Below are 71,645 nucleotides of genomic sequence, written 5' to 3' on the forward strand. Positions count from 1 at the left end.
CAAATTAATATGATGTATACATGTTTCATATCTGCAATGCATGCTTTTACATTTTCTAGGCTAAATGGTTACATATATAAAAGGAAGATGGTAATAAAATCTAAACAAACAGAATTCTATTTTTGTTTTACTTGGTTCATAGCTTTCTTCTGCTTTTTCAACTGTTTCATAAATATATTTTTCCTGACTGGCAAATCACTCAAAAAACCTACTTCACCAAAGCACGTTTCAACCTAACTATAAGACAACATTTGTCATAAAGATGTAGAGTTTTGGCTGGATAGTTAACCCAGATGGACAGACAGCTCACAGCATGAAAGACCAGAAAGACATAGATTAGAATTTTTTGGGGCTTCCTTCAGTACCCAGTTCCTACATCACAATAAATTATAGCTACCTCAGAATGGGCAGTCAGTACACTTAGTATTTTCTCTGGCAGATCAGAGAATTCTATATAAACTACAGGTAATATTTAACCATCCTTTCAGAGGAAAAAAGAGTATTCAGTTGTGTTCTAGCTGCACCTATATACACTGGATGTAGGGTGGTAGACACTTAATCACCAAAAATTGTGAATAGGAAATAATTAAGGAAATTAGAAAAACAGGCAGGAATAGAAACCTACCTACATAAAAATAACTCTCCATTTGGGCCAGACCTATAGTAGGTGGACATTGGCATAAATCCACAGTTCATATTTAATCTCTAGAAGCTCTTAACTTCATCACTCAGTGGCAATGCAGTTAGCACATTTACAAGGAAATAAACTTGGGAAAGCTCATCAACTCCAGAGTCTGCAGAGCAAATAATATCTTTAAACGGCCTTCACAAAATGCAATCCTGTAGCTGTTACAACACACCAACCCTTCAAACTGTGGAAGAGCCACACCCTGCAGCAGTGCCAAAGACAAGCACAAACCTTCCTGTTGCTACTTGTAGAAGAAGCTAATTGCAAAGCACCCTGCAATCCTCACTGTGATGAATTTATTAACTTGAAAGGGCAAAGAAAGACTAACTCCAACAAGGTTTCATACTTATGTTTGGATGGAAGAAGCAGACTGAAGTCTCAAAGGGTGATCCACGACAGTTGGTCATAGGTGAGGAAATATCAGTTACTCAAGGGTTAAGCCTACCAACAAGTTTTAGTGCTGCCATTCTCATTTAAATCCTGCAAAGTTAGCTCATAGCTTAAGAACTGTGGACAGAGACAGCTTCCAGACCTTTGTCTGATGACTTCTGCCTAAAGTAAGCGTACTGAGACCGTGCATGTTTTGGAAGGTGATGCTGTATAGCAGGAAGACCTGACCTCTCCTACCTCTCAAGCCAGGTATACTTTTGAGTATACTTCTGAGGCAGAGGCTGTGGAGTCAGACATGGACAGACATGGGAAGCTCTAGTCCTTGCTTTCCCTTTAACTACAGTAGGCAGGATTTGGTCAATGTTTAGACCCCAGTAAAGAAGTAACATTTTAGTGCATACAAAGTTCTTTCTTAAAACTGTGGTCACTAAAGCCTTTAGCATTATCTGTGCCCATGGACCATGAAGAATGCCCTGGTGACACCAAGCAAGGGTCTTGGAACTGTTGCTATTTAATCCAAAAGTCAGTTTGCACCAGCCTTTTCCAGTTTCTGGCATTCCTACTCATTCAAATATGTTCAAAACCTCACAGCTTTATTAGACTCATTAACATTTTCATAAGGCTCCTGAAAACATCAAATTAATTTGATGTGTTACATTCTATGATCTGTAACATCCTGTAATTTGTATTTGATAACACAAACTCTTTCAATAATTATATGCCTTCAGTTTTGCAGACTTACAAAAACTGTAGATGCAGCATGATATTTTTGAATATCGTGAAGATTTGAATATGCCTGCAGATTTTACAGAATAAAGAAAAGTCAGTTTACAGAAAAAAAATCCCAAATCCAAATAAGAATATTTGCCTGTATGAAACACTCATGGTAGCTGTTCAGAATTTTATTGCCATTTGTTTGAAGTTATTCCTTTATATCAGCTGCCAGCCAGGTAGTGTGAGCCAAGTAAAGAACTGAGTATGGGTTTGGATACCTGTTATTCTGTCAGGGCCTTATGTAGGCCTGGTATAAAATACTAGGCATGGTGCCAGCAGCTCTATAGTAGGTAGCAGGAATTCAAAAAATCACTGATCCAACCCCTGTAAATAATGGGTTTGTTTACAAACTCCATGCCTGACGGCACACTTACTGACTGGGGTCACAAACGTTCTACCTTTGTTTCTGGAATTTTTGCAGCATGTTAGGACCAGCTCTGGTAAGTAAAAAAGCAGTCAGAGCCTTTTCACGGACTTCAGTGGAAATTGGATGAGGCCTGAAGTTTGGCAAACAACTGCCTGCTAGTGAATATGTCCAAAAGCAAAATGAGGAATGGCTCATTCATATTCCCAAGCTCAGAAAAGACACAAGACGGTTTCAGCTGGGAGGATGGGCCTATGTTGAAATCCTGAATTAAAACAGTTTCAGGCAATTTGCTTTTCCTTCTTCTTGCCAAGATGCTACTTGAGTAAAACAGAGGTAAAGATACCAACTCATGTAGGTGCTGTTGGGAGAGATGTTCTTTGTAAAGAGCAGGTTGACAAGAGAAGTTGTGGATGTCCTATTCCTGGAAGTGTTCAAGACTGGGCTAGATGGGGCCCTGAATAGTGGAAGGTGTCCCTGCCCACGGCAGGGGGGTTGGAACTCGATGATTTTTAAGGTCCTTTCCAACCCAAACAATTCTATGATTCTATGATATGCTAAAGAAATACAAGCATCATGTTTCTTGCAATTAAGACACCTCAGAGAGAGCAGATGTGAAATTTAAAAAAAAAATAAATTATTAAACAAAAGTTAAGAATCACAGCAAGAAAAGTAAAGCAATAAATATTACCTGTGCTATACCTCACTAGGCATGCCTGCCATCCCAAGGCCATTTCCATTCTCTGACCATTCATTTTTATTAGTCACCAGACCTCCTTTCTGATTAAACATCACTGTTATGCTGTTGCTGTAAACAGAAATGCGAAACCTGTTTTTCCTGGTGTATCTCAGTAAAGCCTAAGCAATCTGAGAAGCTCTCTTTGATCTATGAGTCCTTAATTAAAGAGCCACTTTGCATATCTGCTCCTTCATCTGACTCTTCTCATGGTACAGGCCTGTGAGGCAGGTATAAATTTTTATCCCTGTGATACAGACTAGAGTTGGGTTAAATTCTTGGTTTGGTAACTCAAATTAAAAAGGAACTGGTGTCAAATGGTGTGATATTAATGACATTTCTGATTACTAGTACATTCCTGGGAATTCTAAAACACTTCAAAATCTATTGTAAAATTTAAAGGAAGAAAAAATAAGGTCAAATGACATGTAGATGTCATTCATGTATGAGCCCTCAGTTGGCAGTTTCGGGAACATTTTTATGTCTCTATATTTAATATTTATTAAGAATAACATGGATGCTGATAACATCCAGAAGAAAAATGCTGCCGTTCAATTTACATGGTCTGGTGTGCCTGAATCTTCAGAGGAAATCACCTGTGTGCTTGCTTTCCCACAAGAAGGGATCTGCTTTTTACAACTGCATTTGAAATTGACACAGAGGATCTAGAAAATATCGGTGTTCATCCTGCAGTTTAACAATAGGCCCCTTTAGATATGAGACCCACCCTCAAAATGAAGAAGGCTGTATAGAAGGGTAAGCATCCAAACAAATCCTTGCAATTGTTTTAACAAGATGGTGTAACACAAACCAGGGAGAATAAATGAAACCCAGTAAAAGAAACAGAACCAAGATGAAAATGTAAAACCATGAGCAACACTTCTTAAATTACTTTTCTTAAAACAGGCATTTACTAAGATCTCAAAAAGAAAATTATAGTCTTAATTTCTATCCTTATTAAAAACAGACTGTAGAAAAAGGAGCTGAAAGAGACTTACAGAAGTCATATGCATTTAATTAGAGGAGCCAAACAACCACAAGTCTTTGGTGGTGGTCAGCCACAAATATCTCAGTTCCTTGTTGTATGTAAACTGTTTTGGGTTAGGTCAGTAGCCCCACTTTCTCCATAAATTTATGCCAATTACTTTTAATATGAAAAATCATAATTATGATTGAACAATACATAGGACAAATGGTATTTCATCAGCTCTTTTTAATGACCTATGTGATGCATTGTGCCTCGCTGCACTGTGAGGCACTAAGTGGCAGGGGTGAAGGAGATAAGAGTGTGCCTGCAATTTGTCTCTGTGAAATATCCATCTGCAGCTCATGCCACGTATTCCAGGCACCCAGAAGGATGGCTCCCAATTGCTTGCTGGTCTCCTTTGTATGTTTAAATTTTCTAGTAAGCCAAAGTGCATCCTGTCCTCACAAAAAATGGGAAGTTCAATTTCCAAAGCAATTTCCATCTAGCTTAGCAATTTAGATAACATAGTGCTTTGGGGCTGCTTGAGAAAATGGTGGCATTTAACTCCTAGAAGGAACTTGTAGAGGGGACAAGTTCCTTCACCTCCATGTTTCTTCACCTCCAGGTGACTTGCACACAAGATAGAAGTGGTGTTTTTCCTCTTTCCAAGTCAATATCCTCCAATGCCAAACTCTCCATGGACTATTCATCTGTCTGAGCAAAATTTTGGCCATCAAAGACTGCCCAGTTTTACATTTTTGAGTGAAGAGAGTAGATGAAAAACAATCAACCAAAGTAAACCCAGGACATTGTTAGATACCCAACTAAGATATGACTCTAGGCTGCAAGAAAAAAAGGTTGCACAACGTATCACCTCGCTCGTGTCCATTATTGTTCACATTGTTCAAGTCCTCGTATAGCTTCATGCTCTCTGCACTAATGTGCAGCATCAAGGAAGTGCTCATAGTGCATCTCCCTGCCGGCTAGGAAGGCAGATGCTGCCATGACCAAAAGGGGTGCAAGTTCCAGATACAGTGTGACCTGGAGAAGGGCTAAATATGTTGGTATAGAAAACCCCCATGGGAGTTGGCAGAGCTTTGGCAAACGGCAAGGTGCTCAGAGGACAGCTAAAATGAGAGTCAAGGAGTTATTACTCTCTAGTTTTATGACTTCTGTTACATGCCTCTGCAGAGAACACAGGGACTAACACTCTCTATCACCTCTGTATCCTGGGTATTGGATCCAGGTGCATATGGATAAGTGAAGCCACTAACCCAGTCATGTCCTTCCTTGAACAAGCAGGTTGGGAGGAATGGAAGATGAGCAGAGCTCTCAGTACAAAATCCACCCACTTAACTAAGCACAACCTGCTGATTTCCCAGTTCAGTATCAGCCATAGCAGCCTTAAGTTGCAGATTTCTGTTTTGTTTCATCAATAGCCTTTCCTTAAGACCTCTCTATGATTTTGCAATCTTTTAAATTGTGTTTCACATGAGAATCCTGAGGAGCTTTGTAAACGCTGATGATAAACACTATTAAACACATAAGTCTCAGACAGGAAGAGGTCTAGTAAGATGTCCAAGATCATGTAAGTTGCCTGTGGTTAAGCTGGCACCAGAAACGACCACACCGACCTTCTACACACGTACAAAGAGATCCTTTGACTGTGAGGAGGAGTCAACTTTGAAAGTCTGTCTGATTTTTTTACTTCACCTTCACATTCTTGTATTCTGTGTACCTGTTGGGCTGCTCTTCATTACTATTGCTTATTTCATCCTTCTGAGAAAGAACAATAATTTAAATGTTTTTAAATTTCTTTATCTAACAGCCAAATTTATATCTATTTCAGTACCATGACTGACCTTGAGAAGGAAGCAGAGGGAGTTTGAGGCTGGCTAAATTAACCCAAACCTAGGAGGCATGTATTTAGTCCTATCTTTGACTGACATCCTTTTCAGTCAGACACTCCATGTGCACTGTTCTACATGTATATGTGAGCACATGCCTCCAGTACTTTTATCTGTTAGTCCTGAAGCAGTTATAAAAATGTGCAGGTCATCACAGTAGTATTAGGGGAAAAAAACCATTAAAGGAAAAAATGAGCACAGAAGCTGGTCAATTTTGAGGTTAGCTAATTAGGTAAAACATCAGCTGATAAAAATCAAAGTGATATTATTTCTTCAAGCCAATCTTTCTTGCTGCTCCAATTTTGCCATAAAATATTGCTCATCATAAACTTTTTGCTGACCAGGCTAAGCATAAATATTTAAGAACACTAAGCCAACTCTCATGGCACTAACACAGGAATCTGGTGACAGCATCAGCATAGAGCAGTATCAGAAGCAGCATTTCACTTCCAACCTGATGGGCCAACAGGGTCTGCAAATCCTTGCAAACATGCTCAGGTCCTATGAAAGGGAACATAGGGAGACCTTATGATCTATTTGTGCCATAAATGTTGTCTTCAACTAGATGATTAAATGAGCTGATTGCAAAGCTTTGAGGAACATGGTAATATGGAAGACCCCACAGCAGTTGCACTACAGACAGTCACAGCTATTCTCAGGGTTTGGGTGAGCTCTGTGCTGTTCTTAACAACTGCAGGCCGGGATCTAGAATCCATGAGAGTAAATGACAGATACATTTCAGAGAGTTCTCTAAAACAGGTAATTCTAAGACATGATATGTCTCATAGGTGGGAAGACAACAGTGCTCATTTAAATAATCAGAAAAGATGCTATTTCCTGTGTAACCCCTAAACAATAAGCTTTTTTGTTGCTCTTCTTTTTCTTGGCTTTGCAAACACATTACATAGCAATTGGAAGGTGACATACAGAGGCTGGCCAAAAAATGCAAATTCCATTTTTTGCTGCAGCATCAATTCTTTTGGACTTTGGGCTACTCAAGTTCCCCAAGGAGTAAAATAGGGGGAAGAACCCATTCCATGAGGAATAACATGCCAGTGTACTACATGATACAATACATTGTAGCATATACACTTCACACACAGAAAACTACTTGATTTTATACAGCCACTTACTACGAAACCTATTATTATGAATGATGACTTTCCACATAAGATACCACTCTGATTTTATTAAATCTGAATATGTTTATAATTTTACCAGTGTACAGGAACTGTCAGTTAAACAGCAAGATATAACACTTGAAATTCAGAAACTGTGCTGCAGATACAAAATTATACAAGTTAACTTTAATAAATTTAAGTAATTGATACTTATACTTACTTATCAGCAAAGATTTTTTTTCATTTAAACTTAGCCTGCATTATAAATTTCAATGTTTCTTCCTTGGAGAATTGATCAGGCAGTGTAAATCTTAACTATCCTGACACCTTCTCCATTCCTTGATACAATTTAAGCACTACAATTGGTAACTAGAGAATAACTGATATATTTGGAAGCTCCCATACATTTTAAACACTTGGCCAGTTCTGTATGGGGACCCTCCACGGTGTTAAGGCTATCTTGTACTATGTAAAAATAGAAGGCTTAACTATAAGCAGCATGAAGAGGTCTAAAGCCTGATTCTGGTCAAAATATCTTATGGCAAACTGCTTTCAGGCCCTGGCAAGGCAGCAGGCAGAAGATCAGAGCAAATTATCAAAATGCAAAATGGTTTTCATGGACCTTGCAAAAGATATTAAACAGTGCAAAAGATATTAAAAAGATATTAAAAAGATATTAAAACAGTGTATAACAACTATTGGAAAGTTTATCTGTAGATTAATCGTAATCAGAAAATAGTGTCACCCCTAACTCCTGGAAATGTCTCTGTTGATACAATTCTTACCTTCTGTTACAGTAGCTAAAATAATAGTTTATATTTCTCTTTCATGAATAGTGAAATGTTAATCAGAACTCTAGGAGTTTTCAAAGCAGTAACATTCTCCAGATTAGTGTATTGGTTTTGTTAAGTGATATCCCAGAATCTGTATTCTGCATCATGAAAACATTGCCCTTTATTCTAATTTTGCTTATGGAAGTAAAAACTTCGCTTGGTTACATTTGGTTTTGAACTTGTTCTAGACCAAAGATAAGGCACCTTCTGGTGAGTATCTTCAGAATTGGAGTCAGAAATTTGGAAAATCCAATCTCAAGAAACAGAATGAAAGATTAGAATTAGATGAATAAGTACAGACTGATGTTAATGTCAATCCTGTTCTACGGCACCTGTCAATAGAAAGTGAAGTTAATTCATATAAATACAAAGTGATAAAGTTCTGAGAATTGCCTTCTTAAACAGATAAAAACAGATTCTTTGCCTTGAAGGATACAACAGGAGGAAGAGGGAAGGTGTTTTGTATCTACCTTCAACTTAAATACAGAAAACTATGTCTAGAGAAAAAAATGGGTGTTCCGAAAAAGAGACTATTCAGATTAATTCCAAATTAGACATTCATATAAATTATCTTAGCTTCCCACATCAGTAACAGTCACTGCTTGATTTGTGTACAGCCCAGGATTGCTGCTGAAAAAGGGTGCAGGTAATGCAGATTCTTTAATTATTCTCAGCAACAATCTGAAGAAGTAGTTTAAAAATTAAGCCATGCATCACTTTGATCAGCAGAGGCCACGAAGTTCTTTCAGCGTGCATTCCTGTAAGACAACTGTGGTTGCAGCTGCACTATGGCAGGTATATTTTACCTAGTAAATTATTCAGAAACAAGAACTTAATGGGTTAGAATTGTAGACACGGAAATCCATGACCTGCTGCTGGGCATTCCCTTTACCAAATTAAGAAAATAAACCTGTGATGACAGACCAAGCAAATAGGAGTTCCCAAGGGATAGGAAAGGGTATGGACAGGTTAGTGGAAGCTGATTGTCTTGACCCTTTATGTGTTCATCTGTGATTAAGAAAACTCCAGCAGCTGCCAGACTATACAGTGCACTGGCAGATGCACTGGCAGAGTGCTGAAAGGAAGTGTGCACAATCTTGAGCTCACTGACACAGAAAAATAAGAGGCTCCCTGTGAGCACAAGAGCTAAAGGTGGAATCAATACTCTTGCAAACTTAATAGCTCAGGGACACCACGAGCATGCAACCCTACAGTAAAGCATTTCAGGAATTACTTGTTACAGCCAGAAGGAAGTGGATGCCACATTTTCAGAAAACAACAGAAGAGATGGTATCATTTCGTTCAGTGCCCATTTATTTGGTTATGGAGCTCTTCCTCCATGCTAGGATGCTGGATGTCTCTGCATCACTTTTAACCTTCACCAGCCAAGGAATTACAGTTCTGCAGCCCCAGTGGCACCTGACCAACTTCATAGCCAGCATTAGGAAGAAAATGAGCAAATGCTTTTTTTTTTAACATGGCAGTGTCCTTAAAGAAATCAAAAGATCAGTGCAGAGTAAGCAGTTCTTCCCTTCAGATGATCAAATCTGTCCATGTTTTAGGCAAAACTGATATAATGCCTTGTGAAGAACTTTTCAGTTAGTGCATTAGTTCTCCCATTCAGAGCAAAAGTGAAATCATGTCAAATGTATGTGATCAGATGGTTTCCAGTAGGAAAAGGCTTAATATAATATCTGAAAGCAGTTAGTCACCCTGTATTGTACTAGCAAAGAGTAGTGGCTCTGCAGTGGCTCTGTAGAAAACCTTGTTGGCAGATGATCAGAGATAATCAGAGAAAGACTGGATATTTAAAAAAAGATTACATCCAAAAACCAAGGAGAGTTATTGTTTGACAATTTCTCCCTTTCGCTAATCCATACTTCAGTTAAATCAGACATTCAGAATAGCTGTTCAGGTATTGCATAATTCTAACCACCTCTGCTAAGAGCCATATAACTCTTTCTTCTTTTTTGACAGATGTTGGATGAGAATGAGAAGCTGATTGTGATGGGTGCCTGACCGGCATAAATTTGCACAGCCGGAGCTAGACAGGAAGAAAGCAGACTGCAGTGCTTAGGATCACACATTGGAGGGTGAGTCTGCTTTCAAAAACATAAACCCAAAGGCTTTTGGTTTTTTGTTTTTTGTTTTGTTTTTTTTTTTTAAAGAGGAAGACTGCAGTAGCACCTAGAGAGCTAGAATGGGCTTGACACCAAGCTGTGGTTCTGCATGGAGGATTACTTACAATTGCTGAATGAAATGCTCTGGATGTAAATATTTTTGCTGGCGCAATATGTTATGACTCTATCACTCACCTTGAAAGAGGAGACTAAAAATGCTTTGATAAATGGTTTGAAACATTGCCCAGTTTCACTGGCTTTGTTCTTCTAAGTGTTTGTACCTCTTGCTTCAGCTGCAAAGTTATTTCATCATGTCCTAAAACACTGCTATGCAGAGAATTGCAGTATAACAAGCTATAAACTGGAGCATGTTGGCCTAATCAGCCAACTGAGAGTGGCAGACTTAACAGAAAGTGCTTTTTACCCTTTTGAGGCCAAATATTACAACACAGCACATTTACACAGCATGACCTTACCTTTACTTCCAAGAGACATGTTTGGTGCTGTCTCAGGTTTTTTTTTTCTTTTGTAGTGCAGGCTGGTAAAGCAAAGCTTTTCTTGAATTGTTCTGTTCTGATGGCAGTGATTTCACACTCAGTACATTTGGGTTCAAGAGCACCACTTTCAACCTCCTCTGAGACTTGGCTTCACCTGGTTCCCACACTTCTGTACACTAGTGACTTCCGGGGCCAATTATGGTAATCAATCCCCTCACTGAGTTCTCTCCAGCTACAGGTTAGCATGTTCACAATTTCCTGAGGGAAACCAATCTCATACCTAGCAAGGAGCTGCAACTTCTCTCCAGGCTCCTGCAATATGTTGGCAGCCAAGGCCTTATTCAGTGGTGAGCTCTCATCTGCCTGTGGCATCAAAGATGTTGGGAAGATCCTTGGGTTTGAGTCCTCCATAGTGGTTTTACACAGGGACACATCATAAAACTGTATATTTTTCTTTTCTTGTTGTATCTTACTATTTAAGAAACCATCTTCATGCCTTTCTGTATGCACTCCTGCCTTCAATTGGGCTAAGGAGAAAAAAAAAAGCTGTATCATTGAGTGAGAGCAGTACCAGTTAAAAACCCCAGAAAACAGACTAGTTATCTTTGCTGCTATAAATGTATGTGAACAGGCAGGCAGCGTGCCCTTACACAGCTGAGACTGAGCCACATTTCCTCCCAAGGAAGACACTCCTAGATCAAGCTCAGAAACACCCATGCAGGGCAGCATGAGGACGTTTGGTGCAGCCAGTGCCAAACCAGGATCCTTGCACTGACAGTGTATGCTGAAGTGCACTACGATGTAATTTAACATGCTTATTGATTTCTTCTCTCCTATGTAAAATTATTTTCTCTCGTGCCAGAGAATGGTAATCAAATAAATCCAAAATTTTCCTTTCTTAGATGTTACATGCCCAGAACTTTTTGATGCAATAAAACTTTGAGTGTCTAAAAAAGTCTTCTCCAGTAGCTAGTGATTCTATCTATCCTATTTTGTGTTGCGCTTTGGTTTTTTTCAGTTTGGAAAATGTGATTTTCCATGGTTTTGAGAGAGCCATCTTTATTACAATTAGAGGCCTGCCAGTGTGGAAAATTTCTTAACAATTTTTTTGTGTTTTAAAATCTAAAATACAAAGAAAGTTACCAAGAAAAGTCTTAGTCTTCAAGCCTCTAAACACAAACAAGCTTATCTGTAACCACATGGTTACCCTTTCCAGTTTCAATGGTAGCTTCTTTCACTCTCTGAATGCACACAAATAAGTTCATAAACTGAAACAATCTGGAGTAAATTTCTGAAATCCCAAAGCAAGTTAGGCAAAACAAGGTTTGTCCTTGGAACAAAAATATCAGTTCAAAGCAAATGTGATGAAATACAAATTTAAAACCCAGTTATCCTGGGGAGTCACACCCTGGAGGAATGCTGTGAATGCTGGCTCCCAGTGCATTAGTCAGCAGACATGAACTTCATGAAATCCACAGAGCTCTGCATCCAGCAATGTGCTGTTGTTCAGTCCAAGCCAAAACAGCAGAACAAGGCTATTATGTGGCATTATATAACTAACTGTTCAAGGTTCTTAAGTTAAATCTATTAAACTCATGAAATGCTGACAGCAGAAATGAACATCAGGTATTCCAGCTCAAGGAGGTAGGGTTAGATAGAGGACACTGTCACCTTCCCACTTTTCTCTCTCTGCTCACACTGCATGGGCAGAGTGCCAGTTCTGGTCCTGTGCTTCCCCCATCTCTCCTGCTCTGTCCTGGCCATGTCTACCTTGGGGATAATTTTTGTGCCTTCCTTGAAAAAGTAGTTGACAGAAACCTCCTTGCTCCTACCACTAATGTTGTCACACCATTACCTGGCAGTAAAGCCAGGGGAAGATCTATAGTGAAATACAAGAGCAGTTCTTCTGGTATCTTCTTGCCTTTCTCTTTCATTCTAGTTTTCATCTACAGCAATATGAATGACTGTTTCCAGTTTAAGACTGGAGGAGGTGTGGAGGTGGAATAGAAGACTATCCTGGATATAAAACACCTGGTGAAAGAAATATACAGCTGCTGCCTCCAGCACTGCAGCTGTAAACATTACTTCCATTACTAACCAGAATGAAGAAAAGGTGGAGCAACCCAGAGGAAAGTAGCTACATCAGCAGGCTGTAAAAAGGAAACTGTTAATGCTTTTTACACTAAGAGTGAAGCTGAGAAATTACTTTCTGTGTGAGGTCTTGAAAATTTTCTTCAGATACGAAAGAACCAGCACTGTGTGAATGCGAATACATTCACACATCAGTGTATTAAATTATGTAAAATTGATTAGACATCTCTAGTTCAAAATACCACTTTTTGATAATTTAGGTTCATACCACTCTAAACTAGGGTTTTCAAGAGATATGACCTACAATTATTTCTGAGGATATACAATGTCTCAGTTTGTTATCTGAAAAAGAAGACTGCTTCCACCTGCAGTTATGGCTCAGTGAGTACATCAAGAAAGATGCTTTTATTAAAAAAAAAAAAAAAAGAGAATGTTTATGACTCTATCATAAATACAAAAAAAAAATTTAAAACAGCAGTCTAGGGACCCTTGGCTCTTAGCCTTTCATCCCTTACCAAGACTATGCACAGGCACAGAGCTGTGCTGTCAGGGAATTGCTCATTGCAGCATGTCCTAATGTATGTTTCTGCATACCTGCCTAATGCAATAGCTCCTTGTCACTGAAATATAAGGAGTCTTCCTGAGGCACTGGCTTGTTTTGTTCATGTGACTCTTGTAGTTTAAAAGCTATTTTAATAGTAAGCTCTAAAGAAGGCCATAAGCTGACTTACTTTTATATTTCACAGCATGCATCTATTGATGCAAACTGAGAAGCATTTGCTTTGTCCCAGTCTGAGTACACACACAGCAGTCTGTGCTTCTCACGGTGACTTTCACCACTCAGAGAGATGAAATTTGCTGCTTTTCAGAAGCACTCATACATCCCTTGAAGCTTGTTCTCCAAGGGACACAGATGTTGGGATGCTAGCTGAGGCAAGGCAGTATGTTTGCATTGCGGCTGACAGGCTGTAATCTAACTGGTGTTTGGCAAAAAGAAAAAAAAAAGCAGTCACTAAGGAAAGTGGAAGTCCACAGTGAACAGAGTTAAATGCAAATTCTTTGTCTGGTTTTGCCACTTCAACCTTGCTACTTCATCTAGGTTATAAGAAAATTTTAGAGATGGCTGAGGAAATACAAAGAGTTCTTTGTCCTCAGCAATGGGTGACAGGGGGTATCCTTCCTTCTAGAGTCCGTAAGACATATTTGCTGTCATGCAGGAAACATTTTCCTTGTCTACTTCCAGCATTTAGGCCTAATATTAAACTTCTAGTCATAAAAATTTTCCCATTGACTTCAGTGAATTTTTAGAGCCGAGTAAGGACTATGAGTTTTGGCCCTAAGCTAGGAAAAAGAGTATTAAAGTGTCATAAACACATAAATAATGGCATCAGTCCCAGAAATACAAACAGAAACAAATGTAACATCCCGCGGTTCAACTCTTCTGGGGGCTGATAGAGGCTGCTTACTCCCTAGTTGTCCTTCCTCACCCTCTTTCCAGGATTAAACCACAGCTGTCAGAGACAGCTCCCCTACTCCATTCCATGCCATTTCTTGACACTCACAATTTGAAAAAAAAGCACGAAAGAAAACACAACATACCCAAAAAAGTCTTTTTCTGAAGATCATAAATTCTTTTGCTAGGAAAATAGTACAATTGGAGCAGTCTCCTTAGAAGAAAAATAAGAGGAGATGACTCTCTGTGTTGTGTTTCAGGAAAGTGTTTCAAATTCTGCTGAATGTTTTGGACTACATTCAGCCCTTCCCTTAATTCCCCAGCCACTGCCTGCCTTTGTCCAGGGGTTGGTTAAGAAAAACAAATACCCACTGTGAGAAAACAAAAAACTCCAGCTATATACTTCCACCTAAAAATGGTATTCACAGGTCTCTCCTGGCCTATGGCCCATCCGATACTTTCACCTCATCATGCTGTCTAGTACAGCATGCAATTGGGAAAAATAGCATCCATTAGTATAATGTGTATTAAATGCTAGGAACAGCTGACTGGCAATAATAGAAGAAGGACAAAAACTCTTAGCTGGTAAGGGCATTCTACAAGATGTCTCTCACTCTCTCTGCATCCACACGCCTGGATCCTCTTAAATGCAGCCAGATGGGGAACGTGGAACCAGTTGCTGGCCTGTTCACATTAATGTTCACTTTGTCAATGCAGTCAGGCCAGCTTCTTACTCACACTTTGCAATTTCTTTTATAGAGCATTCCTATTTTTGCACATTGGTTATCATGCTATTCCCCTCTTAGTCATCCATATTCTCTTATATATGGTGCTGATTCTGGGTCTGGAAGTAGCATAACCTGGAAAATGCTTAACTTTGCTTTGTCCAATGTGCCCTCTTCCCTGTGAGCCTGATGAACACAGCCTGGGTCCAATAACATCATCTCAAACTGCAGAGACACTGTTAAACCTGTCTCTTCTAGCTCACTCAGTTTGCTTTCCCTCTGCTGGGTTTTATTATATTCTATGTTAAGTTAAGCGTGACACCACTCGACAATTTATTTTCAGCTACTCTTTTAAAGAAAGGAGGTTTATGTGAAGGTTCATTTTCAGGCAAAATTGGTGGAATAACACACCCAAACATAATGACACTTGGACACACTTTCTAAAAATCATCAGCTGAGTATACAATAGTGGCTCAAAGAACTGTCCCCACCTAAAAAGAGGCCAAACTGTTGAACCATGTGGCACAAGCCATCTCTCCCTCTCTGTTGGGGTATCACAGTGACTATGAATGGTGCCAGAGTCATTCTGGGAGGAAAGAAACAATGCCCTAAGAAAACTGCCTTTGTTAGGTCAGCTGATCACAGAAACATTTCTTCTGCTTGTAATTTTTTTCCTCTGATGCACTTCCACATCTCATGTTTGCAGCTTCGGCATGAGATATATTCTTATTTTATATATCTCTGGGCAATATTTCTCCTTCTGTCTTCCCTGGGCTTCTTTAGACTTTATGGACTCCTTTATCTGTCACTTTGCTTCTAGAGTCAACAAAATCTCTGGGCTGGCAACCTGTCTGTTTTGGCACACACCAGATGGAATGGAACAGGAGCACAAGCACTCTCTTTTTCAAGCTGTCAAAGGCACTACAGGGGTTAGAGTGAGGGGTAAGGACAGTCTGATGTATGAGAGACTAATGGATTGAAACAAACCACAAAATCACTGACCATTACAGTGCCCAACTACAGTAAACATACAACAGGAAGATGTAAGATGACTCAAAATGGAGAATTCAGGGAATTTGACCATTGATGCTCCCCTTCTCCTGCCACCAACCACAAAAAACCCCAAACCAAACCAGCTCTATAGATTCTGCTTCTACCTAATCAGAAAACTAGAATAGAAAGCAATATATCTAGAGTGCATTAGTGCACATGCTTTTGTGTCATCCATTCTCAGTTTGATAAAGAGGTATTCCTCCATGGCTCTCCTCACCAGCCTCAGACAACCAATTCTGACTGGAGTGGGGGCAGGACTCAGAACAGAACAGCAGGAAAATGGCAGTGAGAGCTAAATGGCACACCTGCTGTATCATGCAAGGTTTATCCTGCTTTAGCCATAGTAATAGGGCTGTCCTGGAGGTGGTCCAGTTGGATTGACAGTAGCATATAATAATTTGATTTTAAGGGGGAGCAAGTGGTAATACAGCAGTTCCTAACTGGTGAGCCATGTCTCACTGCCCAGAACACGCTTTGAGCCTGGGGGAATCAGCATCCCTGCATCCATCCCAGGCCCATGGAAACCTCAGCGGAATGTTTCTATGCTCGAGCCCTCTTACAAGCAAAAGCGGTGGAGAACATGCTGCTGTGACACCTGCCTGGAGCAGGATGGATTTTGTTTGACCAATAGTAGAGCAGTACCTTAGTCCTTCTGAGTCCTGTTCTTGCTGGGAATTGTATCAGGCCAGGAGTGAGGAGATGCCCATGGGTGTGAGCCAGGGAAGGCCTAGATGGAACCAGCCAGCCTCAGTGAGGCCAAGGGGACAGAATTTGTACCTCAGGGACGAAGAAGGCATTACCAGTTTTCCCAAACGAAGACTGGCCTGCAGGAGCGTTTTAAAACATATCTTTGCAATACAAGGCCCGTTTTTAACCTTTATATGTTATAAATTATAATGGCACTATATTGTACAATAAGTGCATGTTCAAGTATACCACGGAGGAAAATTATTTTTCAGCCAGCATGGTTATACTAGTAGAAAACCTGTGAAAGTATAAACTCAGTAAATGAATTTTAAGGACTGGGCTGATTTAATAATCCATTAGTGGATGCTGGTAATATTGGCATTTTGTCTTGGTTTTCTACGTAGTGGTAGAAATGGGACAAGGCAGTGTCTTTTACCACGTATTAGAATCTTCCTTTCTTTGCTCTATGTTACTTGGAACAAGTGATTTTTTCCCCCTTGCATTATTTTCCTTCTGCACGAGTTATCTCTCGTGTGAGTTAAATTTCTTCAGTGCCCTCAAATGGTAAAACCCTAACAATCTTACATGCTATAAAACATTTCATACCAGCTGCTCCTTCTAAGGGAAAGGACTGTTTTTGTAAGATTTCTTTTTTCCATCTTTTATCGCGCCGCGCAGCCGGGAGAGGCCCCGACCCCGCCCCCGCTCCCCCCTCACGGGCCCGCGCGCGCACCGGCCGCGGCGCGCGTGCGCGGCTGACGGGCCGCCCCTCCCGCCCCCCCCCCCCCCCCGGCGGAGTCCTCCGCCGTCCCGGCGTGCCCCGCGCGCACCACGGAGCGTGGCGCCGGCCCCGCCGCTGTCCCTGGCACCTCCGTGCGTGCGAGGCGGCGCGGCCGCGGCGACATGGCGGGCGTGGGGCGGGCGGAGGAGCGGGAGCAGCACCTGAACGGCGAGCTGCCCCCCGAGCCCGAGGACAGGGACGGCGCGGCCGGGCTCGGCGCCGAGGATGGCGCCAAGAAGAAGCGCAAGAAGAAGAAGAAGGGCAGAGCGGGCCCCGCGGGTAGGGGCCGGGCCGCGCCTTGACCCTGCGCTGACGGGCTGGGCGGCGTGAGGGGCCGCGGGCCGGCACACCGGGGAGCGGGCGCGGCGGCGGGCGGGCGTGGGTGGCTCAGGGGTCCCGGCATGCGAGTGCGGGGCGCCGCCGAGGCCGCTGTCCCGGCCCGTGGCAGTGGTGCGGGCTAAGGGGATCCCCGCGGCTCGGAGGGGGCTGGCGGTGCCCGGAGGATGCTGCTGCTGTTCGGTGGGTGCTGGAGATGTCGTCCCCGCTCTGGTACGCGCAAGAGAAGCCACCGCTTCCTTCACCCTCTCCTATGCCCTGAGGGGAGAAGGGTGTAAGACTGCTGCTGTAAAAGTCATGGCGCGTGGTGGAGGCTCTGCACCCCTCCCAAGTTCTCGGAGAGAGCTGGAGCAAGTCTGGGCAAATAGCGTAAAGGCGCGATGGTTTGGGTTTGTTTTAGCAGGCCGTCAGGTAGCGATGATCGTGCTGTGCGTTTATAATTATCTACTTCACGCCCATATTATCTCACAAGAGCAGGCTGCTGCTATGGCAAGAAGAATTAGTTACCCTGGCAGAAAAAAGTAATCAGAAGTGTCAGGGTAATCTACCTTTACATTTAGGTTTCAGTGACAGCACCTGTCACCGTAAGTGTTCTACCACCTTACACGTTGGGGCTGCTTTAAGACAGAAAAAACCATTAGGTGCTCAGGTGTCTGTAGGATGAATACAACACAATGTTTCTATAAATTTTTAGAGGCTGTTCGTTACTAATGTGGAGCTACTGTTTTACTGTAAGTCGTACTTTAACTTTACAAACAGGACAAGAAACTGATAAAGAAATGGAAGGTGCTCTTGATGATGTAGCAAAACAATTGGACAAGCAAGCACTAGAGGAGAAGGAAAAAGATGATGATGATGAAGGCAAGTATAACTTATGTTCTCTCTTAACATTTACAGTATCAACTTCTTCCAAGCCTCTGTTTTAACAGACTTTTTACAGGTGTCTTTCTTGGTTTGGTTTTCGTTGGGTTTCTTTTTGGAGAGGTGAGATGCAATTATGTATACTTTCTACTTTTCGTCAACAATTTTGCTGTCACACAGGCATAAATATAAAAAATAACAGGAATACAAGCTTTGTTAAAGGTTTGTGTTTTCAAGGATCTAGCTACTGGAGGGGAATGTTTAGTTTGAGATAAGGTAAGTTGTAAATCATTCTCACTTGCATTACTGTGGTTAGCAGACATTTGTGTTCTGAATTGTGTCTTATTCTTGGCTTAAAACAAAACTGAGGAGATTTTAAGGGTGCATTTTAATTAATAGGTTTTAGAGTAACTTGAAACCTGCTCAGCTGGAATTATAATTTTTCATTAAAATTGAGTTGGGGGGAGATAAATACATAAGCAAGACACACACTTTGTGTGTTGCTTGTGCTATGCAGCTGATTTTTAAGCAAGAACTTTGAAAGTGTCTGTATTGAAATCCAGACTGGGTCCATCTTTTCTGTAGGAATATCTGATAAAGGTGCTGTGGTTTGATGAATGGATCTCAACAGAAATGGATGTTTAAGAAAGCACATTACTTAAATTAGTAATTTAGTTTCCTTTTTCTGAGTTAGCATATAAAGTTGGCAGCACTTTGAGCAGTCTGCCTAGAAATCTTCTTAGTTCACTCGCTGGAATTTGTCCTTCTGGAATTTAATTTTAATGAATTGGGTATGGAAGTTTTAAAAAATTAAATCAGTGTGCTGAGGCATATTAAATAACAAATTTATCTTTGACCATTATCAATCTGCAGCATTGAGATTAATGCAGGTACTTTCCATAGAAATGTATTCTGATGGTTTGTTTTGTGGTATCTTTAAGGTTATGGAGTTGGAATTGATGCAGTATGTGCTTTGCCATCATTGCAACTTGAGGAAGAACTATTGAGGAGGATAGTGAAAACTGTATACAATGAAATCTTTGAAATCATTAGAATAGTTATAGTTCTGTCTCAGGAGAAGTAACGTTTATATTGCAGATCAAATGCTGTGCTCTCCTAACCTTTTTTGCAGTATTAGCAATTAGTATTACAGTATTAGAAAGCATAATGAAGTGATGCTATGACTGAATTAATAATCTTTTTTTTCCACATATTAAACTTGGATGTGTTTTTAGTAAAACTTATACTTTTGCAGAAAAATTAAAACTAATTTAAGTTTTTTGAAGACAGCTGTTTTCTTGCCTGTACTGGTTCTCACTATTTGCCATCTTAATTGTGTAGTTTCAGAATTGTTTCTTTAAGGTGTGCTGCATTAGATTAAAATCAGTAAAATACCTACTCCCTTTTTTATTTTTTTTATTTCCCTTGGTAAGCCCGTAACTGAGTGGCCTCAAAAAGGAGATTCTATAACTTTTGAACTCTAGGGAGAGATTAGGAAGTGTTCTTTGGATTTCCCTTGCCACGTTAAAATATGCTGATATGTAACATTTCTGCATGATACTTAGCATTTTTGCATGCTAAGTTATTACATGGCTATACCAAAATGATAAAAGGTTGGACTCCTGTTTTGTGAAGATCTGAAATTGCTTTTTTGGTGACAGTTTTTTTCATTAGCAGCTAAATAACCTGAAGACAAGCAGGGTATTGGTCAGATGCAGTAGTTATGTTCCTGGCAGCACAGTTAGTCTGCAGCAGTCTTCAAGGACATGAAAGCCTAGACAGGGTTAGTTTGGCTCGCAGTTGGCAGTTTCACGTGCAGTGATGTATGAAAAAGCCACAATATGCAGATAGCAACAACACCAGTATTTAAGAAATGCTGGGCTTTTTTCCCTTCAGTTTAGGCCTAGCCTTTAAAAAAAAAAAAATCCAAAAATCACTTTGGTGAATGAACTGGAGTATATCTAAGTAATTTCATTATGAATGGTTTGAGCACTGCTCAAGGTCAAGAGAAATGTGATGAAGTTATCACATTTTAAAGAAACTTACATGCACTGCTAAGGATTTTTGGTTGCCTGTGAAATATAGATTGATGAAGAATCTGCTAGGTGGAGACTATGTTACAGATACAAAGTATTTATATTTGCAGTTTTTTACAGAAACTTAAATTAAGATGCTTAATGCCAAAATGAGCTGGGGAGAGGCAGGAGTGATATTTCTGAAATTTGCCCCAGCTGCAGGATTACAGCGCTCATCATGGCATAAAAACGCAGATGCTAGTCACCATCATGGGAGGCTTGAAATCTACTGACTGGAACAGCTCATCAGTGTTGTACTTTGTTTCTAAATACAAGCCTCTGTATAAATATACTCAAGTTGGAATCTTTGACTTGATTCTAGAAGTTCTTTCAATTTTACTTTTTGCTGTAGTTGAAAATGTTCTAAATGTAGATGACTAGTACTTGTCAACTTCGAAAAGTTTGTGTTTAGGATCAGAAGGTTTAGGTAGCTGACTGCACCTGAGATACTGAGTATGAAGTAAGTAGGCATTAGATGTAGCCAAATGCAAAGTCTGCAGGGTTATTGTTACCTCCGAAATGTGACTGTAAATGGTGTGGCTGATTCTTGGTGCTTACATGTTGTGCTCCCTAGAAACCTCCTACTGGTACATATTCGTAGAATGTTTTGGGTTGAAGGGACCTTTAAAGGTCATCTGGTCCAAGCCCCTGCAGTGAGCTGGGACATCTCCGTCTAGATCAGGTTGCTCAAAGCCCTATTCAGCCTGAGCCTGACTATTCCTAGGGATGGGGCATCTTCCACCTCTCTGGGAAACCTGTTCCAGTGTTTGACCACCTTTGTATCTCCCATGTGCAGTGGTTTTGCTGAGTGTTGTTTGTGACCTTCCCTGTTATCTCAAGATTAAACTTATCCTGGCCTAGAGTGCTGTCACCTTTACTTCTTTGGGGTCTTTATCTTTTCAGATGCAGTAAGTTCTTTTAGCTGAAGCATCAGAAGATGGATTGAAAGCAGTAGTGTCTAGCTTTTTGTTAGCTGTTGTGTCTAATACTGTTCTCTCTTGTGTCCTTCAACAATTCCAGGCATCTATTTGCTTGCATTGAAAACAGAGGAATATGTAGGACTTCCTGAAAACTGAAGCTTTACCTGAGCTCTGTTTTTTCCTCTGTTCAGTGATACGTTTGTTGTCAACTTAAAAAACTATTTTCTGATGTTTGTGTTTGGTGTAGGGACTGGAAATGCTGATGGTTTGGTGGCAGCTTCTGGATGTTGTCTTTTAATCCATTAAATTATGCTGTGAGAGAAGTGTTTCCAGATAATCCAGATGTTTTTGTGTTTTGTTCAAACTTCTTTGGTTCTTTAAGATTATTTTATGTTCACCTAAGCACTTTCTTTCCTATAGATGGAGAGGGTGAAGGAGATGGAGCTACTGGGAAAAAGAAAAAGAAGAAGAAAAAGAAGAAAGGACGTAGGTATCAAGCATAAAAATACAGACTATGTGAATATTTGGTATTAAGTGTGTACAAGTGCTCTTCTTGGCAGCGGAAACAAATGTTGGGCTGCAGTTTCTGTTGGTAGGCTAAGTCTGGCCAAGTTGTCTTCTTTCTGGTATCCCTGAATGCCGTTGAGGGCATGCATTGGCCTTGAGCATTGGCCAGATAAAGTCATATGAGGGCACTGTGATAGGATGTTGTCTTGGTAGAAACCCAGATTCTAGTTAAGGGGATCTTAAATAACTTTTGCTGTTCAACTTTTATGGTTGAAATAAGATGGTTAGTATTTCCAGAGTCCCATTTGTAACACTTTCTTAAATTATACTCAACAGCTAAGGTCCAGACAGATCCACCTTCTATTCCAATATGTGATCTATTTCCCAGCAATGTATTCCCGAAGGGAGAAGAATGTGAATATCCACCAACACAAGATGGGTGAGTGTTTTAAGCTTAAGAAATAAATGCGTTCATTTTGATGTGCTGAAAAAAATGTTAATGTACAAGTAAATGGACAAAATGAGTGATGTACTTTGAATTTTGCCTTTTTTTTTTTCTTCAACTGGATTATCCAGGAACTCAATGAATACAAGTCTTCAGGCCAGAAGTGTTTGTCCTTCCCTACCCTTTTAATTGAGGTGTAGCCAGTATGAGCAGAATTGCCATGAGGCAGGGGGCCCTTGAGACCCTGGGTACCCACAGGCTGTCAGTAGGCAGCTTGTGAGAAAAATGTTGTTTGAATTAGAAGTGAGTGAAGGTTTAAAATTCCGGGAGATGAGACGCCATTATGCAGCAGTTTTGTGACCATTGAGATGCCAAGTTTTTGTTACTTATTTTTTGGTAGGGACATGTCAATCTCTCCATTGAATTTAAAAGCCTACGTGGTATACTCTACTTTGCTTCTCTCTCTTGGAATGAATAGATATTGTAACCTCACCTGTATTTTGTAATTCATAGTGATGTGAGAATAATGTGCAGCTGCACTAAACAAGCTACAGCTTCTGGTGATTCACTAGAACAGAAATCTGCATCCTTATGTTTTTAGAGGAGACAGCTATTTCTTTATGCTTTGTTAGGAACTAGGGCATACCAACTTGAATGAGATTTCCTAGTTGTTTTTTTTTTTCCTATGTGAAGTGTTGTGGAAGGTCATATTTTACCTGGGAGAGACAGGGGATGCGTGGCATAGAATTAGTTTGAATTGCATGAAAACCTGAATGAAAAGACCAAGTATTACTGAAAACTTTGAAACTTCCCAGGAAATACTAAATCAAAGGTCTGAAAAAGTAGTTTAAACCAAAGGGAAGAGAGTAGGGTAAGTATTTATGTGTCTGAAAGCATTGTCTAGTTTTCAATGACTTCTTCTTCAGAATGAAATTACTATGAAATGGGTTTTTTATTGGTTATTTAAAGTCAATACCTGTTTCTCATAGAGTAATAGTAAGTACTAGTTACGTAAGTAACGTGTCTAGTACACCCTATAAATTGTGCTCAGATAATATGGTTTCATTTTTATGAGATGAAAATTTGCTTTTGAGGAAGCTTTTTCTTCTTTTTATGGCTTCAGTTTGAACACACGGTGTTTATTTATAAATGATTGCTTTGTTTGCATGCCCAAGATTAGCATGCTAATGAAGAGCTTTCACAGGATAGTTCTGACAGGCTGATCCAGGAGTGATTCTTTAATGTTCAAGAGTTAAGTATTTTTCTGTATTTGCGTATGTGCTACTTTCATAAGAATATGATTTAAGTAAACCAGACAATTAGATTATAAACATCTTAAGCATGTACATTGTTTATTAACAAATAACACACTGTTTTTACACCTCTGATGCATATATAGCTATTGAAGATTAAATTACTTGCTCAGGTTTAAATATTATTTATTGGAAAGAAAAAGGATAAAAGCAATAAAAACAAACCTGCTTTCATAACAGGATTTAAGCAGGGTGTCTTTTCTGTACCATGAGTATTCTGCTATGGAGGAAGAATATACGCTTCTAAGGAACCCGAAATAGTTTCCTCATATAACGTGCTTAAGCAAATATGTGCTTAGTTTTGTTCCTAATTTAAATATTTAAATCTTACGATACTTTAGTATTTCCTAATATAAGCAGCTACTTAATTAGTAGCTGTCGTTAATGCCAGGATATTTCATATTCTGAGTAATAGTTTCATTTTATATATCGGTGGGGCATTTTTGTACCACGACTCTTATTCATGCTGAGGTCAGTAGGGTTTTTGTCTTTGATTTTTTTTTTAAGAGTTGCACTTCTATTCTTAACTCTTGATGTCATGTGCTTTCTAAAGTTACCTCTCATCAACCTACAATTGTGTATTTTGTGTGAGAAGTTCAACTAGAAGTGGTTGTCATTCAAATTTCAACAAAAAACCCAGCAGATAATTAAGACTTACATAGACAACAAGACTAACAGGTTTAACATTTTTATATCTCCAGTTTTTGGGGTTTTTTTAAGCTTGTGTTTTTTCTTGAAGACACCTGAATTTGAAATGATGCAACCAGGAGGGCAGAAAATAAATAAGTAATATTTTATGATACACCAATTTCGTTAAAGTAGAATTACGGAATTCTTGACCCTGCCTACTTGTTTTTGCCTCTGTGCTGTTACAGAGTCCAGGTTTGCTCTAGAAGGTACCTTGAAGATCATCTAGTTCCAGCCCACCTGCTATGGATCGAGGCACCTTCCATAACTTCTCCAGACAACCTGTTCCAATGCCTCAACACCCTCACAGTAAAGGATTTCTCCTAGTTTCCAATCTAAATCTACCATAATTACCATAATGGTAATAGCTATTACCCCTCGTCCTGTCACTGCATGACCTTGGAAATAAGTCCCTGTCCAGCTCTGCCTTTCAAGTTCTGGAAGGTGCTATAAGGGTTCTCTTCTCCAGGCTGAGCAGCTCCAGCTCTCCTCAGCCTGTGTTCATAGGAGTGATGTTACAGCTGCGATCATCTTCGTGGCCCTCCTCTGGACTCACTTCAACAGGTCCACATCTTTCTTACGCTGGGGGCCCCAGAGCTGAATGTAGTACTTCAGGTGGAGTCTCACAGGAATGGAGTAGAGGGGCAGAATCACCTTCCTTGACCTGCTGACCTCACTGCTTTTGATACAGCCTAGTGTATGATTTGGCTTTCTGGGTTGTGAATGCACATTGCTAGGTCCTGTGGAGCTTCTTGTCCACTAACACACCCAAATCCTTCTCCTCAGAGCTGCTCTCAATCCATTCTTCACCCAGCCCTTTTTTGTGATGGGGTTGTCCTGACCCAGGGTGCAGAACCTTGCACTTGGCCTTGTTGAACTTCATGAGGTTCACAAGCCTGTAGTGGTCCCTCTGGGTGGCATCCCTTCCCTCCAGCATGTCTGGATTATCTGGGTGAAGATAATCTGGGGGAGTTATCTTCTGGAATTCTTTGATCATTAAAATCTAGTTTACAGTGTGATCCTGTAAAGATCTGGGCTAGTGAAAACTGTGGGTTGTGAACTGGAGTGAAAAGCTGGACCAAATAGCTTGGAGCAAGATTTGAACATCTTCATCTGACATGTGGCGGGCAGCACATTAAGAAGCTGTCAAAAGCTTGTTAGCTCATGTACCTCTTGGAGGACTTGATGTTTGGTGTGAGGCCCTCATATGATCAATTGATGGCCTGATGTGCTTAAGCTCAAGCATAAATTCTTGTTGCCTCCCTTCCTGAGCTCCCCGGTGGCAGTAGCACAGCTTGGTCAATAAAATGCTTTGGGTCTGATACAGTGTTTTTACATGCAGAGGCTATTCTGTCCCCTGTCACTTGAATGAAGTGACTATCTGCTGAAATAACAGTAAGACAGAGTGAGGATGGCTTCCTGCCAGTTTGCTGGAGTTTGCACTCAGGTCTGTGACAGGTGGCAGAGCAGCTGCCCAGACTCTGTCAGCAGTTCTTGCTACCAAGGGTTGTTCACTGCTGGAATCCAGAACAGTCTGAAAGGATCCTTGAGTCTCTGTCCCCAGTGTTTTTCTGCAGTGCACCTTTTCCATCTTCAATGACTACTGTGCTGGCGGAAGTCCAGTTTTCTAGTGGTAATGCAGGGGCCCAGGTGTTGCAGCCCATTGCTTCCTTTTTTTGGTAGAATTTGCCAGATTTAGCCAAATTGTAAGAGAAATATGTGTGGTGCTTGCTATTGGAACAAGAAAACTGCTCAGAAAGGTAAATATGGGATTTCTCCTTTGCACTGTTGTTACTTTTATCTGAAAAGGAGCAGAAAGGTTAATGGAAACAAGCACAGGGGTCTCAAGATATTTTGGATCCTCACATCATCCTGAGAAAGATTTATGGACTAGCCTGTTATCGTCCTTTACCTTTTCAACTCTTCTTAAATTCTTAGTATATATATATATACTTACAATTTAGATATAAGTATATATTCTTAGTTCACAATGCAGCAAAATTGCAGGGCATACTCTCTTGATTCACTTGTACCTATTTTTTGGCTGGAAAGAAGACTGTCAAAATGGAGCTAAGTTACATGTCTATGAAACGGGTAAAAAGCTACACCTTTGGATTTCAAAAACTAATCCTTTACACTCTGTGTACTCAGTTGTTTGCTTAGAATCAACTCATTTACATTAATTTCTAAATTTGAAAACTTCGGTATATTTCAGCATCTTTGGTCCATCTTGTCCACCACTCATTTTCTTTTTAAGACCCACCTGCCAACACGTGTAGCTGTGTATTGTTCTTAATAGTTTTTGTCTTGCATAGCGTGTATGGAGTTCTTTGAGTCATCACTGGGGTTTTTTGCAGTGTTACATGGCTGCAGCTTCACCATTTGAAGGGTTATTTCTACTTTGTAGTCAGAGTAGTCTTCTAGTTAAGTTCTGACAGTTGATGGAGTACTTTAATTATGTTTGTTTGTTTGCTTTCATGGAACCTTAGTTGCATTGGATTTTTTCATAATGCAAAATATATTCAAAGCTAATCTTATACTTAGTTCTGTATTAAAAAATATTAGTGTATTTGTTCTGTTAATGTACCAAAGAGCCAGAATGAGTGGTGCTCTCCTGTAACAAATGTTAATTCACCATCCAGCCCATTTAGAAAGTAACATTCTGGCATGTGTCATAGTTACCATGCACTGTGTTGGGTGTTATTACCTAAATGTTCTGAGTGTGAATGAAAATAATACTGGAACTGCAAGCTCTTAAATTTTGAAGATGCTTATTGTCTGTGTCAGCAACAGTTTCTGGGCCAAGCAGCCACATTACAGTGCTGAGGTTCATCTCTACATAGGAACAACACTGTCTGAATGAGTGTAAGATTGTGAAAAAAACAAAACCTTTTGCATGAGTAGAGCCTGTTGCAGTTTTTTTTCCCTGCTGAATTTAAGGTGGAATTGCAGGCATTAATAGGAATTTTATATGCCTGTTCTGTCTCTGAAAACTTAGGCAGCCTTGAAGCACCTTGCTTATCTGGGCCTTTGGTAGGATATTACTGCCTTTCAAAGCTGTTAGTCTGTGGTGCTGATAGATTTTTTTTTTTTAACAGGCTTCCTTTTTTCTGAAAATTGTCAAGATCTTTTCTGTTACACACAGGGGAGTCTATGCCTGACTGGTTAATAAACACTTTGCAGGCTTTAGACAGAAGTTGTAATGACTGCTGTGGTTATAGTAACTTGCTTGAAACATTTCCTTTATTTTCAAGGCGAACTGCTGCTTGGAGAATAACTAGTGAAGAAAAGAAAGCACTAGACCAAGCCAGCGAGGAAATCTGGAATGATTTTCGGGAGGCTGCAGAGGCACACAGACAAGTGAGGAAATACGTTATGAGCTGGATAAAACCTGGAATGACAATGATAGAAATCTGGTGAGGACACACATCTTCTGGAAAACCTCTGCCGCAGATTTTTCTCCATTTTCCAGAGTGGGAGAGATTTAGTCTCAGTTTCGTGTGCTTAATTCACCGTGTCATGAGTGTTGGGGAGATTTGTGTTTGAAGTACACAACCAGTGTTGCCAATTATTTCCTTTAAGTTTTGTCTTGTATTTTTAGCTTATGCAGCTTTACAGGGCTTGGGATTATACTGAATTTTAAACTAAGCATTCCATTATGTTCACCTACTTTGATTATATGCTTCATTTAGATTTCAGTGCCTTTGCTGCTCTGCAGTGGGAGAAGCAGCAATAGCAGTAGCACTGCTGCCGCTTGCCAGAATTGTCATGAAATGCCATGTGGACAGTGCAGGTGCAGTCTGTGGCTGGGACTGGGCAAAGAGGCATAAAAGCAGCATGGCTGTGTATTCAGTCCAGGGCAGGAAGGTTTGGACTATGTTAAGTCTTCATGGACTGGCTGATGTTTCTGGTGGAAACACAGTGGGGTTTTTATTATTCTCAGCTAGTAAGAAATAACTGAGCAAATGGATTAAGATGAACGTGAATTTGATTAAGTTTAAAGAAATAATTAGCCTGGACTGATGTTTGTGACTCTTCCAACTATTACTTTTTCTGTCCTTCAGTTTATCTAGAGTGAATGTCTACTGTCCAAGTACTGCACTGATCCAGAACAGTTTAGCTTCCAAAATCAGGTGCTTTCAGCCTGGTGTGACTGAGGACTGTGCTGACAAGAGTAGGATAGTAAGAAAGCTAATGAGAACTGATCCCCAAGGTAACTGTGCAAGGATAACAGACATAATATACCGTGAGGGAAAGTAAAAGAAAGGCAGCTCACTAGTCTGGGTGAAACAAATCTGTCATAGCAAATTATGCAGTTTGACTGTTCTAAGCAGTCATTTTCTCTAAACATGACTATTTTTTTAAAGTACCTCAGGCTATGGGGTCTTGCTGATTAAAATACGCTCTCTTTTTTCATGTTTCTCTGGCTTTCTTAAAATCACAGTATGGTGCACTGCAGAGAGCTGCAGTTTACTTCATTCACTGACGCTAAAGGAGAATGCACTGGTGGACACGTCTATTTGTGGATTTGCAGTAGCTAGCATCTTGAGATTAGACAAAACCCCAAAACAAATGCTAGTCTCACAAGGTTTTACTTTATCATAGTTATCACTCAAAGTTTTTAAGAAAGGTCCTTTTATAATCAAACTTTTTTTAATAAATAAGAGGCTTTATCTCCTTTTTCTCACCTCCTTTTAAATCACAGTTATTGTAAAGAATGCATTTAATTTGCCTAAACTTTGGTTGTATAACCTATGCTGCTCAGGAAGAATGGGTTAAATGTAGCTTGTAAAGGATAAATATTTTAAACTTAGATTAAAAACACTAGAGAAATACTCATTTTTGCCCAAGAAAGGATAGAGGAAACAACACAAAGAACTGAAGGTTGTGTTGTGCTTTTGTTTTTCAGCCTAGGATTGTCTGTCTACTTAGCATACAAATAGTTTGATTTGCCATGAAAACATTTGCTTTTAATATTTTTCTGAGTTTTTGTTCTTGCATTGCTTTATTTGAAGTCATCATAAGAAATACTAATGACAACTGTTCTATTCTTTTTTTTTGTTTTCTTCTCCCTCCCCTCTGCCTTTAGTGAAAAACTAGAAGACTGCTCACGTAAGCTGATAAAGGAAAATGGTTTAAATGCAGGTCTTGCATTTCCTACGGGGTGTTCTCTGAATAATTGTGCTGCCCACTACACTCCCAATGCTGGAGATCCAACAGTCCTGCAATACAATGATATTTGCAAAATAGATTTTGGAACACATATTAGTGGTGAGTTTTCATTTATTAATTAAAACGTTGAGAACATTCTTCAGTGCAAAGACTGTGAAGCTAACTAACTTCTGCTGATTCCAGGTCGTATTATTGACTGTGCTTTTACAGTCACATTCAATCCAAAATATGACAGATTATTACAAGCTGTAAAGGATGCCACAAATACTGGAATAAAGGTATGATCATTATGTAAGTAATTTACAAAGTCTTTTTTAGTAAGTGTTGTGATTATTTTCCATTTATATTTGCATTTTATTTTCAGTGTGCTGGGATAGATGTTCGTCTCTGTGATGTGGGAGAGGCCATACAGGAAGTTATGGAGTCTTATGAAGTTGAAATTGATGGCAAAACATACCAAGGCAAGTTATTTTCTTTATATATGGGTAGTTGTTTTAGAAGTGTATAGATGTATATAGATTTGTTCAAATATTGATTTTGACATATGATGTTGAAAAGACTTTTCTGCTAGAAGTATGGTATGAGTCTTGCATAAATGCATGCTTATGGCTGGCTTGCCTTTCCTCTGGAGAAATGTTCTTGGTTTATCCTTCCAAGTATTGTATGTTTAACAGATAAGATGAATGCTAAACAGCAGTTTTGAACTGTACAGATAATTTTATACTTGCTGTTGGCTTTATTACTAAGTTTTTGTTACTGTTGGAGTTGCTGCTCTTTAATTATGAAGCTTTGCTAAAGCATACAAAACTGACTTGTGTCTTGGCTGGTGTTTGTACAAGATGCGTGGATAGTTCTGTGTTTAGTTCCTCTGCAATATGATGAGTCTCTACTGTACTTTTAATGTGGCCTAACAAACCAAATTGCCTTAAAGGATTTACCATTTGTTAGGAAACTGCCTGTAATATGAATGTTTTCTTCCAAAGTGAAGCCAATTCGCAATTTGAATGGACACTCCATTGGGCCGTATAGGATACATGCTGGAAAGACAGTACCCATTGTGAAAGGAGGAGAAGCCACAAGAATGGAGGTAAGTTGAGTTCCTTAATCTTTCTCTTGAATTTCCCCAGGGTGACTGCAAGAATAGTATTTCCTGTGCACTTTCAATTTGTAGTTTTTGTGATCCTGGTGAATAATTGCAGCGGAATAACTGCTGTACTGTGTAGTGCTCCTGTAAAGGAGTAGTGTTATCTCAGTGGCTTCTTCATTTTACACCTGGAGTGTTCAGGTATCTAACACTTTCTGAAATTGAAGCCTTGGAACCCTGCTATTAAAAGAATAAATGACCAAACAAAAATCCCAAAAGAAACCCACAACTGTTGAAATCTGAATGGCCATAATGATGCGTACTGAAACTCTTGCTTAATTATTTCTCAGTGTGTATACATTATTTAAATGGAGTGTTGGAATGTTGTATTTAGGAGCATGGAAAAGGACAGAAATTCTTACTTAGGGGTGAAGTGGAATTCAGGAAATCAGTTTTTGTGAAAGGTGTTTGGACTTGCAGGTCATTCAGACTCCTTGTTTGTTTATTCTGTAATGAAATCTTCTCTTGCTCAGGTAATTCTTGATAGATGTATCTGTAGTGTAGTTTTGGCTAACTTTTTGTGAGTACTGTTATAGTATCTTGAAAAGCTTCCAGTGCAGTTTTTCTCTGCAGATACAAAATAATTAAATGTATTTAGAGTTAATATGAGAGGCCGGTTGAAAGATGTTTGGATAGCGTTCTGAAGCAGGGGAAGGGCAATGGCTGTACAATGATGTGACAAACTACCAACTGGGGAGGCAGTATTCAAACATGGAACCTGAGATTTAGTCACCAATTTCACAGAAGCTTGTGTTCTAATGAGATAAGAAGGCTTATCTAAAAGATGGGTGATGGGATAAGATGCTTTTAATTTCATTCTAAGCCTCATCATTAATGATCCACCAGTTAAGTCTGACAGGGTAAATAAGACTTGTAAGAGCTGAATAGGCACAGGTGTGGTTGGGACAGGATGGTTTTCTGAGGTAGGCCCACTCTCATCACCCAAAACTTGTATCATAGTTGTTGACCTATGATGCACACAAAAAGACAAAAGTTTTAACTATCATCTTACCTATAGGACTGTGCAAAGGGATTAAGAGTATTGGAAAAGGAAGATAGAAAACTTGGCTGCTTCTTAGTTTGACTTAGTTAATGGTTTGGTTTTGGGGAGAAGACATTTTTTAATTTCTTCAGTTTCTATAGGTTACTTAGGACACAATCCTACATCATTAAACACAGTGAGTTTTGCCAGTGAAGAATGTGAAGCACGGCCAAGGTCTTACTGTACTGCGCTAATTATAGTATCAAACTGCAATCTAGTGAGTTTTTTGTGACTAATACAGCCTCTGATGATCCTTATTCAGAAAAAGTGTGTGTTAAGTGAATCTTGTGGCAGCATTGTGTGGGGGTTTTTGAGGGTTTGTGGGTTTTTTAATGAGTCAGTTGAATATTCAGGGATATCTTCCAAGAGTTTATCTTGGATATGAAGCCTGTGTTACTGCTTTTCATATGGCTTCTTATTTTGGGCTTGTGACTTTTAAAGTAGCCTAATAAAATGAACAGTGCAACTCATGGTGTCCATCAGCATTTGATGCCCTGGCTTAAGTCCCTGTCACAGTCCTGCTGTTAAGGATATGTGAATGCACTCAGCAGAAATGAGTTTGTATAATGGCATTTCAGTATGTTCTTGGCTAGAATTTTGATAATGCCCTTGCAGATATGTATCACCTTCATTTCTTGAAGAAATTCATCTTGTGGAATGGAAATGAGCAGGTTAAGGGTATATACTAACACCTGTTGCCAGAAAATTCTTGCAGAAATTGGGCAGAAAGTTCATCAGTGCAGTAAGTGTCTGTAATCAACATCTATTTGCTGTGTCTAAACTATGCATTTCCTAGGACTTTTGTCTGAATAGCACAGGAGAAGCACTTCCAGTTAGCAAATGTAGTTTCTTAGCTGTGTTAGATGTATGCCTTGACAATGTTTTAACAGCAACGACTTTGAGAAATTGTGACTACAAACACGCTGATACTTCTGGCTTGAAATAAAATGGTAGTAATGTAAATAGTTGATGATTTGGAGATATCTGTAACATGTGAAATCTCCATGCTGAATTTTTTCTACATTGATTTGGCAATTGAATCTTAATTACTTGTATTCAGAAGTTATTCAGTACTGGGATGTTGTATCACAATGACACAATGTCACACTTTCATATTGCAACATGTTCCTTTTTTCTCTCCTTAGGAAGGTGAAGTGTATGCTATCGAAACCTTTGGTAGCACAGGAAAAGGCGTTGTTCATGATGATATGGAGTGTTCTCATTATATGAAGAACTTTGATGTCGGGCATGTGCCAATAAGGTTGGATTTTGTTGGTGTATTTTGTAGAGCTACCACCCCCTTAGATTTGCTACAGTGTATGTTCTGCACTAATTAAAAAGCCTGTCAGGATTCAAAGGGCAGGACTAGCAATATTCTTGTTAAAAAATACACTCTGATTGTAAATCTGTAACAAAACAGAATTATTTCAAAGAAACTGAAAATGGAGAAAAGATGTTTTCAGAATTTTATATTGGTTTTTTAATAATCTCCCTACCATTTTTTTTTATGATTAGTAATATACAGATTATACTTGTGTCTTCATCTGTATACTAAGTGTATAGTGGGTTTTTTGACTCAATGTCTGTAGTGTGGTTGTGTGCCACAATCTTAGTCTTAACTGCTGTTCCCAGAATGCATTCAAGGTATTTGTGCCATCTGTTTTATTTTATGGATATTTTGAGAGTTTTGAGTCTTTGTTTTAGTGCATTGCTCTAAAATGAAGAAATCACTCTTTTGTAGTTTCACTGGGTTTGCATTTTGGCATTTCTAGGAGTGCAGCATATTTTCTGAAGCAAAGGCTACTCTGGTTGAAACAGAGCAGGCAGACATGCTTTTCCGTAGCACATACTAGGAATGTGAGATAGGCTAATTCTTCCCATCCTAAGGATCGCAAAGGAACTTCTTGACTGCAAATAAGCTTAGTTCTTAGTAGATCTATGAATATGTATTTTTTATGCCTATATATTGTAAGATGCATGTATAAAAAGCTTACCGAGTATTTGACTTCAGAAGTGAAAACTCAGCATTTTAAACCACCAAGCTTCTGCCAAAATTAGTTCAATTACTGACCACTCTGGAGCAGGAAGAATTCTGTTTTTCTTTATAAAATGAAGTGTCCTTTTATTTTTTAAGAGAACGATTCCTGTTCCTATGTTTAGTTTAGCTTGCAGATAGGTTCACAGTCTGTTTCGAAGGCTATCTGTTTGCAGGAGGAGAATGCACTTTATTTTCTGAAGAGAGATCTGATTGATATAGAAAGACATCCCAAGCCTAGGCAGTCTGAAAAGACCTTGCAATCTAACCTTACTCTTAACCGGTGTGTTTTATTTCTGTAGTGAATGCTTGCTGATGATACCTCTTTCTTCTCAAACACGTTCTTGTTTGGTTTTTTTCTTCAAGGCTTCCAAGAGCGAAACACTTACTAAATGTTATCAATGAAAACTTTGGTACTCTTGCCTTCTGCCGCCGGTGGCTGGATCGCCTGGGGGAGAGCAAATACCTGATGGCGCTGAAGAACCTGTGCGACCTGGGCATCGTGGATCCGTACCCGCCCCTGTGCGACATCAAGGGCTCGTACACGGCGCAGTTCGAGCACACCATCCTGCTGCGCCCCACCTGCAAGGAGGTCGTCAGCAGGGGAGACGACTACTAACTCAGAGCCACCTCAGCACCTTTATACTCTAGGCTTTCTTGGAACATACTATACCAGAATTAATTTGCAACACATTGTCTGTTTTAACAGTGGACTGATGTTAATACTTTCCATATTTGGAAAGGAAGGAATTTAATCTAAGGCAAGTCTTCTAATTGTAACTAACCATGGAAAAAGCTTTCAGGCCTTTAGAAATATTTCGAAAGTTACTTATTTTTTCTGTTCAGGGAAATACGTGCTATAAAGCTCAATTTTTAGTTTGGAATGAGTTATACATTTTGTTCTGAACATTTATGATAAAAGATGCTTTTCAAATATTTATATGACCATATTCCTACTTGAATGCTTTGAATGACTACACCTGATTTCTGCGCCCCAGTCCTCTATGATATTGCCTTTTAAACTTCCTGGAATCCATTTTGTAAAAAATAAAGACAAATTTTCAAATCTGAAAATATATATACTTTTTAGAAGTCTGGTTATGATTCTGGTCAGGAGTCCACTGGGAAACTGCTCTATTAAATATTTTACAAACTTGATTTGCCATTTCTTGTCTTGAAACTGGACCTTGTCTTACCCTTCATGTGAAACTTGGCCTTTCATGCTTGTTTAAGTAGTCTTGTCAGTGCTGGGATACAGGGCAAGAAGTCATCAACACTTTACAGGACAAAATGTGACAAGTACAGTCAAGGTGTGTGGTAAAGGTTTTGAGTGTGCCAGTCTTCAGTTTAGACTTCAGCTGTATTAGAACATGTCATATGAAGTTGGTGGTCTCTGCTGCTGGTGGCAGCAATGTGCAGCTTTGGGCTGAAGTCAGCTCAATTTTAGCATATGTCCGTACATAATCTTTACCATTGGCATGACCTCTTCGGCACAGTCAAATTTCATGTGATTTCCTGTCTCTAAAGTTCACATTTGATTGCACAAGATGTGGGGCAAGGAAAACAATTTATTTTAGGGTGTTAAAAGTTACTTAGTGCAGGCACAATACTCGAGTATTTGATGTTTTCTTGACATAAAAAGTCATTATTTGTCTCCCTGCTGCAGTGAAATCTGACTGTTCAATCTCATTTGTACAGGTAAACTAAATCACATGGCTCTTCAGGCCTATATGCAATGTCTTCCAGTGCTGTACCTTTACCTTATTACTTGCATATTAAAATTTTCAGTAGTTACTGGTGATAAAAGTGACATCTCTGTTAATAGGTTGATAACAGTGCCTTAAACATAAGTGCTTAGGAAACAGAGACACTTCACCTTCTCCTTTATAGTCACAGCCTGTCTTTCTATGGAATTCTTATTAAAAGTATCAGTTCCTTTCTCCTCTGTCTTTGGGTAAAAGCTGTATTTTTGTCCTTTAAAACCTGAGCATGTGAGCTGCAATTTAGAGGGGAGCAGTGTCATGTACTGCCTGCAGTTTAAAAATAATAGGCAGGGGTGGGTTTTTTTCCTCAATTACAAGTATTGTTTAAACTCAGTGCTGTTTAAACTTGCAGAAATGGATGGAATGGGATACTGAAATGTGTATTTCTGCTGTTGCTGTTTGGGAATTTTGGCATCCCAGCAATGAATTTTAATTTATGCAGCTGTTATGTGTGGTTATGTGTGTCTCAGCTTCCCAAGAAACAGTAGCTAGTGTAGGTGCTTGTGCATTGCAAAGTAAAAGCTGGCACTTGAAAGAATCTCTGGTGAGTGGGGTTGCTGGGTACATTGCTGCAGCTATTTTTATTTATGCTAACAAGACCATACTCTTCTGCATTTCTTGACGTGATACGAGCAGGTTCCTGTAGCCTGGCTGGCTTCCAGCTCACCTATTTTTGTACAAAGTCTGCTAGAAACAAGACAAATGTGTTTCAGTTCTTTCCTGCTTTATCTGAAATTTCCAGACTTTTCTCTCTAGAAAATGCCTTTTTAGTAGTAGCTCAGTAGGACTTGGGATTGTTTCTATAGCTTAAGGCTTTCTTAACTTCATTGATGGTTACTTTAAAAACATTTGGTTTTACAGATGAATTCTGTGTTTTCTTCCCTGTGTCTTTTTTTCTTTACTGGAATATAACAGACCCAGACTATCACAGCTAGTTTGAACTATGGCCTCTTAGCTTTTTAACTTGCTGCCTGTTTGTTAGTTCACATATGGAGGCTGATAATCATGCGTAACAAATTGTAGTGGAAATGACTCAGAAAAACACTTGCAGAGTGTGATGATTATTGCCTATAAATTTAACTGAGTGTATCTGGATACAAAGGTCCTGTGCTGCTGGCCCTCCTGCAGCCTCCTCAGCCTCCTACCCTGCAATATAAAATGCAAGCCCTATTTCTATCTCCTTAAAATAAATTAATTGCCTACTGCTTTCATGCTCTTCAGGCTGCCTGTTCCTGTTGTGTTAAAAGTCCTGGCCGTGCTGTCTGGTAAGTGAACCATGCTCTCTTGTCACTTGACAAAATTAAAAGTTTACCAAAGACTTTTGAGCCAGATGTTGAAGTCTGTTTTCAAATACCCAGAAGATGGGGTCATCTTGTTTCTTGTACGTGCACCAGCATGGTGATAATTTTTGTGGAGATTATTAGGTACCAGAGTTCAGAAGCTACTTGGCAGGGTTTTTCTTTCACACAGACCTTGTGAGACACATCATTAGAGCGCGTACAGCTTGATGTTGAGTGACGTGTCCTTTTGATGAAGGTATGGACTAAGATTTTCCTAATTTTAGACTCAACTAACATGCTTCTCCTCTTAGATGTGGCTAAGACGGGGCTGGCGGGTGCAACAAACATGGCCAGCCAAGAAGTACAAGTTTTGCATGGAGGGATGGGTTTGGTCATCTATGTTTCTGAAAGCTGCTGTAGCTTGGGTACTTTCTGGAAAATAAAAACTTAAAATACAGGGGCTTTTCACCTAAAAACCAGATTCTGCTGCTTTTACTGAAGAGGCAGTAGTGTTCAGAGTCACAGGTTTCCTTTTTAAACTCTTTTCTGCTTTTGCATTGATGGTAGATTGTCTTGGAGTTTATAGCACTTCACATTTTGGCTAAGACTTGCCACCGTACAAGAGAGACCAGGGTTTTCCTTTTTAGTGGCAGATTTCATTAAAAAATGGAAATAAACTTGGTACTAAGTAGTGTTTCTAAGGACTATCCCCATGAATGTACTCTCCTACTCCAGACTCTAGCTTGTGAAATAACAAACCAGTTCTAGCACTAGCTTTGTGGAATCCAGCTGCTGTGTAGCCACCTGGCTTGCAAGGGAGATGGTATTTTAAGGGTGAGTGTAACCATAACATTTCAGAGAGGAGGCTGAAATATGGCATGTGGGGAGGCAAGTGAAGTTCCTGTTCTAGCAAGAAAACAACTGCTGTGTTTTTCGATGTGATTGCATCGTTCACTTCAGTGTATCAAAATACTACTTGTATTTCAGACCAGTACAAAACCATAGTAGGATGGTATGGAATCTTAATGATAGCATGTGTAAACATAACTGGAATTGGTTAATTTGCTTTTTACAGCTGGTGTTTGTAGAGATGGAGGAATTTTACCAAATCCTACCTTCTTCAAAAAAAAAAAAAAAAAAAAGAAGAGAGTAAGTCTTTTCACTGCTATTAATTTTCCAGGATTATGCACTGTTCGTACTCGGCCTTCTGTGGAACATCAGTCAACTGTCCAGAATGGGAGGTGGGCAGTATATTTTCCCCAGTCATTGACAGAATAATGCTTTTGCCAAACACTTTCACAAAGGTGTGTTTAGAGATAAAGACCATGTAACTTGAGAAAAGCATGGCATGCTTTGAAGCAGGTTATCATTCTTTAAGACATATACATAGTAATTTTTTTTTACCAGGATTCAAGAGACTTTTCTGTTTTTATAGGTTTGAACATTTCAGTATTTTTAAAGTAAAAGAAAAAACAAACAGCTCTGCTGTGACTCTTTTATCGTCTTTGATTTGTGTTTTTGCCATGACAGGTGCTCAACTCTTTTAATTCAAAGTCATACTCATTTTAGCTTTGCTTTGCATTTCTACTGCTACTTACACCTCCCTTCTTTAGGAAGGGGTTTAGGAAAAAACCCAAAAGCTGTGTAGGCTAGTCAGCAGTTCAGATGAACAGTAAATTTTTTGCCTAGCTGTTTTTGAAGTGTCTGTGTCCCCAGTTTTTGAAACTACAATTTTTTTTTCTTTCAGCAAGGCTAAATCTCTGAATCTCTTAAATGGCAGAGGGCTCTACGGAAGCCTTTATTACTACTAGAGAAAAGTGAAGGCATGGGGTCTCAGGATGCATAAATCAATTACCATCTGGGACTGGAAACAGTTACGATTTTTCAGTTTAAGGTGATGCTAATTTAGCCTGTATGCTGCATCCCTGTGATCTCTAAGCAAGTTTGCAGATGACACAAAGCAGGAGGAGTGGCTGGTAGGCCAGCTGGGGGCACTGCCACACAAGGGGAGCAGGACAGGCCCAGGAAATGAGACAAGAGGAACCTCATGCAGCTCTGCAAAGGGAATCACCACTCCTGCTCCTGGGCAGGAATCACCCCAGGCACCAGTACAGGCTGGGTGGGAAGCAGCTGCCCGGAGAAGGACCTGAGGGACAAGCTGTCCATGAGCCAGTAATGTGCCCTTATGGCAAAGGAGGCCAACAGCCTTATGCCTTAATCTGGTTAAAGGGTGCAGAGCTACTACATGAACTAGTTAAGTATTAAGAACTGAAGCAGAAGCTGTGGAGAAGAGCACCTGAATTAGCTCATCTGCGTGGTGGACTGCACTAATCATCTCTACCCTCCCCCCTCCCTCGATTAGGAGGACTAGAACTCTCTCTTTGTCCTTCCCTTCTCTTGTTCTACCCAAGAGCAGCAATGGGAAGAAAACTGGATTTGCTTTTGCTGAGATAACAATGTCTTTCAGAGAAAGTCTTGAGACTCAGCAATCTTTGCTGCAATGCAGGGGAATAGCTGTAAGTACAGCCTAGGCAACCTTCTAGTAAACATGGCCGGGTAAGATTCCTTCTAAGGGACTTGAGTATGTGCTTAATAGCAGTGATTGAGACTAATGAACTCTTACACCCAAGTTGTTCTCTACACATCCAAAGACAGACCCTTCGTTAATGCTTGAGTCTCTGAAGACCCCTATGGATCTCCTAAGAGATGTGCTTGGAAGAAAAAAAAATAGTATCGGAAGCCTGAAAGGCAAATTTTCTGAGCTATCTGTAAGCAGAAAAAAGGGTTTAAATTACATTCATTTCCTCACCAGCAAGAACAGCAGAGGAAAGTATTTGAAAGACTCAATAGCCATAACAAGTACATTTGTCAGATCACTCACTTGAGCACGTGGCTTTTGGCAAAAAAAAAAAAACCAAACAAACCCACAAACACAAAAAAACCAAGCAACCAAAAAAAAATCCCCAAACCAACACCTGAACTGTTTTGCATACTTAATTAGGATGAGCACAAGACCAAGAAGTTTGAGATCTGAGGCTGCTATGTGCTTGCTATATGCAAGCTATGTGCTATATGCTATATGGCATCTTTCAGAAACAGAAATGATAACAAAAGTCACTTATAAAACCAGCTGTTAAATCACTGACAGATGGCCAAAGCAGCTGTATAGTTAATGTTAGAAAAAATCTAAAAATTATTTTTAAAAATGTAATGATAATGTAGGAATTAATTCCAGTCCACACATACTCTTCTGTCCACATCAAGGCATTTTATTGAGGTAAAACTTTGCAGAAGATGAGGTAACAATTTGCATAGGACTTACGCAAAATAACTTCACAATTAAAATTTAATTGGCATTAACTACTGTATGTGGAGGATTGATGATTCCAGCTTGTTAAATTCTCCTCACTGCACAGTTCTGTTAATGCTAGTGGTAGGACCATGGAGTACAAGGTACAGCAGTTGCGGGTGATGAAACCAGACTGAGAATGCTTTGATGCAAACATTGCAGCTGCTTTTCATCAGCTGTTTGTTAACGGATGACTGAGACAGACAATGCTTGCCACAGCTTAAAGTAAGCTGGTCCAATTCAAGAGAAGGGATGCTAATGTTCTTGTAGCAATGATAGTGGGAGGAGTGAGTGTGGTTTTGTTGTTGGGGTGTTACTGAGTTTTTGCTTGTTTAAGAAAGCTTTTAAATTTTTGGAATAAAAAAGCCCCTGGTTGTTAAATTACTTTGAATTTGGCACTTGAGTTTTAAGTTGTCAGGTTTGTTAAGGCTAAAACATGCAAGTCTTGGTAAAGATACATTCTTGTGTTATTAAACACTCCCCTTACCATACTTACATGAAAATAACTTCATGCTCTATTTCCTCAAGTCCAGATTTTAAGAAATTCTATCCATGTATCTTTAGTATAGCCATTCAAGCTTGCAAAATAATTTCACAGAAAGTTGCCTTGGAAAAATTCATTTTCTATCTGACATGTTTTAACATTCCTTGCTGGTGAATGTCAATATTCTAAGACCTAGTAGCAATTCCTGCAAGACAGTAAGAATCACGGTATCATTAGAACTATACTATAAAATGTACACAAGCATATACAGAAAATTAACCAGAAAAATATCAGTTGCCCTTTGAAGTAAGTTTTCTAGACCGATTCAAAAATATTATCAAAATACAAAACCAGCTTAAAAAAATAGCCTGAGGTAAAAGTTAAATGCACATAGCAATCTCTTCCTTAAAAAAATAGCTGTATTGAAATTCTAGGTACTTAGTTACTTACTGTCAATAAAAACTCTTACTAACCATTGTAAAGAGTACTTCAACTAATACAAAACTATATAAACATTGAAAAAGTACAATACTGTACTTCCTTTTAAAAATACATAGTTATGACAATTTAAATCTTTACCATACACACAGTTAACTGGCTTTGGATTAGCTGCTACTGTTGTCCATGGAACAGCCAGCTAATTCTGTATGCTGCTGACTTTCAGCTGTGCTGGGACAGGGGACTCTACCATGTCCATTTGCCTGAGTAAGTCGTTGGCTGTAAAACAAAATGTAGGCTTGAGCCTTGCATACTTCTTCCATAGTGCACATGTTGAGTTTCGAATCATTGCAGTGTACCCAAAATCCTACAAAAGGGAAATATACCAGAAAAGAAAGTCATCAGGACACTGATTTTAAGTAACTGCATCATATTTAATAATTAATTAGTGTTTGGTCCCATTTAATGAGTTGTGTACAAATAGTAAACTGTTCCAGTTGGGCTGGTTTATTTGCTTCAATGTTTTAAAAGCCCAGCTTAGCTTCCTCAGATTTACAAGAGAGTTTATAGCTTGAACACATTTAACAAGGCAATACAAAAACTGAGCTATTGGTCTACAACTGAACTATTGGTCTACTATTGGCCTTCTCATTCCAGGCAGTTCAGCTACAAGTGATTCCCTTTTGCTTTTGAGAAAAGACAGTCATTGTATGAGTTTAGAATTACAACGCCCCCCCTTTCTCCCTCACTGCTCATTTCCCAGCAGGTTCCTACCTCCTTCGGAATTGTAGCAGTAGGCAGTGTAGTGCCCTGAGCCAAATCCTTTCCCATGATGCATTACCACAGCAGATAGGTCGTAGATGAAGCAGTCAGGAAGGAGAGACTTGAGGGATTCCCTGCAGCAATAAGGCTCCATGTTTAGCATTTGATCAAAACTAACATGTACACCAATCTTCTCACGGTGATTACGTCCTGACCACCTGGAAAGGTAAATCAAATGAAAACTTAAGGTTTTTTTTAAAGAAAGAGCACAGCATTCTGAATTATGTTTTAACACAACATAATATTTTCACTATTATCCTGTGCACAAAATAAATGCTAGGCATTTTTTTCTAGGCTTCCTCTTTCACTTCTTTGTTTCAAGGCCTTTTAAATGTGTCTATGGTACCTACTGTTTTCATCTTCTGAAACATCCATCTTAGGATCTCTGCAATGGTGAGTGGGAAGTATTTCCCACCTATTTGGTACCTCTTTGGTATTTCTCATTTATTCTATCTCATTTTCAGTTTCCTTTGTACAAGGGACAGACAGTACTGATAGGCGGGCTAAGAGTTCACAGAGATGCCATGTCCATTTCTGAGGCTAAATGCATTTATGTATTTGGAAGGTTATCTGAGACTTCCACCAAATACAGTCCAGGTTTGTGTATTAGTGATTATGAGCATCCTACTCTACCTCAAGATATCCCAAGATTAATTTTTATCAATAAAGTTCAGAGCAAGGTTAGTAAGTTTTGACCGAAAACAAGAATGAAGTAATTTTGGTACTAAAGTATCAAGTATCTGAAATCCAAAAAGTTAATTCCCTACTTACAACATATCTTACTGATGTTTCAATTGAACAAGAAAAATAAGTTTCCAGTAACTATTTCTCACCACACCAGTAAAGGGAAATGAAACTGATGCTGAAAAACATTGATCCTAAGCAGTGGTAGAGCAAGACTGAATCTGTCTGATTGCAACACTTTTTTTTGTGGTACTACTTACCTAAACCGTTTAAGGTGTAATCTGAGAACCTGAGGTAGTCGACACACCATAAGCTGCTTCTGAGCTTCTGTGAGTATAACTGGTTTAGAAGAAAACTTCCTTCGTTTTGCTGAGGTCAAACACACAGTTACACAATACAAATCTTGGTAACAGCCTTGTATTTCAGTCTAAGATTTATCCACAGAATTTGTGTGGACCTAAATATCTATGGTATGTGCCTCCTTAAAAAGGATACACTCTGAGAGCCATTTTGCAAGGATTATTCTATGATGCAAGTAAAAAATACTTGTGGTCACTTACGTTAGTCACCTTAATTTAAAAAGGTGATGGCTTCTTCAGCTGGGAGTATTAGAAACCCCATTAGTGTGTCATGAGGCTGTATCTAAAAGAAGCACCACACTTCAAAACATCTTTTGAACAATTTAATCTTCTAGGGGGCAAGTAACAGCCGTCAAGTGACCACACCAGGACATAACAAGAAGGTCTTTGTTTGCAACACACTTTTAAGACTTCTATTCTTGTACTGTCAGTTTATATTTTACACAGAGAACGTATGCATGAGTACATACTGCCTTTACTCACTGTTGCACTGATCACACGCATATATCTTTCCTTCCAAAGCTTCAGTTTCTGTAAACTTGGCCAGCATTTCTGTCAGCAGACATGGATACTGAGACGACATCTCCTTGCCATTGCAGTGATACCTCTCGGGAAACTCCAGGGACAGGTCCCAGAAAGGTTCTATGGTATTTGATTTATTGTCACAGGTAAGACATGTAACCTGTAAAAAAGATATTTAACCGGCTTCTTACACTCAAAAATTTACTTTGCTAAAAGTGTACCATAACATAGCTCTACAAAAAGATTCTTTTTCCTCGAGATAACCAAGGGTAACCAAAGACAAGACAAAGTCATTTAACAACAGAAATGATACACCTAATTTCTTTTCTCTGAAGCAGCATGTCCAAAACTGTTATCACAAACAAGTAAGTGCTCTTATGTTTTACTGAGAAACAAAAACAGTGTCAAAATGTTCTGTCTGGGACTGTCCAAAAGAAAGCAGCTGGTGAAGTCTCAGGAGTCTTTTCTCCAAAAGGAAAATTTGCATGAGAAATTATAATATAGGGTAATTTAAAAATAAATACAAATAAATCAAAAACACATACACACAAAAAAGAAAAACGAAAATTAAAAAAAAAAAAGGAACAGCTGGGGATTTTAAAGTCATATCCTTCTTACTTTGTAAGTCTTCCAGGGAAGCCTGGATTAGGAAGCACACTTCTTCAAAGAAAAATTAACAGGTAAAAATAATTTATTTCTTCTTTCAGTAAGTGGATCCATCGTCACACTAGGGAAAGGACAAGCAGTAAGACAACATAAATAAAATGTAAAGAAGTGAAGTGAGTCAACCTGGAAAATGCAGATACTACAGCAGAGGACAATTAATTTATTATAACATTCAATACTTAGGAAAATAAGTTAAAAGCAGTAGCTCTTCTAAGCTGGAAAGACAACACATTAGGTGTTGCATGCTTCCTATTTAGGAAAACAGCACAAGCTGTTTGGAACAACTAACACAAAGACACAGCAATAAAGGAATGAAAATTCATGTGACATCCAAAGATTGTTATTTCCTTTATGCTGCTGCTGTTCTACATAAATTCAGTGTAGTTCCCTTCAATTTGGTTAGTAAGCCTACACAAGTGTGAAAATACACTCAGTTTTGTCCAGAAGCTCCTTTGTTTTCCTCTGAGGGTTTGCTGTTAGGTCATTATTCAGCCTGATTTGGTATTTCATGATCATTTATATAAGGACCAATCCATCACCTCATGGTATCTTCCTCCTAGGTGTTCTTGTAAGTGCACTCATTAGCTGCAACAACTTGTACTCGACCTCTGCATCAGCCACCTAGGGCAGATGTGGATTTGTGTCCCAGCACAAACTTTTAGCAGTGCAGTTAGAAAGCTGTTAACTGCTTTAAGTTCTAAGATGAAAATGCCACTGCCTCGTTCTTAGAAAACAAAACTTCAAACTTACATGGCAGAGAAGAGGAGATTCTTCTGTTTTAATTTACCCTGTCAGGAGTGTCTTTTGTAAGTGCTAACATCTGGCAATGTTTCTAAGCCACAAATTATTAGTAATTCAGAGCAGAAATCTAGACATGGAAGACAAAAAGGTATGTTTGGCCACAGTTCAACCACACTCTAGCTTAAACCCAGAATGACTAATGAATTTCTGCTGTACAAACGGGTAGTTTTGTTGGGCCAAAAGTTTATTTAATTGATGAGTTACTTAAGAATTTGTTGCACAGGAATGCACACTTAAGATTAAGGAGCTCAGAATGAAGAACACACATGACCTCAACACAGATAATTTTAACATGTTCTGAAGTTTTAGTGTATTATATTAATAATCTAGGTTAAGATCTTCTTTTCCAACTAGCTAATAACTACTATCCCAGAGAAAAAGAAACTAATAGACCCAGCTTCCAATTTTTGTCAGTCAAAAAACTGAAGAAGATAAGCAGATGCAAAAATCTGCTTCGCATCTCATCATGCAACTGGGAGTAAAGCCGATTTGTGGGGACAAAACCCTGTACTGATATACAGCTGCACTTATTTTCTCAAATCCAAGCCAGTCCTCACTGCAGCAGAGTTAAACTCTGGGATTTATGTAGTTGCCCACAGCCCAGTAACCCGATACACCCGGGCAAGTGTGGCCAACCCCATCAGCCCCTGTGCGCTCACTGCTCCTGGACACGGAGGGAAAGGACAGCCAAGCACGGCTGCAACAAGGGTAGAAGTGCTTTTCTCAGCCAGGCCTGCGCTTACCAACTGAATTACCCAAAAAGCAGGAGGATTCCTAGCCTTCTGTGCAGTCCATCTGCACTGCCCTGTCCATTGCCACTGGCTTCACAACATTGCCATCACTCTTCCTCCTGTCCTAAATGGGACTCCTTTATCTCACACTCCATTATCATTCACACAGCACAACGCAGATTTTCTTTTTTCTTGAGAGGGACAGAAATTGTACAAACTGTTCAAAGTTGGTTGAATGAGATGAGATTTTATAAAACACAAAACAAAAAGAACCCCAAACGTGAACTCAAAGGGCAAAAACTTTATGCACTTGTCCAGTGTAACTTTGTATAGTATAAGTATGCACCACAGTAACAGGGAATTGAGTCTACTCTAGCAATCTGGTTAGTGATGTCTATCTTTATGACTAAACTTCACAAACTCAGGGTTTGATTCCACCTCCCCATTATAATTCAGAATTGCTACTATAGGAAACTTTAGTGCTGTCATTTATGACAAAGCAAATGAGAAGTTTACATTAGAGCAAAGTAAATTACAGATTTTAGCTAGTCTGAACTCTCTACCTTATGTTCTGCCCTGATCACCCTCTCATGCCTTGAAACACGGGTACTAAATACAATTGTTTGGTTAAAGCTTAGTATTCAATCATGGGCCAAAGGCCAGACTGAAAAGAGCTGGATCAAATTGCTTGATTCAAGCTAAGCACGGAGACTACTCAGACAAGCATCATTGTGGCCACAATAACTTGATGGACAGCCACTGCCCTGGATGGCATTCAGTGTAAATGCAGCCAAAGAAAATAGTTAACATATTGCTGCAGAAAAAGCCAACTTCATCATCAACTGTTTTGCCTATGTTCCCTGCACTTGCATGGAAGAAAGAAAACTCTTAACCACCTCTGCCCCCAACGTTTTCTTTGTTGGTCTTAAGAAGAGTAAAGCAGCCAGTCCCATTTTTGTGCTTTCACTAGATGAGACATATATATAATGACTAGTAACTCAATTTTGGCACAGGAAAGTAACTGAATTTGAAGGGGTTCTCTGGAACCCTAAGCAGAATTCATATGACAATCAGCATAAAAAAAACCCAACTGAACTTGCAGTGATAAGCATACAGCATCATCAAAATGATCTTTATCTATTTAGCAGAATAACATAAAGCATAACCATAGCTAACTGTGGTCTGTGATTCAATGGCCTCTTATAGATTAATTTGTTACTTTCACCTATTTGGAAAACAACTTGACAATCATTTTGTGGTTCAGGCTAAACATAAAAGCACAAAGACTAACACCAAAATATAGAAATCGGTATACATGATATCAACTGGTTTAAGTGCAAATCCTCACATTACCTACCTGAAGTTTTCATCTTTTTAACAGTCTATTCAATGGCAGACTTAATACCCAGGACTACATGGATCACCCTCAGCATTCTCGCCCAAAGTCTAACCCACAGAATACTACCCAAAACTGAAGGCTTTCAAACAACTCAAAAATTGCACACTTCCCCTTTTCTCAGACAATCTGTCCTGAAATACACTTCAAGAATAGTTTAAGAATAGTTTACATACTACACTGGTTAGAACCTACTTCACTCTGGGATTTGGCATAGTCATTTCTCTGACCAGTGCATGCTGTTATTCTGCCATGCTGAGCAGGAGCAGGGCAGATGCTCAGATTCCACCTTCAAAATGATCAGGAAGTAATCAAACTGCTTAGGATGTTTTAAGCATGCCTAGAGTATTAAAAGCTAGTTCTTACTAGGTACTGCTGTAAAAAAATATTGGAGCCAATTTTTCTGAACTCTGAGAAGCTTGCAGATGACACAAAGCAGGAGGAGTGGCTGGTAGGCCGGCTGGGGGCACTGCCACCCAGGGGGAGTGGGACAGGGCCGGGAAATGGGACAACAGGAACCTCATGAAGCTCTACAAAAGGAAACATCACTCTGCTCCTGGGCAGGAATCACCCAGGCACCAGTACAGGCTGGGTGGGAAGAGAATGACGGGGGGACAAGCTGGCCATGAGCCAGTAACATGCCCTTATGGCAAAAAAGGCCAAGAGCCTCTGCAGCTGGAGTTGGCAGAACATCACCAGCAGGTCCAGGCAGGTGATCCCTCCCCTCTCCTCAGCCCCCACACAGCTGAAGTGCTGGGCCCAGTGCTCAGAAAAAAGGGAGACGTGGATATGCTGGCCTGAGTCCACCAAAGGGCCAGGAACATGATGAAAGGCCTTGGACATACCTGACCTATGAGGAAAGGCTGAGAGAGCTGGGACTGTGCAGCCTGGAGAAGGGAGCTCAAGATGGATTTCACCCTTGTACAAGAATTTCTGCTCGCATGATTTCTGCGTGCATGTGGCACACAATAACATCTGCTATTTCAATTTCTGGATTTTTAGAAATACACCTGTCCCCTTCCTTGCTTAATATAGACAGAGATTGAAATAAACATACTTTAAAAACTGGTATGTACTGTGCTATTTAGTTGGTACCATTTAAAAAAACACAAGCCAAAAAACTCTTGAGAGAGACAACAGCTAACATACTTGAGCTCTTGAAGTGTACTTTAAAGATCTGGGAGCCAGTGTCGGTCAGTTTACCGCTGCCACATGAGTTCATAGCACAGTAGTTTCTCCTTTCCCATTGAAGAACTGAGGACAGGAGAGAGTAAGGACCTCCCACAAGAGTACAAGCACTGAGGGATTGAGAACAACTAGTATTTTAATAGACATATTGGCATCTGCTCAGAGTCCCAATGGGTTTGAGCGCTATGAGCCACTCTCTCCAGACAATGGCTGCAGGACGACTAGCATCTGAGAAGACAACAGAGGGGAAGGGTTTTGCAACTATAATGCAGATCTTTACTTCTCTTAGATGTACCAGGTATTGAAGTTTCACAGTCAGTACTGCAAAGTAAAAAGCTGAAATCCTAAAAGAGGTATTAGAATAAACATAAAATAAAAACCAGAGGCCATTTGCTCATGCTGTTTATGGAGTTACCCACTACCTGGTCTAGTACTCCATAAAATAGTAAAATATTTCAAGCAGTAGATGAAGAAAACTTACTTTAAATTAGCTGAGAACATAGCAAAACAAAAACAACTACCTCATACATAACGTGCAATTGTTTTGATATCACCCAAAACTTTTTCTAGTTATAAAAAACTAGCCTGCATAAGATTCTCAAACACTCAATTCTCTGCTTTCTTTATTTTATATCCTAAATTCAGTTAGTGCTGAAGCAGGCAGCACTTCAATAGCAACAGACTGATGGCAAACTCAGGATTATTACTTCCCTTCAAGTTAAATTAGAACTAGAAGGGGGAAAATGTTTAGCTGCACATGTGAAAGTAATGTGATACCTAAGTAAACACACAGCTTATCAGAACTGTAAGGGATCCTCTGCATACTTTATCAAGAGTAGTTCATAGTACTCCTGAAGTTTGAAGGTCAGGAAGACTGACTTCATGGCACGTGAGTATCTCACAGAATCACGTAACTTGAATTTATATTTTGTATACAAAAGGCCAGTAAACATAGCAACATTTTAGGGGTTCTAAAATGGAAGGCAACTGCACACAGAAACACACTTCTCAATTCTCCTTCTTCAATGAAGTAGGATGTAAAAGTGCAGCTGGGAACGGCTCCAACTATCTTCTAGAGAGAAATTGTAATACTGTCACAGTACTACATATTACTTTATTTTTATTACTATATTTATCACAGTATTACTTTATCTTATAGGTAGATAAAGTTAAGCCTAGAAGGACTAAACATACACTCCTTGCTTTTAAGAGCCAACACTGTCAAAGATGTGATGACACAGCAAGAAGTTTGGGGTTTTTTTCCGCCCTGAATGGGTGTTCTCTTGCTTTTTTTGTTAATTTCATTAAAGCAGTTCTGACAAATGCCTAGTGAAATCATGACGCAGGAATCTTACTGAGGAAAGGAAAATAATTGCCTAACAGAGTTTTTAAAGCTCATGTTTCCATATGCAAACACCGGGGACTAAATCATTAAGATGACCTGAATATATTTTACAAGGAAGAAATGTAAATCTTCAGGGCTTACTTTTTCCTTATTTATTATGTTCAAAACCACAAGTGAAGACTAAACTAAAACAAAGGAGTGGCAGAAGACAAAGGGAACACTGGGAGTGTAAAGTGTTGGACAGTCTATGGAAACTGCCTAATGAGCCGGGGAGAAATTACTACAGATAACAGCCTCAATACTCTTTTACTTGTTCCTCTCACTTCAGGCATTCTTGAGATCATCAAGGCTGTATTTTGCACATAGACATTGAGAAGCTGCAGTTAGAGCTGTGTAGCCACAGAAGTCACAGGATACCTCAAAACTGTTTAATTCCCTTTCCGTTTTACTCAATAGTGTGGAAGTGAGGGGTGTTTGTTTTGTCTTGTATTGCTTTGGGGTTTGTTTGTTTAGTTTACTCAATAGTGAATTCTCACTACTCCCCTCCTGGTCTCAGGAAGGTGGGAGGGTTTCTAGTCACAAACCTCTTCACGGAAAGCTAAAAATATGTGAAAGAAGTAGTTATTACTGAAATGATGCTGTATCTTTAGAGCCTTGAAAATCCTTACCAAAGCAATGAATCCTGTAAGGAGGTTTGGAACGCAAGCAAATCTTGTCAGTATTCCTAAAAAATTACCTTATTTGCTAACAAAATTGTTATTTTGGAGAGGAATGGGATTTTCAAACAAAAAAGCTCTTTAATGACATAAAATACTAAACACTTCCAGTTGTGCAACACTGATACACAATATGTACTACCCAAAGAAAGGAAGCATGCCAACAGAAGTGCTTGTACACTGGGCCAGATGGAAGGTAGCTGGTGATCCGGTTTTATTGATAGATCTAACAGTTTCCAGTAGTTTCACAAAACCTAGGATGACTGAAGGCAGACATATGCTGCAAATAACCCTGTGACCTTACTATGAAGTTTACAGGTATTGTAGCAGTAAACAATCCTTAGTCAAAAACCACTTGGATTTCTAGCTTTACATATTAAAACATTAAACCATCAATCAGTCAGAACAGACATTTTTGTGTTAAATCTTTTCTTTACACACAGTATTCATCAAATGCTTCTGCACTCCCTCAGTAACATATTCATGTATACTACAGATCCATTCCAGGAACCAGGAATTTCCCAACTTCTGTTCCTCCTGCAATGTGGTTAGTTTTTAGATTAATTCAACAGAAACAAGCATTTGTTTGTTCAGTCACTACTCAGACATTTGTACACACACACTGTTGGGATATGCATAACAGTAAGTGAACACACCGAAATACTTAATGGGGAGCTGAGAAGTAGAAAATAAAAAAAAGAGAGTAGTCATGCAGAAAGAAGGAAAACCACCATTGCCTCCCCTCACAAATTTGGTTCCTGTGTTGACAGAGCCTTCTGTATCTTTGTGTTGTAACAGAAAAGAAGTATTAGTATTTCTGTACATAGCATCATGACATGCAATTACTCACTGGTAATCAATCTCAAATTCAAGCTATTTAGTGAAATAATATCCTGTTTGACATCCATTACCTAATCAGTTTCCACTTACACGAGATTAACACATTCCTTAACACCTCTTGTCTAGTATCACTATAGTGATAAGACACATACTTAAAATTGTAAATTCTTTATTCCTCCAAATGAGTTGGTGCTTAACAGCAAACACAAATATTTCTCAGTAGGTGGAAAGGTGCATTTTAAAATGACAAATTTAAGACTTTTATGATTACCAGGTGTATTGGGTTTGCACGGCCTGTTTTTTCATAGCGGTGGGGGCTACAGGGTGGCTTCTATTGAAAATGTGCAATATTTCTTCTGAAACTGTGTAATATATCCTCACCATCCCCCCTCAATAGTTATAAATGTACAAACCTTTGAAGTATGTCCATCCCTGACTGACTAGTGTAAATCCAGAACTACAAATCATTAAACACCTTTTAAAAAGTAATCATAAAACATACCTGACTTAATAGCTGTCCATGAAAAATGTTGTTAACCACATTCAAAACCTGCTTTATAAGTTTTCTCTGAGAAGCAGGGATGAGAGCTGGGTATCTGGTCCCTGTAGTCTCCAGTTCCTGCTGTACTTTATCCAAAAGTTCACAGAGAAATTCCTGAGCATCTTGTTGGGCATACCCTCTGAAGGCTGGAATTAGTCTCCACACAGAATGAAGCATGGCAAAAGGAGACACCAGTGCCCATTTGCCAGACCACATAACCTGGAATAGAGTATGCAACTCATGACAGAGAGAAATATGCTTTGAACTGGGCTCCCTGGGCTGAATGAGTTCCATACTTTTTGATGCTCCTCCACTTAATCCAGAGGATAAACTAGGCCTCCTCACAGCATAAGATCCCTTTACTTTCTCTTGGGTCTCATTCACGTGTAATGTTGAGGCAGCTATTGACAGGTGTTTGGACGAAGATCTTGTTTTACCATTGGTTGCTGTTGCCAGCAGTTCCTGAGTTTGGTTGAGATCAAGCTTTAAAAAGCATTCTCGAAAAATAAGTAAGTGACTTAATACCTGCAGGACAGAATTCATATAGCATGTGTTTCCCAGGTTTCTCAGTCCTGTTACTCCAGGAGTCACTGTGGGCCTTCGTTTAATTGGAGAGTCACTTATTTTTCTCAATCTCAGTTCATCTGAGGTATATGTTTCTTTCAACTCTGCCACAGATTCCATGTTCTGTGGTGTTTTCTGAGGGCAAAGTTCTGTTTTTAAGGACATTCTAATCTGATTTTGTAAACGACTGCTCTTTCTTGGAGGCATCTTTTCCATCTCTGCTTTCAACTCACGTTTTCGTTCTTGTCTTCTCTTCCTGGCTTTGTCCTTTTTCAGCTCTGCTTCTTCTTGATGTCTTTCTTCTTCCAAAATCCTTTTTCCAGTAGGTGTCAACTCAAGCCACGATCTGAATACTTTGCCAAGGACTGCACGCCGTCGGTGCCAGAGAGCTGTGAACATTCGATCTTCATTCCGAAGCATGGCTTGGGCACCACCATGTGAAAGGTAGGAATCATCACTTGTACCCATAGAACGCAAAGTCCTCCCACTTCGAGTAGTGCACTCATAGTTCTGACTCTTGATTGCACTTAATGTACTCCGCAAGAGTTTTAGATCACCGGTTGCGTTATCATTGAGAACGTAATCGTCGCAGAGATAACAGAAAACATACAGCTCATTTACTTCCAATGCCACTGGGTGGCTGCTCTCCTGAAAGTGCTTTAGTGCATGTTCCTCGATGTATCTTCCACATGCCACATGCGAGCAGCTGAGGCACGCCCACACAGATTCTGTAGTATTGCAGTCCATGCAATGCCATTTCTGAGGATTGAGAATGGAGTGATCTTGGGCCAGTCGCAGACGTCCTACGTGCTTACACTTATCCATTATCCAGTTAGAACTGAAATTGCAGAGATATGCTGGCAAAACACATCATCCAAACTATTTTCTGTCCATGATATTTCAATCTGCAACTAAAGAAAAGAAAGTTATAGTTCATAAATACCCAACTGTATCTCTTTTACAGGAGTCAGTGTACCAAATTCATGTTGAGGTTAAGATCACAATCATCATCCAACTGAGTCCCACCAAACACATGAAAGCAATCAGTCATGTGGAGCCACACTCACACACTCAACACCTTCAACAGCAGTACAACATTCACACTAAATTGCCTTCATACCACTGTTTATATTCCCAGCGCTTTGTGGCTCAGGACTGAAGCATACTAAACGCTACACTTTAGACCCAGTTTGTTCTTTTTTATTAAGCGGCACTGATTTTGTTAAAAGATACTGTTACAGAGTTCAGACACAGACACAACTTCAAGTGAGAAAGGTTGCTCAGAGCAGCTGAGGAAGCCTCCAAGCCTAGAAGTGTTCAGGGCCAGGTGGGATTGGTCTTTAAGCAACTCAGTCTAATTGGAGGTGTCCCTGTGCACAGCAGGGGATTGGGGGACAGGATCCTTATGGTCCCTTCCAACTCAAACTATTCTGTGAGGCCAAAATTCTCCTATTAATTCTATCCCTAAGCATACAGGTGCAGAAGTGCAAAGTTCACTTAAATTTATTATGTTTACACAGTGCCAACAGTTCAGACAAACGAGGCTTTATACAACTCAAGCCCTTAATTAACCCATACCTTTAATTAACTCAGTGCCCCTCTGTGCCCAGTCAACCTCATTATACTATTTCTACAATAATGTATCTTAAATATCTACATTTTAACACATCATCCTAACACCTCTGAAAGAGTAACTTGGCAAAGCAGAACTTGATTTCTAGAGACAGAAACACCAGGAGGTGTCTACATCAGTTACCACAAACTTTATTAAAACTTTCTAATCCAGGTCTTCAGAAGATCATTTAAAAATCTGGCTGGCACTGGCTCATATCCTTTATTAAGTTTGTATGGTTGCATTTATTTATTCAAAGCTGCTGTTTTTGCTTCCTCCTATAAGGTGCATTTACCCAGAGAGTGTCTGATTTGCAAAAAATTAAAGAGACAGTGTTTTTCTCTTTCTTGTTTTAACCATTTTCTTTCACTATCTCGTTTAGCTATAACATCTAGAGAAAAATGATAATGGTGCTATGATGCATCAGGAAGTGATTACATTTGATCTGGGGCATTTGTGCCTACCACATCACTGATCAGAAGGGCCAAAGAGCACACAGCACCAGTACCATTATGCGCAGTGCTTGCCAGATTAAACAATTAATTCACCTGAGGAGTTCAAGGCTTTGTCAAATATTCAGCCTATGCCAAGTGAGATGAGTTTGCCATTACAAATGCATGCTCTGGACCTGGCCTAGGCTGTCCAATAGCAAGGTCCTGGACTCTACGCTTTACAGGTAAATAGACCATACTACAAAAGTACTGAGTGCTTTACACAACTCTGGACAGAGCCCAGAAAACTATATTCCAGCTATTAGCCTTAAATATGCTAATATTTATCAATTTCTACAGTCCTGAAACACACACGAATATGTTACTCAATATAGAGCAGAGGTTTAGTGTAAGCTAAGCTTTAGATAGAGGGAATCCTAACGTACAATGACATGACACTGCTAAGGAAGGGAAACAGGTTGGTTCTAGCCAGCTAGAAGAGAAACTCTAATCTTCATCTGGTACTTTGATAAAAGTTGTCCTTAAAAGATTCAACAAAAAATGGCTTTGTTTGGTTAACTGGCCCATGGCTAGTGCCTTTTAAAATGTTACAATACAGATATCAACATAAGAGCTGTATTAAGTCTCTAAGCACATAATCCGCATCCAGCATTGCATGTGTTGTATAGAATTTATTCTGTAATGAAGAAAAGCTTGAACCAGTTGTAGAGAAACTAAAGAAGTGTACACAGTTTTACATGCCCATATTAATCTCTCATTCATTCTGGCTAAGAGTTGTCTCCAGTCCATACCCACTGCACTGAAGAATTTCAGGCAGCATGACCTCTGGGGAGCCATTCAGCAACTCCCAGATCAAGTACCAGCCACAGTGTATTAGGGGAGGTTGAGATCCCTTGTGTGCTGTGGTCACAAAAGTAATGGCTTGCTTAACTTCTTCATCTTGCTTGCACTCATAATGCTCATTCCTTCTAAAAGGCAATCCATCTGTAGGCTGCCAATTAGATTCTTTTACAAATTGTTGTGCAGAGTAAGTTTGCTTTTTATATTGTCTTCATAAATAAGACCATCAGCATTATCTCGTGTCTTCTAGTCTGATAACCTCTTTTCCCCAACAAAGTGGAACTTTTATAACACTGATAAAATTCAGGATAGTAGTATGTATGTAAAGTGTGCTGCAATAATTCAATATGGTATTTTAAGAGAATTTTAAGTGTCAAGACTGATCTTTGTGGTTTTGGGCTAACATAAATAGATTCTACTGCATAGCATATTAGTAACGGTCCTTTCCAGCAGACCAGAAAAGAACACTAAACCCTGCCTTCCCACAGGGCTGTCACACACAGCAATGCTGTCAGTCAGAGGAATCCGACAGGTCAACTCTGTCTGGATTTGTTAAAGTCACCATGTAAAACCTGTGGCTTATTTTTCCTTCCTTTTAATATTATATGGTCAGATTATTTTTTTCGCACTTTTAAAAACATTCTCAAGACTAAAACTGCTTACATGCCTCAGTGTGAGCAGATACTGGACTGAGAACAAAAGTAATCCACTGATCTCAGGACGACCACTGTGTAAATCAGGACTGCACATTCAAGCTCTTCATGCAAAAGCAGCACAATTCTACGAAAGCACAAGATCAGCACCTTGAAGGGAAAAGCCTAAAGCCCCAGCTCCCCCACCAGCAACCAAGCCAGCATGACATTTTCCCACCTACGTCGATGTGTGCAGAAAAGAGACAGGGTGGAAGGGGGAGGGGGAGGAAACATCTTAGCACGGGAGAAAGAAGTCTTTCTTTGACAAAAAACGTGAAGAAATCAAAATGCAGTTTGGTCAAAAAGACAGAAATATCTGAAAAGACTGCAAAAAAGCTTAAGAGTACAAAACTGAAACCTAGAAAACTTCAGATGAATGTCAAGCAGCACACTGACATCATGAATGTAAGTACTGAGACTGCATCAACTCACATTTAAAAACTGTACCTTAGAACCAAAACTTGGCAAAAAATCTCAGGGTGAAAACAAGAGTGAAGTGACAGATAATGGTGGAAGAAACAGGAAAAATACTGCATACTCATTCCCACACTTACTAGAACACTGCAGCTAGAATAAAATAGTACAAGCTAATGCTCCAATGTTAGAATTCCCTAAAGGAAGTTATTCAGCACTAGTTTCTGCATTCTTCTCTCCTGAGGTTCAGTTCTGTGCACACACACAAAGAAACTTTGAATTAGTTGACCAGCACTTCAGAGATCAAGCCCCCCTGCCCCCCCCCCCCGTGTTCTTACCACAGACCTGAGCTGAAGTACTAAGCAAAATAACAACTACTAGCATATAGAATAGTACTGTTGAAAGCATTAAGTTGTCTGGAAACAGACAGATACACAGAAATTTTGCACCAAAGTTTCACAAGCTAAAAACAAAGATATATAGAAAAGGATTTTTTTGTTGTACTAGATCTCAGCCTTACTGACATGCTCATTCCTTTTGTTCCACTCAAGAATGGCTGGCAAAATGTACATTTTTGGGTAATTCATGAGCTGAAAAAGTAGTTGATGCCAAAATCAACTTAGAAGTCACTAAAATTGATTATTTTCTTCCATTTCTGTTCCATGCAAACAAGAATTCAAGATTTCAAGGATTTAAGGTTCATTTTCACAGCTGATTAATTGATAAAATGTAACTATAAATATAAACAAAAGGATGTATTTTTCCCTTAGTCACTACCTGTGTAATTAATTGCCTGGCACATAAATGAGAAGTCTCAAGCATTAGACTAGAAATGCAGTACATAGTTTTACAATTAGATATACACGGGTGTATGCTCTTGTGCCCCATTTATATTCTGGCTTTTAAATCAGATGACCGTTTACCAACTGATTTTCATCAGGTTCAGAGTACCTGTTGAATATCTGAAAACACAGGAATTATGGGTACTTAAACAACTCAAAGTTTTAGATAACAAGTACACTAACTAGAAGGCAGTACTACAAAGTACTGCTTTAATGCTTTTTCAAACGAGTTTTCTTTAACAAAACAACTCAGCGAAACACTGATGTGCGTAACTTCCAGCTGCAGTACAGTCCTGCAGGAGTAACAGTTCAGACTTGAAATCAAAGCAGCACTTCAAAAAGAAATTTTGTGAATTATTTCCGATTTCTAACAGAAGAGCCTTTAACAAGAAATCCCCCAGTCTCCTTCCCTTGGAGCCGTGCGGATCGCCATTTAACTTTTTTTCTCTATTTTTTTTTTTTTACCAGCTAAAGAATGTATATCCAGTGTGCTGCCTAGAAGTGGTCGTTTACCCCAGGACACCACAGACAGCGGTACAGCTTTACATTCGATGTCTACTACTGCAAAGAACCGCGCGTTTCCTGCAGTGGAGACTTCACGATAAACAAACAATACAGACCGAAGCACTTTCACATAAGCACGGAAAACACAGCATTTCTTACTGGTCTGAAGTTACACTTGACAGTTCTCTCCGTTTAGAAAAACGAGCACCTCTGACTACCCTGACAGCTCCTGTTCTGACAGCCCCTGCAAGTAGACACCCGGCTACGCTGGCCCGGGGCTCGGTGCCGTGCTGCCTTTCCCGCAGAAGGTCCGGCGCTTCCCGGCGCACCGCGACATGGCGCGACTTCGCCTCTGGCCACCACAGCCAGGAGCCGAGAGCGGCGGGCCCTGCTCACCGCCACCCTCCACTCCTCCCCAAGCGCTCCCTCACCTCGACGTCCTCCCGGCCCCTCAGGGACGTGGAAGGGAGCGGGCCCCACGCAGGGGTTGCCCGCCACACACCGAGCGCGGGAGGAAGGCGGCAGAACCCCTGCCGGTCCCAGGGTCTCGCTCCCCCGAACCCATGCCTTGCCCAGCTCGCCCCTGCGACAACGAGCGCCTCCTCCTCAGGTGCCCCTCCGCAGGCACCGCGCCGCCCCTACCGTCCTTCCCCGGGGAAAAGGCGCCGCTGTCTCCCGCCCCGCGCTCCCCTCCGCAGGGCACCTGCTCCCCGCAGGCCGGCCCCGGGCGGGCTGGCAGCGCCGCCGCGCCACTGCCGCTCCCGCCCCCGCCCGCCGGTCCCGCACGCACCCTTCACCCGCCGCCATCTTGGGCGCCCCGAGCCGCCGCCGCCTCGGAGCGGCCCCTCCACGACGTCAGTGCCGCGCGGGGCCGCCCCCACCCGCCCCACACCCCCGCCCGGGCGGGGAGGGCAGCGGGCAGCGGGCGGCGGGGAGGGCCGCGGGGAAACGCGCGGCGGGGGAGCGCCGCGAACATCCCCGCACTCGCCCACCACCCGCACCCCCGCGGCCGCTCCGGGCCCTGCCGCCGCCCCGCGCCCACCTGCCCATCGCCATGTGCCGGCGGCGGCTCTGTCACCAGATTTGTAGTGGCAACCGAAGTCCTTCCCACGTCTCCTCCCACCTCCCCCGGCCTCCCCCGCCCGCCGGGCCGAGCGGGTCGGTCCCGCGGGGCCGGACGCGGAAAGCCTGGCGGGGAGCGGCGGGCGGGTGTCGGGAGCCGGTTCCTGAGGAGCTGAGGAGCTGCCGCTGCCCCGGCCCGTGCCCGCGGGGCACCTGCTTGCCCTGGGGTGGGTCTGTACCCAGCCGGGAAGAAGCGAGGTCTCGGACCCCCCAGGAGTGGGTGTCCAGATTTCCTTCCTACATTTTCACCCGTGATTTGTCATCGGTGGCGTCGTCCTCATCCCAGCACAGCGGGAGCTCTGTGGGCGGTGTGAGCTGAGCGCTGCCCTGCGAGACCCGCCCGGTGGCTCCCCCGGCTCGCCGGTGCCGCCAGGAGCCATCTCTGGCCTGGCCGCTGCCCGGATGTGACAGTCACACACCGTACCGGCGATCTCAGCCCATGAAACTCCTTCATATCATATCTCCGTGCATGTTGTTTGTGGAAACTTCTGCAAGGCAGCTCACGTGATAAAAAACCCCAATCTCTTATCAGGTCCCTGTTACCCATCTATTGAGTACTTTTTCACTCTCAGGTTTCATTACAGAAACTTAAATAGGCAAAAGACTTGTAAACTAACATCCTGTAGATGTCCTGTTTGGTAAATTTGATGCATCTTTACACTGATACTTTTAGAACTAAAGTTTCTGAAGTGCAGCCAGCTGTTTCTAGCTGCTTTCCAGTTCTGCAAGCACTGAATTAATTTACACTTGTGCGTGGCTTCTGCTCTGCCCTGTGTAGGGCAGGCTGTGTTTGGGACAAGAAGAATCTTGTGAAAACTCCCTCCTGACTGGGCAGCATCACTTTTTGCTAGAGAAGGTTGGCTTGTGGTTTATGTGAACCTGCTCATAAAGTCAGTGTGAGGTGCTGCTGGCCATTGCAGAATGTGGTTGTGATGTGTGTGATGCTGCTTAGCCACCATAAACAAGTAGTGGTTTGATGCAGTGTGAGCATTTCAGATCCCCCGCTCTTGTTTTGGATCCATTATGCCTTAGGATATTTTCACGACAGCATCAAAATTTCTCACATCTGTTTCTGTGTTTCTAGTTGTGTCATCATAGAAAATGTGTTTCAGTTTAAAAGTTGAAATCTATAGGCCCTGGTTGCCTCAATTCTGCTCCAGTAGTGCATTCCCATTCTTTCTGTTTCTAATGAGACTGCTGAGACGGTGTTAGCAAGATGTGGCCAAGAGGCACAATTCCATTTGTCTGCAGGGTCGCTTTATCACGGTGCTTTCAGAAGGTCATAAAAAATGTATACAGATGAAGTCACAAGGCTTCAAATGTATTTAAAATTTCTAACTTTAAAGTGAAATACTGTTGCCTAATCAAAATATTTATGGCAATTGTTCATGCTTAGTGATTCCACGTTTGCATTTCCCCATTAGATGTTTTAAAACAACTTTGACAATTTTCACATAACTATTTTGTCAAGTTCCTATCTCCATCTTTAACAGTAGCAGTTTCTTCTTGATTCATAGTTGGCAAACTAATCCTTCCGTGCTTTTTCTTGCTGGAATCCTATTACACTATTCTCACACTCATGATCTCAATCCAGTTCTGTGTCCGTGTCTGTGCGTTGGCTAAGTGGATGTTGGATCTGCTCTCAAGACCAGACTGACTCACCATCCCTTCTGAGACCTCTTCACCTGCCTTTGCAGGCTGCTCTCACCAGGGCTCCGCAGCCCCGGGAGCCTCTAGAGGGGGAGTCCAAGCTCCGGATGCCTCCGCACACATTGGAGGTCTTGTCCACGTTGTCTGGGTGAATGAAGTACAGGTGAGACTCATGCTATTACCATCCAGGGCACTGAGAAATAATCCCAAACCCTGTTTTTCCTAAGCATCCGGAGGAGACTTTGATCCTGGGCTGCTCACAGGAAGGCTAAGGCCAGCAATGCAAATGGGAAATGGTGGCTCTCAGCCATGCACATACTTAACTCTAGTCGAAGCTGTTGGCTCACTCAGACACAGCCTGAGGCCTTGTCACCAGCTCCCTTTATATCCTAAATGGCCACTTTAATTAGCTATTCACAAAGTGATTGTGATCCTGAAAAATTCGTTTTTATTTATGCCAATTTTAAATGTTGGTAGTCTATCATCTCTCTAACACCCCTCTCTCTCTCATCAAATAGCACCTATATTTTGAAACCCCGTTCAAGTGATAAGAGAGATTTGCCATGTCTCTGCTATCTCTGCAGTATCTGATTTAACGCAGAATAAAGTTAGTATTTTTTTATTTTCTTGTTTGTGTGTGATTTCCCTGTGTTAATGGACAACATTTCAGCTGATACTGACTAAGCACATTTCATACCCTTATTGGGTTAAGGCAGACTTCAATCTCTATTCCTGCCACATTGGGTAATCCATTGCAAAATATTGATTTGGAGCTGGGATTTGGCTTCAGCATAACAAGTAAGTCACTGAATTGCTGTGCGCTGCTCTTACCATATGCACCCTGCTTCATGTGTGCCTTTAGTGACAGCCTGCTTAAAATTTTTCACCTTCCTTTAACCTTTCTCTGAGTCATGTATTTATTCTTCTAAATAGCATCCACCTTAAAAACATTCAAGGCTGATAAGAGAATTCCTGAGCCTTAGGGGACACATAATGAGACCAAACTCCTTTCCACCATCCAGACATTATAGCTAGAATGTTGTGATTTATTGAGACAGACAGAAATTGATTTCCCAAATGTAGTTTAATTCAAAATTCATTCAGCATTTATGAAAATGGATGACAGATACAGAATATATTGTCAAGAAGCAAGCAAATGTAATAAATCCCTATAAGCAATGTAACCTCCTATTATGTGTGAAAACATTCTCTGGAGGGGAAAACCACCTCTAACTGAAACACCACCTCTGACTTAATGTTAAAGTGTTCCAATATGGCAAATAGTTTTGATGTATTTTTAAATGGTTGCCAGAATTATATACAACTACTGCATTCATACAACTGAAAAAAATTATTTAGTGCATTTGGCAGAAGGAAACATCATAAGCTATTATTCCAAGTGAGGCATCTAAACTTTTGCAAATGTACGAAATTTCAAATTTCTGTCAAATATAAACATAATTATAAAATAGTAATAGTTTTTGATATTCCAGAACAACAAAGTGGTAGGCTAACCAAGCCTTCTGAGTCTATCTGAAAACAGAGTTGATGTGATACCAGGTGTCTTTGTCTCCACGAGGTTTGGGTCTGGTATTATGGTTTGAGTGCTCAAAACTGGTGAAAAGGGAAAGAGAGAAAGTCTTTCATAAGATAAAGAAAGGAAAGCAAGCTTTAAACAAACGTGGAGTCATCTTTTGCTCTTGCTGATGTGAACACTTTTACTTGTTTGCAGCTCCCCAGTTAGGAGTGGTGCTCCTGTGTGTCCCTGGTGCTTGCAGGGTATGATGTCATCCTGGCAGCCGCACTGCTCCCATGTGAGGTCCCTGCTCTGGTTTCGCTCTGCCTGCACCCGCACTCCTTGCACCAGGAACTCTCTTGAGTTCAAGCAGCTCCTGGATGAAATTTCTCCTCCTCTAGAGCCAGCCATCTTCCCTGAAGTGCAAGGCAATACTGGTGATCAGGAAATTTGTTCTTTTGCTTTTACAACAGTACAGTCATGTCTTGTGTAGATGTTGGCAGATGGGCCTGACTACATTAAGTTAATTGCACATCTGAGGCACAGAAAATAAATGACATGAGGGGAGCGATAATAAATCACAAATTTGCATATGTTAATATGAGCAGCTTGATGCTTTCTAGTTCAGCCCTAGATGATAAATAGATTTTTTTTTTTCCAAAACAGTGGGAGCATTTTAAAATCACGCAGAAGAAGGTGAATCTCAGAAAGCATATCTAAAAGCTCAATACACATATACACTAGTATTACCAGTTTGGGGAAGGTGTGCATGCTTACCTTCATGCAAGATGTGGAGTGGGAGTTTGTTGTGTTGCCATGTTTGTTGATACAAACAAAATACTACAAACAAAATTTATCTATAAACAGATTCAGGGCTCAAAGGGAAATTCTGTGTGTAACCCTGAAAATAACAGGATTTTCTCCAGCACCTGTGAAGTTTTTGGGTTGCAGTTCAGTTCAAGATGAAGACTCGTACATATTGGTCTCTACCTATAAACTAAGTGTTTTAATTCCCAGCAGAGCCGGGGGTGAGGGAGGAACTTGTGTAAGATGTACCTGAGGTACTTCTGTGGTGTGAGATGTTCAAACAGGGTTGGCCAACCTGGCATATAACCTGCAGGACTGTAATGCTCTTCTGGAGCAGCAGCTGGAGACAAGATGGGCTAACCTGTGACTTCTCAAATGGTACTGGGTGCTTAAATGAGCACTGCAGCTCTCCCTAGGCTGACTCTAAGCAGAGAGCCAATGGCTGGTTCAGTGAATCTCTAGAATTCAATCTCCTTTGAACCCACTCACCAAGAGCCCATTTAATTCTGTGAACATCAAGTGTCACTTGAGAGGCTGTGGGATGTCCTTCCTGGCCTCCAGGTTTCCTTCTGGAAATGCATCAGTTCCCATATGTCCTGTGCCATATCTACTGGCTCTGGGCAGGTGTCTCAGAACCTTAAGGATTCTCACGCTGCTTTAGATTCTGACACGTAGGCAACTGAATAAAGCCTTGGATCTCCACTGCCTATAACATGAATGCAGACACACTTAGTTGCTTAAATATAAGCTCTAGAGACATCTCTGGGCACCAAAGGCGTCCTTGGAGGCTGACTGGCATGAGGGAGGGTCTGAGAAGAATCAAATCTTCCTGGAGGTGCCTGTGGGCCTGGGCACCTCTCCCCAACCCAGATGCCTCAGGGGTGACAGATGCCTTACTTATCCTTAGGCAATGGAATCCTGCACTTGCAGCCTGTGTAGGGATACTTGTGTTTGGGTGTCTGCTGGTCTACTGAATCCCACCCCTACTTATTTCATCAAACTTCAACTGGGTTCAAACACAGAAGATGTATTTTGCAAATATGCGTTTTTCAAAAATGGGGTGAAAGTTTGTGATGATTCCTGAGTTTTCAAATGATCTGCAGATTTAAAAGCAAAACAAAAACTGTAAAGTGTACATATGACATTAGGAATCACCAGATTTTTTTCCAAGACTTTCCCTACTTTCTTTCATAAGAATAAAGAAAACAGAAAATGCTGACTTTAATACTGATTTGAGTGAAAACTGTCATTGTCAAGGTTAATGCCATGCTTATTCCATCCTTCTTCCTCCCATTTGATTTCCCTTTACTTCTTCACATTTTCTTTGCCAGACAAATGCAGTCAAACCTATTTCCATGGGTAAAATGGTTAAACAGTATAGAAGTATTTGGACCCAGGGATCTGAAGGCCTATTGACCATGTTAAATACTTAATGGCATTTTAGGGTAGGTTTTTTTGCTTATTACTTCTTATTTTTAAATAGCTTGAAATAGAAGTGAAAATTTAACAAACAGTTGTTTAGGCATGTGCTGTTGATTTTAATTGAAAGATCTGAGACTCTGAGGTTCCTTTTCATTATTAACCATTTGGCTTGTTCTCCTTGTGCTGCTGGTGAGCTTCTGAGTTCCAATGCTGGCACAAATACTGTTACTAGAAGTAATCAGACAGCTCCTGTTTCTGCCAATCTTTCATAGAAAACAGCCAAACATGCATTGGAAGTGTGAAGAGGTAGAATTTAATGCAACAAAAATATATAAATTAAATCACTGCTTCTTGTAAAAACAAGTGTACAGAGAAAAATATTTTTAATTTTCAGACTCCGGAGTTATCCCTTATGGCTATGAATCCAAAATATCCTTTAGAAAGCACCTTCATCAATATTTTCTTTACCTGCTCCACTGGGTCCTGCTCCAGGAGCATACCACATGATGGATATCTGATTTGGTTGTACCTAGATTCGAACTGACTTTGAGTCTAAACAGCAGAAGGAGATTTCTTAGTGATGTTGGGGTTTAACAAACAAAGGATTAACAAACAAAATTAATTCTTAATTCAAGGACAATGTTACACTCCTATCAACCAGAAGGAAAGATGAGTGCTTTCCTCTGCAGAAACCTTCATATCCTCGATTTGGCTGCCAGATGAGAGAGTGCTCAGAATCTCTTGCATTTTCGCTTTCCCTAAATCCTATATTCCTTCGCCTTTGCTCCACATGAGCCTGGAGAGTCATCCTCCCACATCCTTCCCAGAATACAAAGCACCCTCAGTGCATGACCCCACTCCTTGGCCAAATGCTGAGTCCTTTTCTTCTACTCTAAGAGCTTGTTCTGCATGACAGTGCTTCTGTCTTTAACACGTCTTTTGTGTAGCAGGTTCTGCCCTAAGATTTGCTATGGATCTCCTATCGAGGTCAATGGATGTGGGAAGTATGTCTGCATAGCTCAACCCTGCTTTACTGTAATTTCAAAGAAAGGCGAAGTGCTCAGATGTGATAAATGTGACATTCTTCACTCTGGATGCTGGCTATCACAGCTACTGTAGCTCACTGGCTCCTCAGACAGACTGAGAGCACAGCTTTTCCTCCCAGTCCTTCTACTCTCATCCTCCCAGTGGAGCACCCGTACAGTCACACAGAGAATGACTCTATCACAGATGCCTTTATTCCGCCCTTCTCATCACAGGGGAACAGGTCAAAAGAGATGCATTGATGGGTTTGGATTTAAATGGTTTGGGGCCAGAGAGTTTGCTTCAACCAACCTGCAGATTCAGCTTCAGCTTATTTCAGCGGCAAATGCGTATGTCCAAGGACTTCGGTGGAAGCTGTGGCTGCAAATAGACCTGAACCTGCAAATCTTCAAACTGGCAAAAGAAACTGGACTTAATACGGCCCCTAACATAGCCTGTAATTCCATTAAAGAAGCAGAAGAAGGACATGCCTGTCTATTTGTTTTGCTGCTGCATACTTCTTTTTGGTTAGTTTTGTAGCTGCACAGTTGATGGTGTGTCATTCCCCTTGATTTTATCTCGTGTCCGTCTCCATTGCACTGACTGTACCCTTTAATACATTTTTTAAACTTTAATGAGCTTATTAAATAAGCTTCTTATTACTGAATATCTCAGACTTTGCTTAGTATCTCAGTTGAGAGTCACCTCTTCGCAATACCTCTGCAACTCGAAAAAAAAAATACCTGTAAAAAATTGGATTTGGGGGAATTCTTGCTGCCACTGCACCACATGGTACAATGCCACTATTTCTGCCTTCAGATGTAAATGCCTGTGCAAATGCTGCTTTTCAATTAAACTGTAGTACAATTCGTTGAAGTTTAGCCAAAGAAAGCCTGTGAATGGAAACACTTAAACGATACATTAGGATTTAGTTACAGACTTTGCATTTGTTTTCTCAACCAAATGTAAAACAATTGTTTAGGTGCCCATAGGAGAGAAGATTTTACTTGGGTTTTGTTTGAGCGTCAGTGTTAACGATCAGTGCTCAAGCGTTTTAGATTTCAATCTTAAATTAGCAATTTAAAGACAACAAAGAATGATTTTCATGCTTGTCAGTTCTGATTAATGTAACATTAACCCCTAGAGAACAGTATATTGCTCCAGTACTTTATTTCAACTTGCGAGAGACCAGTCCTGCGAAACAATGAAAGATTGTTTTGGGCTTTCTCTCTCTCTCTCTTTTTTTTTTTTTTTTTTTTTTAATTTGAAATGTAAACATAACACTAACTATTGCTGCTATCACGTTTAATTATTGTGGGTGTTACGGTTGTTATCTTCTAAGGTATGTGACAACGTGAGATTTCCTAAATCACACCTCTACCAAGTTAATACGATTTCATTGCTTCCTACAGATCTCGGCGCTGATTTTGCCGCTCTCGTGTGCATCCCGAGTAGCCCCAGCTTGCTACCTGCTGATCTGAGCTTTCAAGGGCAAAAACTGCTGGCAGCATGCACAGGAAATTTATATGCCTCTCCCCTGCTGACTAAATTACAGAGAGCAAACAAAACCAGAATGTGAAAGTGGCACATAAAATAAGGGCAGTTTTGCTGTAAAAGCAGTTGCTTTTTGATAACTACTTGTAAACCCAAAATTTGTTGTCGTTTTCCTGCCTGTAGAGCAGCAATTTAAAGGGTTGCTGTTACTTATCCACAATTCAGAGATGGTGAGATAAGCATATGAAGAGGATGATGGAGATAAGGAGAGGCCAGGAAATAACGAATTTGCCATCGGGGTGGATTAGGGTGTAAATGGGGGCCCACTGGTTCCCCTGGTCCCTTCTCACAGTAGGGTCAGACAAAAACCCTGCCCATATGAGACAGCAAGAGATCTGCCATTGACACAGCTACAGCCCCCCCAAATAACCCAGTGGAAACATGGTGACATGTCTGCAGTGCAATCAGTCTATTCTCTGCCAGACATTGCTCCTCATGCATGTTTAAACGAGGGCTTTGGGGCAGGTAAAAGCAGTGCAGTAGAAGAAAAAAAAAAAAGGAAAAAAAAAAAAGGAAAAAAAAAAAGAAAGAAAAAAGAAAAAAAAGAAAGCCCTGGGAAGTTTCAGCTTCCTAGTTGCAACAATTAAATGGTTTTGTATAGAAACATCACCAGACTTCCAAATAATTCAAATATGTCATGGCTGAGATACCTCTTACCTAGAAACCCCTCTGTGGGAGAAACAAAGACCATAAAACCTTACAGGGGCACAGCAAAAAAAATTGTTTATTCCACCCCAGCTCTTTAGATGTACTTGTGTATTTCCAGGGGCTTAGGCCACATTTTTTGTTTCCCTTCTGTTGCTGCCTAAACACTGGGGGCAGAGAGCCAAGAGCTGCCTCACACAAGCCCATCATGCAGCAATGAAGGCAGCATGCACTTTGTACATACAATATTTCCCTTGACTACAGTGGGAGCTTGAGGATCTGCAAGAACTACAAACCTGGTCTTGAAGGATGATTTATGCTTCGTATATTTATTTTCCCGTGGTATTTGTGTATTGGGAAACATTCACAGGTTTGAATGGAAGATCAGTGCACGCCCATGTACATGTACATGTTTGTCTCCCCCAAGATGACAGACTGACAGCAGCATCCTGCTCCTTTAGGCATGGTACAAATGCATAGGAAGAGGAAGTTCCTACGGTGAAGAGACTGCATTTAAATGGATGATAAAGACACAGGGGATAGGAGAGGAAGTGTGTGATACTAATTTATTGTAATTGTCACGCTTCTTGGGCTGCTTCATCTGCACGGGGTTAAGTACCAGTAAGTTCTTTTGGGTGACAGCTGGCTTGCCAAAACTTGAAGTGTTTTTCAGAAAGCCCTTACACAAAGAAGAAAGAAAAATAATGAACATCTGGAAACATGGTGGAAAATTAATGATGTTTTCTCCAAAGGGTGGAAGCTCCCTCCCCAGATGACAGGGAGGGGCCAGAAAGGCGGAGGCTGGACTTCCCCATGGAAGGAGCTCCGAAGTCAGCCTCTTTGCTCACCCAAGCCTTGGCTGTGAAAAAGAGGGGGGAAGGGGAAAGGTGGCCAGATCCAGGAGCAGGGGTGCTCCCTCAGCCCCTAAGGTAGTCCCTGGCTCTAAAGCTTGCTCCCACTGTTCTGTACTTGAAGGCATACTTCTTCTTTTCTGTAACAACTTTTTTTTTTTTTTAAATACATGCCTGATGCTATTTTAATAATAATGACAGTAGAATAATTTACATTTATGTTTTACTTTTTGTAAACTTTTTGGAGGCTTCTCTTTCCTCCACTGTTTGCTGCTTACAGGGGAAAATGTAAAAAGAAAGCATTGACTTTTGAGCCTAACCTAGGATTGTGGCAACTTCTAGTTATCCAATGCTGACATTTAGCACAGTTTACTGCACAGTCACCCAGTGCTCTTGTGGCAAAGTTTCATAAAAGCTTCAATTACAAAACAGATGTGACACTAGTTTACGTAGAGGAGGAGATGATGTAATTTTTGTGGTTCTAGTGCCAAGATAATCAGGAACCAGGACTCAGTGCAGGCTTACTTGTGCTCTTTGTGGGCAGTGAGAAGTTCAAGCTGTCTCTTTAAGAAACAATAGTAAAAAACCCAGTTCTGAAAAAAATTTCACCTAATATAGGCAAAGGTACCTCCTTAGTGTACTAGAACCTGAAGCAATTCAAGGAAATGTCTTTCCTGTTTGTTTACTTCAAACCCTCAACAACCTTGTGGACTTACTGTCTGTATCCTTTCTCTGACTTCTTGGGGATTTTTTGTGCCCCACCACACAAGTGAGTCTTTTATGAAATAGAGGTGAAAAAATAATGCAATAAAATTGGAGGACAAGATTGTGAAATCACTGCTGGTTGCAAAGAGCATTTGGCAGGCATGACCTTAGAAACTTTGATTTTTAAAACTGACTAGATTTCAAAGCCATCTTTCTGACTTCCCAGGCTTTTCACCACAATTAATCTTTTTGGAAGGCCTCTCCTTGGAGCATAGTCTGACCTGGGAATACAGCACTGAACTAGGTCCTCCTATACACTTCATGAACCCTATTTCAAACATCTTTTTGTGTTGGATGGAACGTGCTTGTTCTCTAGACTCACGGGGAGAATGCTCATCACTAACACAGAACTCTTACCTTGCCACTATGTCCAACAGGGACTGGGGTCTCCTGCAACAGCAGGATAAAAAGATGGTCCCTCCACTGAGGCACTTAGGGCAAATCAGAAGCAAGGGAAGTAAACATCAGTACAGACAGGGAAGTAGGAAGAAAGATGGAGAAAATAACACTGTTCTTGCAACTCAGCTAGGCTCGTAATTCCTTGGGTATGTCAGCAACAAGCTCTTGCAAGTAGCAGCAAAAAGGAAGTTGTTGATAATGTTCACCACAATGCCACAGGCATGTCCTGCTCTAATTATAGATGTTGTGGTGTCTTGGGCATGACACGAGGGACATCACATGGACTTGCCAGACTGCTGCTGTGCAGCAAATTGCAGTGTTCAGGCCTTAAATGGTGTGGTCACTGGTGATAAGCACTGGGGCTTTCCAGTGGTGATCACTGTAGGTAGTTTGTGGTCAGAAGGATGGCAACCACAGTGAAGAGCTTTCATATTGTTATTTAAAACAAAAGGTAAAACCAGCAGGAGTCTGTGGGCATTTGCAAAGACATCCAGACTGTTGTAGGGAAGACAAGGCAGTCACTGAGGCTGCAGAAATTACCCATTCTTTACCAATGTCCTCAGTTGACAGAGCTATTTTTAAAACTAAAAAACCCTTGTGATTTTTTTTTCCTTGCAGTTTTGTTAAACACTGACCAACATTTTTCATGAAATCCAGACTTTGCTTTCATTTGGTCATAAACTAACCTCTAAGGGTCTGCAGCTAACTCTGCTACTCCCTGGTACATAAGCCCCAGGGCCAGATCTGTACAGGCTCCTCTGGGACAGCTTAAGCTGAGGTTTTACTTTCACCTCTTGGGGAAAGGATGCTCTCTTTCTGGTGTGTTTTCATTTGCAGCTCTCACAATATCTCATGATTCGGATGTCTTGGATGTCAGCATGTGTGAGAAAGTTGAATAAACCCAAGCATTGCTGAGCGAGGCTGGGCAAAGACAGGTTTGGGCCTAGCTGGTCCAGACAAGAGGTTAATCTGGAGCGAGGGCAGCTCCTCAACCTCACTAGGAGTGGCAATTGCACTGCACAGAATTGGCCTGTCCTCAATTAAAGGATTTTGCATGGGGTTTTCTTGCTTGTCCCATACCCACTTCCTTATTGGGAGTGAATGGAGATAAAGGAATTACATAGGCAAAGGAATAATGTACATATTAAATAGTTTTGATGATTTAAAGACCCTTTTAAGATCTTTCTTTACCCAGGACACCTCGTGCACAGCTTCCTCTCCCTCTCTGAAGAAGCAGGAAGTGTGGGATGTTGCATGCCCTCCACAGAGGGCTGTCAGAGGCTCCAAGCTGCTCTGTCAAGGATGAGGGAAGATACTCAACATGCTGCCTGTCTGCAGCCACATGTGGGGAAAACAGCTGGGAAAAACTAAAACACAGAATCCATGCCTCAGCCTGCAAGATCCCAAAGGCAGTAGGGAGTTTTTTAAAGGTTCACTGAGGCAGTCATGGCCTGCAAAGAGTGCCTCGCTCACGGACTGGGGCAAAACTGTGTTTGGGTCCTGTGTGCACACATCAGGGTTTGCTGGGTATCAGGGTACTTAAGGACAAGAACCAGGAAACAAACTCCACTCACAGTGGCTCTGGAGGAAACAGCTGGAAAGGGAAGCACACTGAACTATGCAGAGTGTCCTTTGGCACCAACACAGCTGTCCTTTACTGTGTCGTGTCCAAACCTACTGTTGGTTGGGGGGCTGGATTCTGGCCTTCATGGACTGAGCTGGCAGCCTGGAAGGTAGAGCCTCAAACGTTACATTCCTTATATAGGAATGTACATTCCCTGTAGTGGAATGGAGCCTGTAAAAGTCCTCAGCCTCATGCAATCCATCATCCAAGATGGATAAGGCAGTAAAAGTAATGGTTATCATCTCCACTTAATATACAGGAAAGCAGATGGCTGAGGGAGAGAAATGACTTATTCTAAGTCACTGCAGGGAGTGCAGCCCCATTTCCCAAGCTGAATTAGCAGGTAAGTGAGTGTCTCCTGGGAGAAAAGAGTTTTCACAGCAGGGGCACCTACTCATTAGAAAGGATCCAGACCTTTATTTATTTTGCTTCCTCACTGGTTTCATGCAGTGAATTTTGGTCTTCTGGCAACTCAGTGCTTTCTTGTATACTCTTCTAATTTTGAAGGAAGGTGTTTTGCTGACATTCATACAATATAACTGTTTTTCATGTCAAATCCATAGAAAAGTTTTGAAGTTGCTGTTTTGTGCTTATAAGTGGGCTCCCTTCTCAGTCCGTGCAGGACTGTAATGCATAAACCAGGTGCGACTCCTGGTTTTGTAATCAAAAGCACAGGGTATTGATTTTCCAGACTGAAT

At 40.6% G+C, this 71,645-nt stretch overlaps 2 protein-coding genes and 1 long non-coding RNA gene across 11 annotated transcripts; 2 read left to right on the forward strand and 1 right to left on the reverse strand.

Moving 5' to 3' along the window:
- The first annotated feature begins 17,212 nt into the window (after positions 1-17,212).
- On the forward strand, positions 17,213-34,882 carry METAP2 (methionyl aminopeptidase 2). The gene is made up of 11 exons (XM_069000370.1): positions 17,213-17,466; positions 18,283-18,384; positions 21,800-21,865; positions 22,223-22,325; positions 27,586-27,747; positions 29,421-29,602; positions 29,687-29,781; positions 29,868-29,964; positions 30,487-30,590; positions 32,835-32,950; positions 34,091-34,882. Exons 1-11 carry the CDS (start codon positions 17,310-17,312, stop codon positions 34,341-34,343), a joined length of 1,437 nt encoding a protein of 478 aa, XP_068856471.1. The 5' UTR covers positions 17,213-17,309; the 3' UTR covers positions 34,344-34,882.
- A 5,133-nt stretch (positions 34,883-40,015) lies between these two features.
- USP44 (ubiquitin specific peptidase 44) lies at positions 40,016-58,674 on the reverse strand. Of its 9 annotated transcripts, XM_069000395.1 has the most exons (7): positions 58,360-58,415; positions 51,611-53,124; positions 43,387-43,585; positions 42,805-42,913; positions 41,813-42,018; positions 41,180-41,405; positions 40,016-40,805 (listed from the first exon to the last, which is right to left on the reverse strand). In XM_069000395.1, the coding sequence occupies exons 2-6, from the start codon at positions 53,036-53,038 to the stop codon at positions 41,206-41,208; spliced, it is 2,142 nt and encodes a 713-aa protein (XP_068856496.1). In that variant the 5' UTR covers positions 53,039-53,124; positions 58,360-58,415; the 3' UTR covers positions 40,016-40,805; positions 41,180-41,205. The 9 variants fall into 9 exon arrangements, with proteins under 9 accessions (XP_068856496.1, XP_068856503.1, XP_068856497.1 ...); XM_069000402.1 differs by lacking the exon at positions 58,360-58,415 and adding an exon at positions 58,612-58,674 and having other exon boundaries at positions 40,016-41,405; XM_069000396.1 differs by having other exon boundaries at positions 40,016-41,405; positions 42,805-42,883.
- A 70-nt stretch (positions 58,675-58,744) lies between these two features.
- LOC138102689 (uncharacterized) lies at positions 58,745-62,609 on the forward strand. Its single transcript, XR_011147478.1, has 3 exons — positions 58,745-58,858; positions 60,389-60,504; positions 62,074-62,609. It is a non-coding gene; the product is annotated as an uncharacterized lncRNA (long non-coding RNA).
- The last annotated feature ends 9,036 nt before the right edge of the window (positions 62,610-71,645 follow it).

This window comes from Aphelocoma coerulescens, chromosome 1A, assembly GCF_041296385.1.
Source record: "Aphelocoma coerulescens isolate FSJ_1873_10779 chromosome 1A, UR_Acoe_1.0, whole genome shotgun sequence".
In the NCBI taxonomy this organism is placed as follows: Eukaryota; Metazoa; Chordata; class Aves; order Passeriformes; family Corvidae; genus Aphelocoma; species Aphelocoma coerulescens.

Bases quoted from the DNA above. Each gene is read 5' to 3' on its own strand.
- METAP2 (XM_069000370.1), top strand. From the start codon at position 17,310: ATGGCGGGCGTGGGGCGGGCGGAGGAGCGGGAGCAGCACCTGAACGGC. The intron at 18,385-21,799 runs GCAAGTATAACT...TCTTTCCTATAG, and splicing joins AAAAGATGATGATGATGAAG to ATGGAGAGGGTGAAGGAGAT. The intron at 27,748-29,420 runs GTGAGGACACAC...CTCTGCCTTTAG, and splicing joins ATGACAATGATAGAAATCTG to TGAAAAACTAGAAGACTGCT.
- USP44 (XM_069000402.1), bottom strand. From the start codon at position 53,038: ATGGATAAGTGTAAGCACGTAGGACGTCTGCGACTGGCCCAAGATCAC. The intron at 42,914-43,386 runs GTGAGTAAAGGC...GTTTGACCTCAG, and splicing joins TGCGTGTGATCAGTGCAACA to CAAAACGAAGGAAGTTTTCT. The intron at 42,019-42,804 runs GTAAGTAGTACC...TTACCTTTCCAG, and splicing joins TTACACCTTAAACGGTTTAG to GTGGTCAGGACGTAATCACC.